The following is a 70,610-nucleotide window of genomic DNA, read 5'->3' on the forward strand; positions in this document are numbered from 1 at the left end:
GAAACTACCAGTGCAAGCCCAGGAGGAAGCCCTGGGGCTCCCTGGGCCTCCAAGGGTGAGGCGGCGCCCTGGCTCTGGCGGGTCAGGGCAGCCTGTGAGGTGCTGGAAGGGCCTCAGGCTGCAGAGGTTCTGATGAGAAGCCAAACTTACCTGACACCCCCCTCGCTGGACTGACTTTGCCGCCCCAGGCAGCTGGCCCACATCTTGGCAAGAAGAACAAAAAGGGAAGAGAGAGAGCTGCTTTTCTCGTAGCTTCCACTCCCCCACTGTACGGAGACTCCTGTCCCTTTCTCTTACAGGTGCCCTCAAAGGTCCACCTCAGCCCTGCGGGGCCCCTGGGGACCTGTGGCCACCGACCCCTCCTTCTACAGCTTTAAGGGAAACACTCACAGGGTATTTTTTTTTTTTTTTTGGTCTACCTCACATATATAGTTTCTAGGGCAAAAGAGAATAATTTATATAGCGAAGATATATGAGAAAATATTTATGTATAATATTTATATAATTTCTATAGTTCATGGGCAGCACCTATGGGGTTTGGGTGTTCCGGGGGAAGCCATCCGGGGAAATACAATCTGGCCTGACCGGGGCTGCCACTGAGCTGTTTGCCGGGTGGCTGGGGTGTCTCTTAGTTTCCTGCGACCCAGCCTATCTCTGAGCTGGTGAGAACGCACCCTCTCTGTGCATAAGCCCTGGTGGGCTTGGGCCAAATCGTCCTTGTGAAGTTTTTGTAAATTCTCTGTGTGTCTGGGTCCCAGGCCCATCTTCTGCTCTGTCTTGCTCATAATGATAATGACAAGAAAGATGCCCACACTGTGCATTTGTAAAGAGCACTTTGGGTCTCCAAAAACCCTCTTGTTCCTTTGATCTGGTGGGGTATCCCTCCTTATCCCCATAATGTGGGTGGGGCTTCATTACTGTGCTGGGTGTGCACATGCGGCCCAGAGACAGAGTGCTGTGCCCAAAATCACACCGAGGGGGCCGTCCGATGAGGATTTATGAAATTCCACACAGGCCAGGCACAGTGAGAGCTGACTTGCCCTGAGCCCAGGAGCCCCAAAGCCCGGCTACACCCTGAGCCCAAGAGCCCGGGGAAGCAGCCACTCCCTGGCTGTACGTGACCCTGGCCTTTCCGACTTGGACTGCACGTCAGCATTTCTCCAAGTGGAGTCCTGTGTCTCTGGGGCTGGGACTGCCCAAGAAGCCCGGAGAGAAAAAGACCTCATGGAAGCCACTCCAGGGGTGGCCAGAGAGGCTTGGGCTCCATCACAGGGCCCCTCCTGGCCCACAGGTGGATTTCGTTTGCTCCCCCATCTCTTCAAAATGAATTGTTTCCCCTTGGATTTCTGGCTTGTCTGGTGAAATCAGTTGTGCTCGCAAATGGGGCCACGTTCTCACCTGGCCACGGTCAGGGAGCCTTGTTAGGCTGTGTTGGACGGGAATGGGGGGGGTGCCAGTGGGCCAGGTGCCCTTGCCCCAGTCGACCTCACTCATGGATGTTCCTGCCTGGCTCTTGTGGGCACATCGTGTCCGTCCTCCCGTCCAGATAAGCCTGGAGTCCCTGAGTCTTTCTTTGCCTGGCAGGCAGATCCACAGACAGATCCGTGCCTTCCAGGGTTTCCTTGTCAACAGCCATGAAGTTCAAGTGCCTTTTGTCTCAGCACGATTTAGAATTACAGTGGAAGTTATCATGTATCGAGCACCTGTTATGTCCATCCATTCAGTCAGCGAATACTTAGGGAGCCCCGACTGAGCGCCAGTCACCTCCTGGGTGTTGGGGTGCAGCAGCGAGCAAAACCGGTCCCTGCCGCGTGGGGGGTAACACTCTAGTGTGGGGAGAGACAATAAACCAATAAACTCCACGTCAGCTATTGGTACCCACTTTGTCTTGATTTCTTGCAAAAACCCTGCATATTGGACACAACCGGTAAAGGCTCTTGGATGCCACTTAGGAAGCAGGGATGTCAGGCTTTGAGCACAAATCTGCTGGTCTTCAAACTATGGCATGTTTCCTCTCTGGACTGCTGCCTCCCCTCAGAGATAGGTAGGGCAGGAACGGATCACCCTCTTTTATGGATTCTGGGTGATCGAGGCCTAGAGGAAGGAAGGCACCACCCAAGGTTACATGCTAAGTCAGACCATGCCAGACAGAGCCTGAGTGGCCTCCTGGAGTTGATAAGTATTTCTAGTGCCCTCATCCCCTGGCCAGCGATGCAGGTTGGGGTGGGGGGAGATCATGCAAAGCAGGAACTTTCAGGGCCTTAAGGCCCAATAGAAGCAATGGGAGACACAGCTGTGCAACGGTTTGGGTCCTCTAAGGATCAACCTCAGGGTTCCTCTCTGGCCATCCTGCCTTCCCAGAATGCTTTGGGAAGCTCGTGTCCTTAACGAGCACTGCTCCCAGGGGTCTGAGGAGGGAGGAGGCCCCTTACTGAGCAGAGCTCAGCAGAGAGGGCTTGGCCCCTGCCCCGGCTCGCCAGCCCTGCTGGGATCCACACCAGGCCCCCCGAGGGGGAGACAGAGGGAGGTCCAGTCTGACTATGAGTGCACCAACACATCCACCTGCGTGCCTGGCTACACGTCCACCTGCATGCCTGTCTAAGCACGTTCTTTCCAGCCAGTGCTCCTCAGGCCCAGAGCGCCACTGCTTCCGCGCAGTGATGGAAATGTCCCCGCAGAGCCACACGCTCCAATGTCCCAATGGACGTCTTACCTGTTTTCTTTTCTTGTTTCTTTTTTCAAGTTTATTTTTATTTATTTTTGGGAGAGAGAGATAGAGAGCAAGCAAGGGAGGGGCAGAGAGAAAGGGAGACAGGATCCCAAGTGGGCTCTGTGCTGTCAACACAGAGCCAGACACGGGGTTGAGACCACGAACCGTGAGATCATGACCTGAGCTGAAATCAAGAGTCGGCCCCTTAACCGATTGAGCCACCCAGGCGTCCCTTACATGTTTTCTTACTTAAGCCTCACAAGGCAGGCAGCTTTCTTCCCTTTTTACAGATCGGGAAACCAAGGCACAAAATGGTTAAGAGACCCACTGATGGCCACATAGCTCCAAACTCTACATTTTTTCCACTCTATACTGCCTTCAGCCTCCCCCCACCCCCTTCTGCTCCTGAATGTACACTTGTACCCAAACAGGCCCTCAGGCCTCTCCCCCCTTAGCTGCTTGGTAAGGACATCTCTTCCTGGGGATCAGTGCTTGCTAGACAATCACTGGGTGGTACTTTACCCATGGTGCCTCCCCTTTAACAATTTTGTTTTAATGTTCATTTATTTTTGAGAGAGTGAGCGAGACAGAGTGTGAGTGGAGGAAGGGCAGAGAGAGAGAGAGACACGGAGGCACAGAATCCGAAGCAGGCTCCAGGCTCTGAGCTGTCAGCACAGAGCCGGACACTGGGCTCGAACCCAGGAAGTGCAAGATCATGACCCGAGCCAAAGCTGGATGCTTAACCGACTGACTGAGCCATCCAGGCGCCCCTGGTATCTTCCCTTTTGAAGACATTTAGCTGCATTTGCTGTTTCTCTCTTTCTCTCTATACCTACATATTTATTTTGTCGAACTATTTCTGAGAACATTGCAGACACCAGGACACTTAAGATACATTATTACATGTCCCCTAAGAACAAGAACATTCTCCAAAAGAACCACAAGGCCAGGGCGCCTGGGTGGCTCAGTCGGTTAATCATTCGACTTCAGCTCAGGTCATGATCTCGTGGTCCGTGAGTTTGAGCCCCGCATCAGGCTCTGTGCTGACAGCTCAGAGCCGGGAGTCTGCTTTGGATTCTGTGTCTCCCTCTCTCTCTGCCCCTTCTCTACTCACACTCTGTCTCTCTCTCTCTCTCAGAAATAAACATTAAAAATTTAAAAAATTAAAAAAAAAAATAACCACAAGGCCAGCATCACATCCAAGACACAATATTATCTACCACACACTCCCTATTTAAACTTCTGCAGGTGTCCCTCAAAACATTCTTTTTAGCTTTTTATTTTCATGATCTGAGACCCACCAGGTCCTCTTGCATTGTATTTTGTTATCCTGCCTCTCCAGTAGCCTAGAATAGTCTCCCTGCCTTCTTTGTTTTCATGCCATTGATATTTTAGAGTGCAGCCCTGATGTCTTGCAGAATGCCTCTCCATTGAGATTTTTCTGATTGGTTCCTTATGACTAGATTCTGGTTAAACATTTTGGCAAGAATGCTCCTGGGGTGATGTGTATCTTTCTCTGTGCAGGCTGTCAAGAGCCATGGGATGTCCCTTTGTCAACAATACCAATGGTCTGGGGGCGTCTGGGTGGCTCAGTCAGTTAAGTGTCTGACTTTTGACTCCAGTCATGATCTCACAGTTCGTGAGTTTGAGCCCCATGTTGGACTCTGTGCTGACAGCACAAAGCCTGGAACCAAATTTGGATTCTGATTCTGTGTCTTCCTTGCTCTCTGCCCTTTCCCTGCTCATGCTCTGTCTCTGTCCGTGTCTCTGTCTCTCTCAAAGATAAATAAGCATTAAAAAAATTTTTTTAAACATTACCAGTGATGTTGAAGTTCATAATTTGGCTCAGGTGGTTTCCACCAGGTCTCTCTGATGTAACGTGTCCCTTTTCCCTTTATGATTTGTGATTCATCTATGGGGTGATGTTTTGAGACTACATAATATCTTGTGGCTCAACAAACATTTTACCCAAAACTTCCAGCATCCACTGGGGTCCTTGTCTAAATTTATTGCAAATGGTGATTTTCTCATTCCATCATTCCCTGCCTATTTTGTAGTTAGCTGCCTTCTTCTTCTTCTCCTTCTTTTATTTTGAGAGAGAGAAAGCACAAGTAGGGGGAGGAGTAGAAAGAGAGGGACAGAGAGAGAATCCCAAGCAAGCTCTGACTGTCAGCACAGAGCCTGACTCAGGGCTCAAACCCATGAACCGTGGGATCATGACTTGACCCAGAGTCATGCTGAACCACGAGATCATGGCACAAGATGCCTAACTGACTGAGCCACCCAGGCACCCCATGGTTAGCCTTCTTCTGTAGAGAGTTTTCCCTTAGTCCTTACCCCTGTGACATTCCTTTGAATCTTCACAATCACCCTGCAGAGTAAGGGTTGTTACCCCCATCTTGCAGATGAGGAAATTGAGGTTCAGGGGTCTCAGGCATTGGCTGAGTGAGTGGCAGAGCCAGGATTCAAACTCAGGCCTTTCTCATGTCTGAGCTCTCACCCACTGCCCTCTGGAATCTTCTCAGATTTCTGGGTTTCCTTTCCAATGACTCAGATGCTCTGAGCAAGGGTGAGGAGCAGTGCCTTCTCCCAGTAGAATTCCTGTAGCAGGTGGGGAGGCCTTTAGAGCAGCAAGGGTGGGAGAGGGGTGGTGGACAGAGATTTCCTCTCTTGAAAATCATGTGCCGGCCTTGTTCCTGCCTCCCAGGCCCACCTCCCACCTTAGAGGCTCTGCCGTGCTGATGGCCCCATCTTTGCATCCCTGAGGAGCCCCACTCCTGCGGGCCATGCTCAGGTCTTCACTGGGTTCCTGGCTCTGTGGAGCATGACTGTGGTGACCCCAAGTCCTAGAGCTCGTGAGGGGGCCCAAGGTCATTTACTCTGCTCCACTGACTCCTTTTTTTTTTTTTAAGAATTGTATTTTATTGAAATCTTTTTTGGTTTATTTATTTTTGAGAGAGAGAGAGAGAGAGAGAGAGCGAGCACATGAGTGGAGGAGAGGCAGAAAGAGACCGAATCTGAAACAGGCCCCAGGCTCTGAGCTGTCAGCACAGAGCCCGATGTGGGGCTCGAACCCATGAACCGTGGGATCATGACTTGACCCAAAGTTGGTCACTTAACCGACTAGGCCACCTAGGTGCCCCTCCACTGACTCCTAAAGACATGTGGAATGATACCACATCCCCTTGTCCAGCCAGCAAGCATAGCCTGCCCAAGCCCTCCTCTGGAAGAGAAGCTGTAAAGGACCAGAGGGATGGCCCGTGATTGGAGTCCATTCAGGAGTGAGAGCTGCCTGGGGTGGGGAGGGTCCTCTGTTTCTACCTTGTGCCCTTCCCATTCATTCTCCACTTCTACTTTGCACCGTCTCTCACCTGGGGTCCCTTCATGTAACTGCTCACGCAGCAGACTTGCATGCTAGGCTTGTGCTGGGGTGCCGAGGAGACAGGCCAAGGAGACAGGCACTAGGTGTTAAGCTCCGTGAGAGATGCCAGCCTGCACTGGAAGTCCAGGGCTGCTGCCCCGGTCATCTGCTTTAGCCTCCACAACAACCATAAGGAAACATCTAAACATGATCCCCATTTTACAGATGAGGAAACAAAAGGTCAGAGAGGTTCCCTGCCATGCCCCAAGCCCTACAATGAATGACAGCTGGCCATTAAACAGCCCCTTCATGCCTCGTCTCCCAAGTGCAAGGCACAGCCTGTGCAAAGGCCAGGGCACCAGGGTTGGGGTGGGGGGGAGAACGGTGGCATCAGGAAATTTCGTGGATTCAGTGTGGCTAGTGGTGACCCTTCCCTCTCACTAGGTCCTCCTCCTCCTCATCTTCCTTCTTTCCTCTCCCTGTCTCTCCTCCCTGCATACCTGCAGCGCTGAGGCTGACTGCCTCTTGGGTGTCGGATCCCCTCTACCCCCCGTCGCTCCTCTAGTCCTCAGGGGCTGTGAGGCCCACATTCCTCCCTGGCTCTCTCGGTCCCATTAATGTGTTTACGCTGGAGCGGGCCCAGGGGAGTGAAGGCTGGACTCTCTCCGCCCTGCCCCCACCGTGGAGAGTGGACAGGTAGAAAGTGGAAGCTGGTGGGAGTCGCAGGAGATCCTGACCCAGAGTCCGAATTCCTGCCCCCGTCTGAACAAGTCCCAGGCGGCCAGCAGTAGCCCCCACGTGCCCGCACCCCTTCCCGCACGGCCCCTCCAGCGGCTGACAGACCCTAATCTCAGCTGTCTTCACGCAGCCAGCCCTCTGAGCCTGGGGTCACCTGACGCCAACACAGTTTAATTCAGAAGCTGATTTCTGCTTGTTGGCAACATGTCATTTCTGAAATTGCTTTCTCTGCCCAGAGGCGGGAGATGTCAGAGCCACGCAGGTGTTACAGCGCTGTGGCCCCCCCCACCCCCCCACCAAGTTCAGGAAGGATTAAGGGGCGTGGGGGGGCGCACATTAGATCCTCAAGCTCTGCTTCTCATGTTTCCCCCAAAGCAGGGGGGTGGGTGGCAGGGACGGAAGATGCTGGCTGGGAACAGCCTCGGCTTTCCTCTCCAGCCCAAGATCAGAGGCCCAGAGTCGGATACGTGAAGTTGCTGTTGCTGCTATTGCCAACAATATCAACAGTGCATTGTTTGGAGCCCATTCTATTCAGGTGCCAAGCACCATGGAGGGCGCCTCTCGTGCACTGCCCAGTTTGAATCATAAGACAGTCCTCCAAGGTGATGTCCTTCCCTGACAGCTGAGAAGACAGGAGGTGGGGGGAGGCTCAGAGAAGTTAGATGACTCACCTGAGGTCACACAGCAAGTATGTGGCAGACCTAGGACTCAGATGCAGCGAGGGCGACAGCTAGACTGGGATTTGGGGGTTTGGGAAGAGATGGGCCACGGAGCTGGGGAGGCCTTGGGGGCTGATTTTGATGCTTGCTTCGTGGCTTGGCCTAAATATCTTCAGTGAAATTTTCCTGCCTTTTTAACTCTCCCATTTCTGCAACCCATCCAGTAGTAGGGTTTTTTTAAGTTTATTTATTTATTTTGAGAGAGAGTGAGAGAGAGAGAGGCAGAGAGAAAGGGAAAGAAAGAGAATCCAAAGCAGGCTCCATGCTGTCAGCACAGAGCCCAACGCGGGGCTCGATCTCATGAATCGTGAGATCATGACTTGAGCTGAAACTAAGAGTTGGTCGTTTAACCTACTGAGCCACCCAAGCGCCCCCATCAAATAGTAGTTTGCCCCCTCATTTACACTGACTAAGCATTCTGCATGTGCCTTGATTAGCAAATATCTCTCAATATTGGCATCCTTTGTTTTCTTGGATGAATGAATGGAGAGATGAATGAAAAACGAGTTGATGAATCTTGCTCTTCGTACTGATCCCCATCCCCAGGCCCCTCCTTCACAGCGCCCTCCCAGTGTCCTCCAGGGCGGGCTTCCTGTTACAGGCGGCGCCATGTCCCTCCCTGACACAGTGGCTCTTCATTGGTCACATTCCCTGCCGTTTGCTCTCCTCCCTTTCCTTCCCCTCACTCCCTCTTGCATCACTGTCCCCACTCTCAGGACCCCTGACTGCCCATCCATCAGTAGCAAGGCCATGCAGAAGCCCAAGCCTGCTGGTCTCCTTATAAACATGGCGCCTGGGCCAATCCGTCCTCCTGAAGGAGGTCCTCACCCCTCACCTCCACCTGCTTCCTCAGGGTGAGCTTCCCCTCTTTACTGTCCCTCCAGCTCTTCAGAGGACCCACGGCTGTGTGTACTTGACCCTTGGCCTGGGCCAGAGCTAGGACCTGGCCAGACTGGCTGGTGTAGAGCCCAGGACAGACAGAAAACTGTCCTGACCCACCTCACACATTTCTGGCAATGATATCAAGCATTCACTTTTGTCAAAAAGCTTTCATAGTTCCCATTTCATTTGAGTGCTGGTATAAAACAGTACCAGCTGGACGAGGTAAAAACAGGAAATACATCGATCCACAGAACTTCAGACCTAAATGGGCTCTTCCCATTTTACAGATGAGGAAACAGCCCCAATGGGAGTAGCAGCAATAACATTCTGAACGCAACATTGGGGTCAGGATTGGGCAGGTACCAGGGGGCTTTCCAAAGTGGGGAGACATTCTATTTCTTGACACATGACTCTTCTTTTGCGATCATTTATTGAGGGATACTATTTATGTTCAATTACCTAGTAGGGCTTATTTATTAAACATTTTTTTAAATGTTTATTTATTTTTGAGAGAGAGAGAAAGACCGTGTGAGCAGGGGAGGGGTAGAGAGAGAGAGAGAGGGAAACACAGAATCCAAAGCAGAGCCTGACGCGGGGCTTGAAATCACAAGCCAGAGATCATGACCTGAGCTGAAGTTGGACACTTAGCTGACTGAGCCACCCAGGCGCCACTACATAGGGTTTAAAAATGAAATCAGATGGAAAAAGCCTAAGTGTCCATCAACAGATGAATGGATCAAGAAGATGTGGTTTATCTACACGATGGAATACTACATGGCAATGAGAAAGAGTGAAATCTGGCCGTGTGTAGCAACATGGATGGACCTTGAGGGTGTTATGCTGAGCGAAATAAGTCAGGCAGAGAAGGACAAATACCATATGTTTGCACGTATAGGAGGATTAGGAGGAACTTAACAGAGGAACAAGGGGGAGAAGAAGGGAGGAAATGGTGGGGGAAAGGGAGAGAGGCAAACCATGAGAGACTCTTAAATGCTGGGAACAAACTGAGGACTGATGGGTGTGTGTGGGGGAGATGGGCATGGAGGGGGGCACATGTGGGGATGAGCACTGGGTGTTATATGGAAACCAACTTGACAATAAACTATTTGTAAAAAAAAAAATGAAATCAGGATCAATTTCACAGAGGATGATCAAATGTCCAAGAAGAAGGGATAGGTAGGCTTTCTTTAAAATTAATTAATTTATCTTGAGAGAGAGAGAAGCGGGGAGAGAGAGAGAGAGAGAGAGAGAGAGAATCCCAAGCAGGCTCTGCACTGTTAGCACAGAGCCCAACATTGGGCTCGAACCCATAAACCGTGAGATCATGACCTTAGCCAAAAGCAAGAGTTGGATGCTTAGCCAACTGAGCCACCCAGGCGTCCCAAGGAGAAGGTAGTCTCTAAAAGTATCCCTAGATATCTAGGTATCCCTAGATAGATAGATGATAGATGATAGATAGATAGATAGATAGATAGATAGATAGACAGATAGGTAGATGATGGATAGGTAGACAGGTTGCATACACAGTTACTCCTGTATGTACCAGGCACTGTGCCAAGCCCTGGGGATGAAGCAGTTAACAAGGCAGGCACAGTCCCAGCTCCTAGAGGACAGAAGACAGATAAACAAGTCATCACTATTCAGCACTACGAAACTGACAACCCCGGTCGCCCCAGGCAGCTGAACTCGGTGGCTGCGGAACAGGGGTGGGAGAGCAGCGAGGCTTTTCACTGTTTTCCCTGTTGTTGCTTTTGGATTGTGAACCATGTGAATGCATTACTTACCCCTCAAAACAAACACCATAAAAAAATAGAATAAAAATAAAGTGCGATGAGTGTTGACAAGGGGTAAGTACAGGGTGCTTAAGGGAAGGCTGTGGGGGGAAGCAGGGTGCATATCTGGCCAGGGGAAGTGAGAGGAGGCTCCCTGGGGCCCCGATACCTGCTCCAGCCTGCGGCTTCTCCAGGTGAGACCTTTGAGGGCCAGGATGATGGAGGTGCCGCCCAGAAGGTGGCCACGGGGAGGATCAGAGGGTATCTCTCGAAAGTGCCTGGCACACAAGATATACTTAATGTATAGTAGCTATACCACTATTGTTCTCCAGTCAGGGCTGCTGCCACAGGCAGGGGTGAGGGAGATGGGGCCCTCGTGCTGCCGCAGACACCGCCCGGAGCCTCTGGGAGACCCTTGGTGACAGGCAGTCCTGGTGCTGCTGCAATCTTACTGTTCACACGAATCCGGCCCCAAGGTGTGCAGGAAGACAGAGAGAAGGCCTGAGCTGAGGGTGCCCTGTTCGGTGAGTGGGAGCTCGGCTCTCTGCTCGCATAAGCTCCCCCTCCAACACAGGACAAGACCCTTGTGAAGAGAGCACCTGCCTGGGTGGTTGCACATCACAGACCTGGAAACCTCCCCATGCTGAGAAGGCACGGAACCCCCCTCCTCACCACAGGCCCAAGACAGGATGTGAGCGATGAGCAGCAGTGTGGGAAGCACCAACGGCACACCAGCTCCTCAGCCTCATGGCCACCCCATCGGGAGCAACGTACTATAATCGCTACCCCCATTTTCCAGAGGAGGAAGCTGAGGCATGCAAAGGCTAAGTCACCTTCGTGAGGTCACATGGTCAGGCTTCGACCCCAGATGGCTTCTTAGCCATTCACTGGCCCTGAAGGAGAGCTCTCGAGTCTCAGATTCTCTCTGCTTGTCTGCTCAGCCTTCCCCTGCAACAGGAAGAGAACCATTTCCTCCCACTCAGTAAAGCCCACTAAGCACAACTCAAACCTTATTTGTATCCTAGACTTAGAACCCACGGTCACAGCAATATAGTTTTGGAAGCCTTGATTTCCAGGGCGGCCGGATGGTCAGGAGTTGAGTACATCTAGATGTAGGATGGGGTGGGGGTGCATGGCTCACTCTTCCCTTTGGAGTCAGGACCTCTGTGGTGTGACAGCTTTCGCCTGACAGGAAGTGCTTCCCTGGGGGGGTGGAGGGGGGCTCAGCATGTCTCCCTTGGCTGGGGGCCCAAGGGGAAGAGCCCTGACCCCAGGCAAGCTGTGAGCTGGTGAGCCACAATTAAACAGCACTGGGACCACGGCCCTTCTTCTACTTCTCGGAAGCAAGACGGAGTCACGTAAGCACACAGCTTCATCAGGGCCTTGGCAGCGTCCAGCCAACTGTCAGTGCTCGTGGCCTCCAGCACCTGGGTTGACTAAATGCACCTCTGATCTCTGACTCCTAAAGCCTAATTCAGACCTCTGACCTCTGTGATCCTGGCCCCCCTTCGCCCTGGCACTCACCAGACCCCTGAGGTCCATGCTTGGGTGGTAGTAATGAGAACATGTCTTTTCTTCCCTTTGGGACCCTGGAGGGAGGAGCATGTGCATCTCATTGCATCTCATTGCCTCCTGAGAGGGGCCTTTGACTTTTGACCTTTAGAGAGCAGAAGAAGGCTTCTTAAAGCAGCAGACCCCAGCCTTGCTCACAGGGTCAGCAAACTTTATTGATAGACCTCTCTGTGCTGTAATTTCTACATCATCTGTGACATGAGGATAGTAATACCAACACCCACGTTGTGCAGATAACATTCATTAATACGGGAGCTTAGAACAGGGCCTGGCACTCATCAGCTCTAAGCCAGCATTAGCGGCTATTATGATTATTATCGTTGTTATTACTAGAAGACTCTGCCTGCCAGGTCCCTGGGATGCCCCCGTCATACCACCACTTTGGCCCTACCTGAGCCTTCGTCCACAAGGCCCTGCCTCATTCCATGTCTGCTCTGTATCTCTGTCCCCAGTCCCCCCTCCCGCTGTGTCCCCTTCCCTCCCTATAAACCCACTGCTCCTAAGGCCTTTGGCCAGCTAATAATGCTGCTGTCAGTTCAGATTAGAGCCTATTACGTTCCTTCATCTCAGCTTAAAATTTTTGTGGTTTCCCAGCTCTGCCTAAAGTGCTCCACCAGGGGCAAGGGCTGCCCAGCTGGAGGAAGCTTCCGGAGAAGGAATGCAGGTCTGTGAATTCCCCAGGTGGGTTCCTGCCTCAGAGACGGGGCTGCAGCGGGGGTTGGGGACCAGGGGGCGTGGCCTCTCTGTGGGCTGTGAGCAGGAGACCCGGGGGCTGGGGGTCTTGGAATCTTGGCCTTCGTAGCCCTGAGGTAGACTCTCAGCCCCGTGTCCTGTGACAGACAGAGCCCACTGGGGACCGCGTGCCTCTTGGGCACTCAGTCCAAGAGGAGTCACAGAATCATGGAATTCTACAACTGGGAGGCTCCTGGCCAAACCCTGGTACCAACGCCCCCGTCCCAGAGGCTGCCTCTCTCCTCAGCCCTGCTCGTCCCTCGCCTCCAGGGGTCTCACCAGCCACAGGCCTCCTCAGGAAGAGCCAAGAGCGGGAGCAGGGAGGGGGCTGGGAGGGGGTTGTATGCAAGACAGGCAGCAAGACAGGCAAAGGGCCGCTGTTATGCGTGTGCCGGGACTCTGTAGGCCTCGACTTCCTTAATCCCTACGACAGCCCCCGGAGCTAGGCTCTCCAGTCACACAGCTAAGCGGGGAAGCAGGACCTGGATTCAGGTCAGGCTGTCTCCCTTGCAGAGCATCTAATGCAGGGTGACGGAGGAGGGCTCCCTGGCGGCCTCAGGAGCTCTCCCTGACTGGTGCCAGCCCCTGGCGGGGTTCTGGGTACAGAACCCTGACCCACCTGCTCTGTGAGACTCAGGTACTACGTCTTCTGAGCCACATCTAACTTCTGTGAGGAACTTTCCCATTTACAAAGTGTCTCCCAGGCCTCCTACTCCTCTGTTGAGCCCGCCAAGAGCTCCCAGGAGAGGCAGGGACTTACCAGCCCTTTTTGCAAATGAGGAAACTGAGGCTCAGAGAGGTGAAGCTCTGTGCCCTAGTGGCAGGTGGGAGATGGCGAGCCAGAACTCAGGGCGAGGTCCGCAGGGCCCGGGTGTGCAGAGTGGGGGCACCGCACTCTGGTTTCTAGACTGGGGGAGTCATCGTTTAGCCCACCCTCTGCGGCGTCCCCAGCATGCTGCCCTAATCGCTAAGAGGCTTCCAGAGGGCACCCAAGGGGCGGGGGCTCGTCTGCACCCTCCAACCTTCCCCTGCCCCGGTCTGCCCGTGCAGTCGGGAGGATGCCAGTTTGTAGAGAATATCGGGGAGGAGATGAAATGCTTCCCATACAACCTGGCCCAACAGCCTTCCAGCTGTGATGGCCTCACTGATGGCCCAGTCCTGCCCTGACACCGGGTCCTGCTTCCCCCCCCCCTTTTTATTTGAAGTTTATTTATTTATTTTAGGACACAGAGAAAACAAGTGGGGGAAGGGCAGAGAGAGAGGGAGAGAGAGAACCCCAAGCAGGCTCCTCACTGTCCGAGCAGAGCCCGATGTGGGGCTTGATCTCACAAACTGTGGGATCATGACCTGAGCCGAAACCAAGAGCTGGACGCTTGACTGACGAGGCCACCCAGGCACCTGGCGCCAGGTCTTTTTTGGGCTATTCAAGAGGGTCAGAGGATCACCCCCTGCAAAGATCCCAGAGCTTTCTTGGTTCCGAATAGAATGGTCTTTGTTTCTAATGAAGGTTAATGCTAGTCCTCAGAGTTTCAGAGTCCTTCTTTCCACTTCTTATGGGCTGGAAGTGTCACATCCCTGCTGGAAATCTTGGCTGTCACCCCCAGGCGTGGCCCCACACCCTTCCCCACCATCCTGGCCCACATCCCCAGGCCCCAAGCAGCTGAGCGCTTCCACTCTCCCTGAACGTGGCCACACTTCCCCACTTCTGTGCGTCTGCTCACCCCAGTCCTGCTGAAGAATGCCTTTCCTTCCTTTGTCCGTCTTACTCATTCTTGCCCCACCTTTAAGACTCAGCTATAGAAGGTTCCCACTGTTCCCCAAATGAATCATACCTTCCTGGGAGCTCCACCATCAGACTATTATTTCCCTTTGGGTTCACACTAACCACCTTGCATTGTGGGCAACAGTACAGCCGTCTCTCTCCGTCACTGGACTATTGTTGGGCTCCTTGGGAACAAGGCCTGGCTCTCATCCACCTCAATTCCTGCAAAAGTTCTTCCCCTTCTTCCTTCCTTCTTCCCTTCTGCCATTCCTCCCTCCTTCAACAAATATTTATTCCATGAGGGTCAAGGCCTGCCCAGCCGGTAGAAGCTTCAGGAGGTCTGAATCATAAATTATTATTCACCACGGGGAGAGGTGAGAACAGCACCAAATTCCGAGTTGAGATTGGAAGCCTCAAGAAACCAAACTGGGGGCCCTGGGTGGCTCAGCGATTTAAACGTCCGACTTCAGCTCAGGTCATGATCTCATGGTTCATGGGCTTGAGCCCCACTTCGGGCTCTGTGCTGACAGCTCGGAGCCTAGAGCCTGCTTCAGATTCTGTGTCTCCCTCTCTCTCTGCTCCTCCCCCGCTCATGCTCTGTCTCTCCCTCTCTCAAAAATAAACCTTTAAAAAGAAACCAAACCAGAAAGGCTCTGCTTTCTAGAGGCTAGGAGGAGAGAAAGGAGGAAGGAGGCTGATTCATCCTTCTGGGCCAGAGCAGATGCTCAGAAGAGCCAAGCTGGCCTCCTAGGGCTCGGAGTCCCTAGAGGGGCCAGAGAGTGCACCCCATCCTTCCAGGGTCTTTGTGGGGGTGGAGATGTCTGCATAGACATCTTTGTCAGACACGCAATGAAGACTAGAATGGCCAGCTGCCTTGACGCCATCTGCCTACAGTCAGTTCCTCCCCAATCCCTGCTTTGGTTTGTTCTAGTAACTCAAGACCATAATAGTCACCTACATCACTTCTTCATGACTGTGAATTAGCTCCAAGATTTGGAGAATGCTCCAAATGACCCTCACGCTTCTTAGGTGCTTCCTTTTTACCATCCACACAACCAACACACGGTCACTGAACTCCCAGTGTCTTTAAAACACCGTTGCATTGCGATGGCATAATCAAGTCTCCCTGCCCTTGATTACTCAGAGCGAATCCCTCCAATTTCTTTAGGTATAAAGGGGAGAATTGAAGACGGAGCTCACATCCCCAAGGGATTTACAACCTCCTGGGATTAATCACACAGTTAATGCGATTGAGCAAGTCCCTTCCCTCCTCTGGGCCTTAGGCTCCTGCTTCGTAATAACGAGGAGGATCAGACGCCCTGACCTTGAGTCCTTGCCAGGCCTCTTATGATTCCATAGTAGGTTCTACACCCAAGGTCACTGGGTGATGTGCAGGGATCATTTCAGTCCCCCAAAGACAGGTCCCAGGAAAACTACCAATTGGGTAATTAGGCCTGCCCCGACCCCTCATCCCTTGAGGGAGCAGACGAAGACCTCAGCCGCCCTCCCCACACCGTCGGGCGGAAGCGTCGGGCGCTGCGGGGGTCTCCTGGTGGAATGTGGCCACGGTGGGCGCTGGGACAGAGGGCTCGGCTGACAGATCTAAGGCTGCCGCCTGCCACCGGGTCTCCTGGGGCGGCCTGCTGGCCTCCCTCCTGTGGAATGACAGCCTTGCTCCCCCCTACCTGGCGTTTAATCTTTAATGCAGCCCCAACTGCCCTCGGGCAGGACCCATCAACCCACCCGCTCTGATAAAAGCGATAATTAGCTCTTTTTCAACTTTTCACTTCTCCCCCCTCCACTCTGATGTGTGAGCATTGGGAGAATTCCAGCTAATGGGTCTGCCCTCAGCCAATTCCGAGGCCCATGCAGGCCGGAATGCACAGGGTCATTAGCCGGGCCTCCCGGGCAGGGGCCGGCGCTTGGGACCTGCCTGCCTGCCCGCTCCGGGGTGCCCCAGCCACCCAGGAGAGGGCCCGGCCTCGGCAGAGCAGACCTGCCCAGACCTGCTGGACCCCACCGTCCTCAGTGGCGGCCCCTTCTTGCACCTCAGCAGAGCCCACTGGGAGGTGGCCTTAGGCTCCCATGGGGCCGGCCCGAGAGGACGCGAGGCCATCCGTCCTCAGGCATCGCCTGGCTTCCAGGGCAGGGAGCCCAGCCTGGGTTCAGCCACCGGTCAGTGTGGAGGCTGCTGGCTGGGATCCCCCGGGTCCCGCCCCGTCAGTGACTTGTAATAACTAACTTGTGCACAGTGCCTGTCCCTTTCAAAGTCCTTCCAGCTAGCTTAGCTCTGAGGTGGTAGCCGCAGCCCAGGGCTTAACCATGCAGGCTCAGAAGCTGCCGCTCAGGAGCAAGGGGGCAATTCTGGCTTAGCTCCTCTTCCCTTCTCCTCTGACCAGCTCCAGCCAATGCTCACAGACTCGTTGGTCACCTAGTACCAGAGGCTGCCAGCACCGAGAACCATAGGGCCTCCATCCCTAATGCCACAGGATCAGAAGCTCCCAGATTGGCCAGGGCTACCGAAGTCTAGAGCTAGTGCCTTCAAGGGTCATAAATAGAGTCACTGATACCTAGAATCAGAGGTTACCATTGGTCAGGGCCACCTTCATCTAAAAACCCAGGGCCACCTTCACCTGGTGTTGTTGGCGCCTAGAACCACCTAGGCCCACAGGACACAGGCACCTAAAACCCAGAAGAACCCATCCAGGGCTGCCATAAACTAGAACTCTAGCATCACCATGAGCCTGTTCATCCAACCACAGAGTTACTGGTGCCTAATCCATCCTTGGACTCGCTTGTATTTATTTATTTATTTTTTACTTTTGAGAGAGAGAGTGCAAGCGGAGGAGGTGCAGAGAGAAAGAGAGAGAGAGCAAGGATCCAAAGTGGATTCCATGCTGACAGCAGAGAGCCCAATGTGGGACTCGAACTCACAAACCGTGAGATCATGACCTGAGCAGAAGACAAAAATCTTAACCAACTGAGCCACCCAGGTGTGCCATCCCTTCCTGCTCCCCATCCTTGGACTTGTATTGGATTGAGGAACTTTGTAGTAAGGTCATGATGGCACTTAGTGCATGGCTTTCCATGTATAGGCTCTCGGTATAGTTTCCTTTACTGACTCTGTACAGCAGTAAACTATCTTCTTCTGGGCTGCTTCTTCCACTGCCTGAACCAAAAGCCTTCTTGGCCACCTGGGCCCTGGATTCTCACTGTGAATTTTTCAAAGAGGAAACCAGGAAGGAGTGTATACAAGGAGTATATTGCCTTTTACTATAGTCTCCTCTTTTTGCAGAAAGCATTTTGGGGAGTAAGATCAAAGGACTTTCTGGAAGAGGCAACACTAGTTCCCCAGAAACAGAGCAGACCATTATCAGGAACGGGGACTCTCTAAATTACGTGCTCTCCAACTCATCCACTCAAGGACTAACATTTCTCCACACTTTTCAGCCTTGGACACCCCAGTGACCTTGTTGAGATACCCCAGGGAAGAAATGGAAGAAGACTTTTCTCTTTCTACTTCCCCATCCCCTCCTAGGCAACAAATACACAGGCTCGGAATATCACAAATGCACACAGAGAAAGTTCCTAGCTTTTAACAGCTGAAATCTCAGTCACTTCGATTTAAAAAAATTTTTTTAACGTTTTTATTTATTTCTGAGAGAGAGAGAGAGAGAGAGACAACGTGAGCAGGGGAGGGTCAGAGAGAGAGGGAGACACAGAATCTGAAGCAGTCTCCAGGCTCTGAGCTAGCTGTCAGCACAGAGCCCGACACAGGGCTCGAACCCACAAACCATGAGATCATGACCTGAGCCGAAGTCGGACACTTAACCAACTGAGCCACCCAGGCGCCCCCACTTCGATTTTTTAAAAAGGTATACATTTTCAATAATTCCAATGAGATCCGTGACCTGCTACTCTAAGAGTTTCCACTGCCAAGTTCAGGGTCCCCCAAGAAGTAAGTTACTTGGCTGCTCTGCTCTTCTTGGGCTATGGAGAAAGGAGGAGAAACAACAGAACAAAAATAAAGGTCATTCTGGGGGGTCTTGCCTTGTGGAACCTCTAAATTCAGGGAGGACCCTTGCATAAGGGAGCCAGCCTCAAAAGAAAGTCAGACAACTGTCATTTTCAACAGTAATCATAGCAGCATCTAGAATCCCTCATGCATTATAAGCCTCATACACTGCTGGTAGGAACATAACATGGCTTGGAAAACCAGCTGCTTTGGAAAACACTTGGGCAATTCCTCAAAATGTTAAGCAGGGGTTACCATATGACTCAGCCATTGCACACCTAGGTATCTACCCAAGAGAGCTGAAACACGTGCCTGTAGAAACTTGTCCAGGAATGCTCACGGTAGCATTATCCCCAGTAGTGAGAAGGTGGAAACAAGCCTAAGTCCGCCAACTGGTGAATGGATAAACAAATGTGGTCTATCCACACGACGGAATAGTATTCAGCCATCAAAAGGAATGACGTGCTTCTATCCTGAGGGTAGGGAGAGAGAAGTAAACCTGTAAGTAATATATTTTCTGTCCAGCTATACTGCAATTGAAAGAGATAACATAAAGGTAAGAGGGACTGCATTATACAGGTGTTCAACGATGTTTTCTCTGAAAAATTGGCTTGCGGGCTAAGATAGGATGGGGGCACTTGAGACAGAGAGAACTGAGGCAGGAACAAGCCTGGCATATTTCGGGAGCAGCAAGAAGGCCATGGTGGCTGGAACTGAGGGAATAGCAAGGGGAGACCCTGAGGTCGGCAGGGGTGCAGTAGACCCAGACACAGAGGAAACAGGTCTGCCTCAGGGACTTGAGTTTTGTATGTTTCCCACGCCATCGCCTGCATGGGAAGGTTCTCCAGACTTCTTGTGTATGGGGGGAGGGGGGAGACAGGAAGGGAACAGCAGAATCCCAACCCGTATACCTAGTATGGCGCCCCCTGTGCTCATGGCAATGGAGCGAGGCTGGGTCATTCGCACTGAAATCTGTGGTTCCCTCCACGATGGCCAGCTATCAGTACTGCCTCTGGGCCGGCTGGAACAAGACTTTTACCACTGAGATTCTTTCCGGTGCCTGCTATGGATGCAGCTAGATAAGCTGCGCCCCCTCCCTGATCACCGCCTCCCAAGCATCCTCATTCCGGTTGGGCCACGTGGAGTATATGAGGTTAGAGGTCGTTTTTCCTTTGCTTTACATCAAGCCCAGTCCTTGGCTGTGAATTGTTTATGGAAAAATGGAGGCTCGTAGATGCCTGCTTGTGCAAACCTTGTCAGAAACAGATGGGGGTGGTGTCTGTGCTGGGCACTGGGCAACACACTGGAACAGGCATTTCGCTCATACATATGTGGGATACAGAGTACTTCAATGGACGCTAGTGTGTGTGTGTATGTGTGTGTGTGTGTGTGTGAGAGAGAGAGAGAGAGAGAGAGAGAGGGAACACTATGCAGGATGTTTTCACTTGGCCAAGTTTTAACAACAAACAAGGAGCAGTTTGTGGCCAAGCAGTTCTTCCAGAGGGAAAAACAAACAAAGCAGGGAGCTGAGAAAGCCAGGGATGGGTTTACCATCCTGGGGTGGGGGAAGGAACACAAGGAACACAAACTCCTGGCTCTTTCATCTGATCGCCAACAGACACTGTGAGTAGCCAGCTTCCCCGTCTTCTTGGTAAAAGAACCCCAGTTCTGATGAGATACCTATTCCCTCTAGGGAAGGGATCTCCACCCCCAGCTGCTTATGGGTAAATCCAGGTATGATCACCCCTTTTCTGTTTTCAGAGATTAATTTGAACACAGGCAGGTGACACAATGCTAGCCAAAGAGGCTTGAAGGCAAGTTCTGCTGGGCTCATAAGAACAGCTCCCTTTCTCTTAAAAAGGGACATAAGAAGAAACTTCCTCTTATGCTTCAGGCATTTACCGTATTGGGCGGCAGGACCCGGATGTGTGGCAGCCACTTTGACACCATGAGGTGGGCTGGCAAGCACCTGGGGAGCAGTCAGGCAGAAAGATACAAAAAATCTTAATTCTCTTTTTAATGTTTATTTATTTTTGAGAGAGAGAGAGAGAGAGAGAGTGTGTGTGTGTGTGTGTGTGTGTGAGGAGGGGAGGGGCAGAGAGAAAGGGATACACAGACTCTGAAGCAGGCTCCAGGCTCTGAGCTGTCAGCACAAAGCCCGGCATGGGGCTTGAACTTACAAACCGCAAGATCATGACCTGAGCTGAAGTTAGACACTTAACCGACGGAGCCACCCAGGCGCCCCCCCAAAATCTTACTTCTCAATGGTGCCATTGGATTCGTGACCGTGAGCCCCCTTGCCCAGGGTTTCCTGCCAAACTCCTCCTCTCCCTTGGAGATGAAGTGCTCCCATCTCCTGGGCCCCCTCCCTGGGCCTCTACCTCCCAAATCACAGAGCAGGAGCTACGTACTCCCATGACAAAAGAACCAGCTCCAGGGCCTTGGAGAAGGTCCACGTGTCCTAAAGTTTCTGTTTTTTACCTGATGGCCCTAGTGAGATGGTCTTTACCTACATCACAGAATCCACAGGTCCCCCATGAAGGTGATGCTTGGGATAACCCCTCCCCCCCAGCCAGGGTGGGCAGCAGTGAAAAGACACAGTTTTCTCCTTCTGCTGAGTCACAGCTGATCCCTTTTGCCCAGGTCGCACATGGGTGCGGGAGGAAGCCCCAGGGCAGGGAGGCATCTGTGGCCATGAAAGGGAAGGAAATCTCTGGTCCTAGGGATTGACCCATGACCTTGACGGCTTGGGCAATGAACATGGACAGCTGAGCCATCGCTCCCAAAAGTCCATTTTGCATCCAGGCAAGTCGGGCCTTACAGCCTGGGACAGCCCAGCGGAATGTCAAGCAGATGGCCAAGCCCATACCCAGTTGCTTCGTCCCACAGCCCCTGGACTGTGTGTATGGGGAGGGGGTTGGGGGGCACCAGGCAGAGAGATTGTGTGCCTCTGAGTGTGTGCCCAGCCCTGCAGGCCAGGGTCCTCCAAGGGACCGGCCCCAGCGTGAAGGAAAGACCCCGCCCAGCAATGACGAAGTGGCTAGGACATCTTTCCATAGCATCTGGGAGGAACAGGCAGGGCCGGATGTGGGCCGCTGACCTTCTCCCTTCCTCCTAGAGAGGAAGCTCCTCCTGTAGCCACCTTTGTGCTGACCGCTGGGCGGTTACAAATGCATTCCCTGCCTGTCGATCTCTTCCTGAGAGTGAGGGGCAGCCCCCCCCCCAGCCCGGCCCAGCCCCCCCACGGAGAAAGTCAGCCCAGGAAAGGAGCAGCAAGCCCTGGCTCCTGACCAGTGCTGATGGGTGGGAGGCAAGGACCAGAGGCCAAGCCAAGGCCTTCCCCCCACCTCTTCGGGCGCTTGGCTCCCTCCCCTCTCCCGTAAGAAAATAGACACAGGGTCAGAAAGGACTTCCCTGAACTAATACGACAGAGACTGCCAAAGGCCTGAACTGGGGCCAGCAGATGGATACTGAGCGTCTCTGGGCAGGGAAGGTGGTCAATAAATTTGATTTATTTTATTTTTGTAATGTTTTCTTATTTTTGAAAGAGAGAGAGCCAGAGCACAAGCGGGGGAAGGGCAGAGAGAAAGACACAGAATCCGAAGCAGGCCCCAGGCTCTGAGCCATCAGCACAGGGCCCGATGCGGGGCTCGAACTCATGAACCATGAGATGGTGACCTGAGCCGAAGTCCAACACTCAACCGACTGAGCCACCCAGGAGCCCCTCAATAAATCTGATGTAACAAAACACTCTTGCGGCATGTAGTATGTGCCCTTTATAATTATTACCTTATCTAACACCCCTGCCGCCCAACTCTATGAGGATGGTGCTAGATTTCTGGTCATTTTATGAATGAGCAAGTTGAAGCACAGAGAAGTTAAGCGACTGGCCTGAGATGGCCCATCCGGTAAGTGGCAGAGCCGGCTTTTGAACTCAAGCTGCAGAGTTGATGCTCTTAATTCATATGCAACCTAACCTCCCAAAGGTACAAAAATAAGAGCACTGCTTGAGCACCATATGTATGCTAGGCGCTATCACAGGGTCTTGCCTGGAACCCACAATCTGAGAGACCAGCATATAACTCTGCCACAGCTACACTGCTGTTAGGATGATTGGGGTGATTAGAGCTATATTGTGAAGGTACCAAAGGCAGCAATACTGTGAAGTGAGGGGAGGGCAAGAGACAAGGGGATGAATTCCATCTGATGCTGGTTCTCACTCTGTGTTGTGCCAGGCACTTTCAACCATGTGATTTTATTTAATCCTTGTAGAAACCTCATAAGAAAAATGAAGGTCAGAGTAGTCAAGTAATTTACCCAAGGATGCACAGCATGTCACTGGCCCTACTCAGGTCTCTGATAGCCAGAGCAAATGGCTTTCCACTATACCAAGACTGTATTAGGACTACCTGCCAATTAAGGAAATGGGGCTCAGAGAATTCAAGTAGCCTGTCAAGGTCAACAGGTAGCAGGGAGCTGAGCCAGGATCTGAACATTAGCCTTTTTGATGCCTTGATGAGCAACTGTCAAGGTTTGGAGTTCTTCTTGGCCTGCTGTTCTCAGGACCAGAAGGCCCCATTTGGGGTTCCCTTGGGAGGGAAAGAGAGAAGGGAAGTCGGTGCTCTTGTCCCCCCCTCCCCTGCCCCAGCAAAGAGACCTAACCATGTTCATGATCACTCAGGCCACCTGAGTCCGGCTGGTTCCCAGTGGTTGAGGAGGGGGTGAGCCAGTGCCGGCGCTGGTCAGTGGGGAGGATTACACACGTCCTCTGCTCTTGCCTAAGGGGCCCTTTCCACTCTCAGGCCCCAACTTTGGAGACCCCTACTGTGACCCACCTCTCCTGATTTAAAAAAAGGAAAGATAGTAAATATTGCCTCTCAAAAAGTGTGCTATTTTCTTAAAAGCAGGGACAGACAAAAAGGCCCCACCAATGTCTGCCTTGCCCTGGGCCCCATAACCGCAGCTCCAGTTGGGGGGCGGTGGAGGGAGGTTCAGTCCCAGCACTGTGGGTGAGCAGGCAGGGGCCAGCCCGGCCTGGGTTGCCAACCCCCTAATCCCTCTCCGGTGGAATGTGCTTGATTTCAGGAGGCTAAGGTTTTGGGGTGGGGGAGCTGCCGAAGTCCCCTTTAAAAAGCATAACGTTCGGGCAGGCTTGTGGCCCCGCTGTTTGACGGTTCTTGATGGATGAGCCCCCGACCCTCTTGTCGAGCCTTCTTGTCCCCCCCTCCTCGTGCGGCCCCTCACTCTGTGAGGTCTGGCTTGTGCAAGGAAGCCTGTCAATGTTGGGACACGTTGGCCCCATGGCCTGCAGCGGGACGGAGGCCTCTGAGGGATGCCTGCTGTCTGGCCCTCTCCTCAGAGAGCTCCTGTAGCCCCATGCCTCAGGGTCTCGGGCGCTTCCCTTTCAAAGCTGCAAAATTATCACCATTAATGCAGCTTGTCTCCTAGAGGCACTCAAAGTACAGCGAAGGGGCCCTAGATATGGAGGAATCGAGGCTGAATCTGGATTATACTTGCGGTTGACTTGGGGGGTGTTGAGTGGGGCGGTTTGCCCTGGAAGGTGGCTGTTAGGATCACCCTGGGACTGTGGCGAGTTTAGCGGTGGACCCCTGTGCAGGTGTGGCTCCCACCTGGGTCCCTCTGAAGGAACCATATTGGAGGCTGGCGAGGCTGGGGGCAGGACAAGTGGCAAGTGAGGGTTGTAGCCCCATGCTGAGAATGGCGCCTCCTTACAGTTTGTGCCCTTGGTACCTGGCTTGCCTTATCCTGGACCTGAACCCAAAGCCCCATTCATCCCCAATGGAAAGCCTGCTTGACTGCTCCCATGCCCCATTCTGAGACTCTGTGGGTCCAAGGAACCCCAGAGGAGCCCATAGGGACAGGCTGTGCAATCTGGAGAACTGAGAACCCACTTTGTGCATCAGCACGTGCAGGTCCTGGGATGCCAGGCTTAAAGGCACCACTTGAGTGGAGAAGTGCTATTCCAGGCAGCTCTATGCCCTCAAGAGCCTGCAATCCCAGAAGGAAGCCAAAGCCAAGTACTCTGGACCAGTGCCGTCCTAACAGAAACACAGCAGAAGCTGCAAATGTGAGCCATGGATTTAATTTTAAATTTCTAGAAGTCATCTTGAAAAAGGAAAAGGCATGGGGCGCCTGGGTGGCTCAGTTGGTTGAGCGTCCGACTTCAGCTCAGGTCATGATCTCACGGTCTGTGGGTTCGAGCCCCGTGTTGGGCTCTGTGCTGACAGCTAGCTCGGAGCCTGGAGCCTGCTTCGGATTCTGTGTCTCCCTCTCTCTCTGACCCTCCCCTGCTCACGCTGCCTCTCTCTCTCTTTCTCTCTCTCTCTCTCTCTCAAAAATAAATAAAACATTTAAAAAAATTTTAAAAAGGAAAAGCAGACAGGTGAAATTCATTTTAATAACATCATTTCAACCCGAATCAATGTTAAGAGGTATTTATGCATTTTATGTATTTTGTACTAAGTTTTGTGAAAGCCATGGTGTATATTAACCTTGCAGCACGTATCATTGTGAATCAACTGCACTTGTGCTCAATAGCCACACATGGCTGGTGGCTGGTGGCTAGTGACAGCCATGTAGCTAGGGCTGTGGGGACACCACCTTCATTTCAAGGGGAGAAAAGAACCAGATGGGAGGTATGGCGGGTTTGGGAGCCTTGGAGAGGGACCTAGGGACTTCTTGGTTACTTTTCAGGCTGGATTGGCCTGCTTCATCTCTTGGCATGTTGAAGACAATCTGGCTTCAGGGATGGTCCTGAGCTCTGATTCTCAGACCCGCACTTCTAGAATCCCATCTACAGGGCCTCATCATGTGTGTGTCGCCCAACAGGCAGTGTGAGGTAGGGAGGTAAGCCCTGGACAGAAATCAAGACATGCAGGTTCCTACCCCAGCTAGGCTTTGAACTCTGTGTGATAGGGGTAGGTCATATTCTTTCTTTGGGCCTCAGTTTTTCTGGTGGGAAATAAGTGGGCTGATTGATTATCAGTTAACTGTGTATCAAGGGCATGGAAGGAGATTTCTCCATGCCTCTCACTGCCCATGCCACACCTAAATCCCAAAGGACTCACTGAGTGGCAGAAATGAAAGGGGATATCAGAGGCTCCTGAATGCTTAGGGCAAGCCCATGGAGCTATAGAATAGCGGCTTTTAGATTGGCACCCTTTGCCAGGTTTCACTAAGTTGCCACCTGCTAACGCAATCCCCCCACCACATACACACACACACACACACACACACACACTGCCCTGCCAGAGCTCTGGTCAACTCATGGATGTATACTGAGCCCTCTCATAAGCCACGTCCTCAAAGTACTGCTGTTCAAGGGGCTTAGGTGTTGAGGTAAGGTGCTGTCTCCTGACGTTCAGCTGGATTGATTCCTGAGGATGTCCCCTTAAGCCCACTGCCTCTCCAGCCTAGATGAGTTGAGAAGATTCATTGAAAGCTACAGCAGGTCTTTGTCTTCAAGAAGCTTATGAACTAACCTGGAAGCTGATTATCTGTGGAAAGCCAGCACTCCCACGAGGTGAATGCTAAGGCACAGAGGAAGATAAAGACAAGATAAAGACAGTAGTGAGGCTGCTGTAGGATGAGTGGTCAGGAAGTCAGCTGGAGGAGGGGTTGGGATCTGAGTCAGATTGGAAGAGGGGATAGATTAGTCCAAGGAGCCACAGGCCTGCAGGTATGAAAGGATGTGAACACATAGTGTGTTTGGACCCCTCAAGTGAGGTCTGTGACTTGAGCCCACGGTCAAGCAAGGAAGCAGAGGCTCTGGGTTTGGGAGCTGGAGATGGGCTAGACCAGGAAAGGTGAGTTCCAGACCAAGGAAGCAGTAACAGGGAACCACTGATAGTTCCTGAGCAGGAGACATGCATAAGGTGGTATTTTAGGCACGTGGATCTAAAAGCAATATGTCTGGAGAGGCGAGTGGGCTGTGGAAAAAAAAAAAAAAAATGGAGGCAAGAAATTTACTCGGAAGGTCCTGCGACAGTCACTGTGAAGATAATTAACACTCAAATCTTGCCCAAAGCCCTTCATTCCCCTTCTCATGAATCCTCCTCCAACTCAGTAAAAGGACCCAGAGTGTCCCCATCTAACAGATAAAAAAGCTGAAGCTCAGAGGAATGAGTTGATTTGTCCAAAGGATCAAGTTGGAAAATCAAATGCAGGCTCTCTGTATCAAATCCTGAATTCTTCCTACTATCCCTATGCCTCAATGGTCCAGGAAACAGGAACCCAAAAGGAAGAGACAGAGATGACGAAAGAAAGCTCTCAGGGTGGGTGAAATATGTTCAGAGGAAAGTAGAAACCCCTTAAGCCAAGCAACCTTCAAAAGTTAGCACACTTAATACTGACCTGGGATGCCTGCTTCAGCAGGGGCTGAGATACCCTGGTTGCTGACTAGCGAGGCCACCCACTGAGTAACTTTGCGCACTTAACCTCTCAGATACTACATTTTCTCATCTGTAAATTAAAGTATCTGCACACAAGAGGCTTGGAAAGAATAAATGAGATCATTAGAGTCCAGACAGCAATCCCACAGTCAGTTCCTCAAGTCTGTTAAGTCGATCGTTTGCTCTGTGTGCTGGCACACAGGCCTCCCTGTCCCCAGTGATGAAACACGGGACCATGGCCCTCCCTCTAACTTCCCCCAAAGCTCATGCTATCTCTGTCTTCCTCAGCCCTCCTCTCCTCCCAAGCATACCCGCACAGACACCTTGTTCCATGGGGCCCCAAAGAGCTGAGGACTCAGAACGCATTTCTCCCATCTGGCAGAGGGCCTCCTAGAAACTGTGCAGATCTCCACGGACGCCTAATGACCATGGGAATCACTTAGCAAGAGGAAAAGCCAGACCTTTGCCCTGGCTCTTCTCACAGGTGATGGGGTTAATCGGGAATTCTCTTTCCCTTGCTCAGGGCTGTCGGTGAGGGTCTAGCTCCCTGATGACCTGGGGACACATTAGTCAGTGATAAGTGGGGCTTTCCAGCCCCTTTTATCCTGTTTACAATACATTGGCTCTCCTTGGACAAAACCCGGCTCCCCCCGCCTTGCTCCTGGCTGTTATGGCTACATGAGACAATTTGCTGATGGACTGTCCAGGGAGGACAGCTTCCTTGGAGACCTCTCCCCACCCCCCCGCAGCACCCGGGGCAACATCCCCTCCACCTGGTGGATCCTGGAAGGAGCCACACATGCTTGTCTTTTTTTGTTTTTTGTTTTGTTTTTTTTTTTTTAATTTTTAGCTTCGTTGCAGCCCCTGAATTCAGAAATTCATCCCATCCTTTCTGTCTGCTCAGCTTTAATTGAGGGGGTTTAGGAGCAAACACAGAGGCAATGAGATTATGTTTCTCTGGCTTTAGAGAGTGACTAGGGTTTTACTGCTGGTCCAAAGCAGAAGCCATCAGAGGTGTCTTCACTTATCTGTGACAAGACCTTTTTGGGTCAGAAGGCAGGATGGTACTACACAGCCAGGATCTGATTCCCCTGTCCCACCGTCAGCTTGGCCAAGTGAGTTCCTGTCTCGAAGCTCAGCATGCTTGTCTAGAAAAGCAGGGTCCTGTCTCTCCCAGGTGGTTAGGAGCACAGAATGAGAACCTGCTGAGAAAGTACTTGAGGAGAAGGCACTGTGTTTAGCACTCCACATCGATTTCAATGGACAAGCCTTTCAGCAAGAATGGGTCCTCTGATGCAGGCAGCTTAAAATCACCTAAAAGCCAACCCTCAAATAATTCTGGGCTTCTGAAATGGCAGGTAGGTGGAATACTTAAGGGGAATGAGGTGATTAAACGGAGTCCATGGGAATGCAACAGACATTTAGCAAGCACACACTTTATACCAGTCACTGAGCTGGACGCTCAGGAGGCGCATGGGGGAAAGCCATGTCCTCTGTCCTCAGGCTGCTGGACAGAGTACTGGGACGCCTGTGACAAGTGTTGAGAAATAGCACCAGGTGTCAGAGGATATGGGGGGAGGAGTCCCCACCCAGTCTGGGTGTCGGGGCGCTCCCCAAGGAAGATGAAACCAGAGCTGAGACTTGACTGAGTGGGAGTTAATCAGGCCTGAGCAGAAGGAAGGAGGTCTGAAGCACAGGGAATAGAGTGTACAGAGGTGAGAGAGCACAAATGTTGCGAGCGACTGCAATCACTTTAGTTAGGATGCGGGAATGGCCAAGAATGTGGTCAGTAAGGAGGGCTCTGTCTGTCCAGATAAGACTATCTTACTGGGCTTTGTAAGCACTGGGGAGCTATCAAAGGTTCCAGGATATGAATGACAGCACATCTCTGTGTTATAAGGATCTCTTAGGCATCATTCAAGAAGATGATTGAAAAGGGGAGAGAGTGATTGAGGAGGGACAGGACATTTCGACAGGGTCTTATAGTCTGATGGGGGAGTGAGACTGAGTCACAGCTGACACAGGGTGTGTGAGCCTTGGCACAGGTGGGATGGGCAATAGGAGCTCAGGAGGAAACAGGACCAGAAGGTGCACTGGGAGGTGGGGGGAAGAGACCAAGGTGGGGGAGTTTGGAAGCACTGACCATTTAGGAGGAGGGGTAACAGAATTGCTCTATTCAATCTCAATGAAGTGGCCAGAGACACACAACAGATTAATTGGGTTTCAGAGACAAGAATGAAGTTCCACAAAATTGGACAGATCAAGGGTTTCAAGTTTATCAAACCACCAAGGGAAACAAATAGGCTGACCCTGGATTGGTTTGCCAAACCCTGGAACCATGGAACTGTGGGGGCACCTCTTGAAGCTCAAATAAAAGGAGAGAGCATGAAGCCATCATATGATTTTCCAGAAATATTACTTGACTCCATTAGCCAAGGCTCAAAGCCCCTCCAGACATTCCCTGGGGCTATAAGATGGAGGCAAGGTATTTTTCCTGTCTACACCACACCAGCTCCATCTTTTTCTACTGCAGAAACCATCTGCTCTAGCCCAAAGGAACCACACAGACTGCCTGGGACTGCCTATACCTTCCTAGGTTTACCTCTCTGCTTGCCAGAAATGCCCTGTGCCTGCCTCTCCAAACATCTTATCTTTCTTGTATTTCAAAGTCCAGCTGAATTCTTCTCTTCTAGAAAGTCTTCTCTCATCATCCACATTCAAAGAGATCTCTTTCTTCTCTGCATTGTGACAGAACTTGATTGTCTTTACTGCACTGTTACCTTTTCATAAGCCCTGTACTCCGTCTCTCCATCTAGACGATAAACTTTTTTTTTTAGATGAGAAACTTTTTGAGGTCAGGTGTCTATTGCCGTATAACAAACTACCCCCAAATTCAGTGGCTTAAAATAACATCCATTTTCTGTATCTCTTGATTTCCCGGGATAGGAATTCAGACATAGGCTCAGTTGGGTGATTCTTCTTTTCCATTCTTCTTCCTGGAGAGATCACTTGATGGGGTTCAGTTGGTGAATGGACTAGGATAAAGGGTATGAGACAGCTTCACCTGCATGTCTGGTGCCTCAGCTGGGAGAGTTGGCTCAGTTGGGCATGTTGAGTGAAGCACCTACACATTTGGGCTTTCCAGAATGATGGCCTTAGGGGAGTTGGACTTCTTCCAAGGTGATTCGGGGTTACCAGTGTGAGTGCTCCAAAGAGCTGGGTGGAAGCTGAAAGACTTCTTATGACCTGGCCTTGGAAAAATCCAGAGTTTCTCTTCTGTCACATTATATTGATTAAACAAGTCACTAAATCCAGCTCAGATTAAAAGTGAAATAGAGTTAGACTCCATCTTTTAATGGGAGCAAAATATATGAAACTACTTTTGTTCAACCACCTGATATAGTCCTAAGACCCAGGCAAGTGAAATCTCTGGCCCAGGTCCCAGGCCTCAGTGGGCCCCACACTTTGGAGTGCTATTTTTGAATCTTTGTAAATCCCCCTTCAGTGGCTTGGATCATTCTAGGCTGTTTCTCCTCTTCAGAGTACTCTCCAATCTCCCACCCTGTGCATGGGATTGACCAAGTACCCTGAAACTCTTCAGGGCCCATGCCTGTGGGTGTCCGGGGAAAGCTGGCAAGCAGATTGCTTCTATCTGCCAAAACAATATTTCTTTTGTGGCATTGCACACAATCAGGCCGCCTGCATGGTATTGATTTGCTGCTGATTTGGGGTGATTCCCATTCCCATTGGATACAGGATGTGTTCAGGATTCTGGGCTACTGACAGTCCATCATTGACCCTTGGAGTTAAGCCACCTGCTTGGGTCCATGCCATGGCTCTTGCCAGCCTGTGTTCTGACCACAAGGCTGCCTCCAGTCTACAACACACCAGAATAGTGGGGCTCCCCACCTCCCCCGGTGAGGGTGGTTACCCCACACCTACCACAGGCTTTACACTGACTGTCAGGTAGTGCTCCAGAGGTGGCCATTCCTGTCTTCTGCTGGAGACCATTATTCTGCCAACTGGATTTTTACAATCAATGTCTTCGTCTTCTTTTGATCACTGTAGTGATGCCATGAGCCACTGGGTCAGCCTTAAGTAGGGCCAGGTGAGGGCCATGTATTCCTTGCATGAATGGGACTTCTCTTCTTGCTTCACCCATGCACCTCTAGCCTAACTACCTTTTCTCCTTTGCCAAACGGTTTCAATGTGTGGAAGGCAGGGTTGCAATCAACACTGAAAGAGATCATGTTCTAGGAAAGCAGTGATTAAGGCCTAAAAATTTCAAGAAAAAACATAGGTGTAAATTTATACTAAGTAATTCTGAACAGTGAATTATTATTCATATTTTCCTGCATACTTTAGAGAAAATTTGCCATTAGTGTCATCATCAGTGAATCACAGTAACAAACTTTGGGTCATTGGAAGTCAGTATTCACATTCAGTGTGAAGGATGATGCAACACTATGTGTAATAATGTAACTAGCATTAAATAAACAAAGCAAGACTCGGTTCAGGTATCATCTCCTCTTTGAAGCCCTCTTTGAATCCACAAACTAGGCTAAGTGTCACTTCTCTGTCATCACATAGTTCCTAATTACCTCTATCCCACACTAGCAACATAGTATTCTAATGATCTCTGTAGATGCTTCCCTCCTGGGTAGATGTGTATGTTAAAGAACTTCTACAGCAGGCTGATGAATGTTTTACTCATCTTTGTGCCCCAGTCCTTGCACTTGCCTGATACATGGTATAAACTCAATGAATATATGTATGGAGAGTCATGGAAAGGGACTAAGTCAGGTAGACTCTGGTGAGCCTAGAAAACAGTTCTAGTAGGACAAAGAAGAGGTTGGAAGGCAAGCCACCCATAGAGATGTTGGCAGTGTAGATGTATTGTCCATGTGGCTTAGTCATAAAAAACAAAGAAATGAGAAGTTTAAAGTGCAGCAAGATGGGGGAATGGAGTTTCCTTTTCTTTAGAGAAAGGCCATGTCCATACAAAGACCTTAGAGACTGAGAAGCAGAGAGGAGGTCCTCTGGACTTCAGTTTCCTTATGTGTCCTAACCCACCTCACTAGGATGCTGTGAAGTCCACAGAAGAGCAAGATATCGGCACAAAAATTCTTTGAGAAAATTTAAAATTTCTATCCAATCTCTAAAGGCTTCTATTTACAGAATTTAAAAAAATCTATAAATAAAAATCTAGACATGACATTTCAGATTCCCCACGATCTGGCTCCAACTTTCCTTCTAACACTATTATTGCCCCCAAACCCCCTAGACCCAGCCACAGAAGATCTATGTTCTTTCCCACTATTTCCCTTTTCTCAAGCTATCCCTCAGCTTCAAATGCCCTCCCTTCATCTCCATTAGGCCCACAAGATCAACATTTACAGAGTGGTTTGCTTGTGAAAGACACTGTTAAACCTCTATTGATTCTTGAGGGCCCCATTCGTAGGCTATTTAGTCCATGAACTTGCTTTTCTTCAGGAAAAATAAAAAGGTATTTTGTACCAATTATAGTACTTATTCGACCTGATAATGTTGCTTGAGGGCATGACTAACCCTCTCAACAGACTGTGAGAGATGAGAGATTTGAGGGCTCTCTTATCTTGTATTCCTCCCCCCCCCATATCTGTGCCTGGTAATAGTAGGTGCTTATTAATAAATATTAGAATAAATGGGAAAATGTTAGGGAAAGAATGTACATGGGTGGACAGTCTCTTGCGACACAAAACTGGGTGGGCTCCAGGATACAGGAAAATAAAAGCATCAACTTGCCAAAGGAAGAGGAACATCTCCTCCCTTGGGAGGAACTGCAGATAAGCCTGGAGGGTGGACATGGTTTAGGTCTACGTGGAGAGACCGAAGCGTCCAAATCCTCAAGTCTTAACTCAAATGTCACCTCCTGCATTAAGTCTTTCCTCAATCTCCGACGGGGCTGACCCCAGCTCGGCTGTCTCTTTGGACTTTTTCCCTTATTAGCTGTTTATTTGTACACTTATCTTACTTCCTTTCCTAGACCGCGACCTCTCTTGAGGGCAAGAGGAACCCGGTTTCCCCACAGCCCACATGACAGTTACCACTCATTCATTGCGAGTTTATTGGAAGGATAAATGGGAGGGGGGGAGGGAGTGGAAGTAATCAGACATATTTGACATAGGAGATGCTTGCGCACAAGAGCCCAGTGGAGCGAAATCTCCAGACCCACAACTAAGCAGTTTACAGCGAAGCCCAGCTAGAAGAGTCCTACTCAACCTCCGCCTGGGAGCAGCAGGTATCCACCAGCTCCCCGGCAGCTTTGCTCTGAGGACCTCACGTCACTACCTCTCCGACTGCCCTTGTCAACGCCTGACTCGACACTGAAGACAGCCCCACCAGCCCCCCGCCAAAACCCATGCTTCCTCGTCCTCCATCTGCAGCAGTGTCTCTGACTACATTTAGCCTTCTTGTCCGGGCCTCTCTCCTCTCCCGTGGCCCTCCTCCTCTCTCTCCATCACCACCAGCAGGGCGCGCGTCGGGGCAGCCCTGGCCGGCAGGAGGGGGCGGGTCCTGCGGCGACCGGAAGCCGGTAGCCGGAAGCCGGAAGGGGGGCTGTGAAGACGTGTTCCGAGGAAGCCAGGGCCGGACCCGGCGGGGCCGGCGACATGGAGCCGCTGTACCAGCAAACGCACAAGTGAGGGCCGCGTGGGGGCACGGGCGGGGGCGCAGCCGGGCTGGGCGAGGCCGGCTCCCCTGGCTGGGGCCTCGGGCGTCCGCTAGTGTAGAGGCCGAGTCCTTCCGCCAGGGTGCTGCCAGGGGCAGCTCGGAATCTCTGTCTCTGGCGGGATGCCCAAGTCAGTGGCGGACGGAGGGTCAGGCCTGCTGCGTGGGGAAGTTGGGCCGGACGGCTCATGGGATCTTCGAGGTCGCGACTATCTGCCAAGTAGACTAGATGAAGGGAAAGTCACACAGAGTATAATTGTTTGTCCTGCACCTGCCAACTTAGTGCTCTGGGTTGGTAGAGCTGGTGGGAGGCTGGGCCCCTACACATAGTTACTGTTCACTTGGAGAGTCAAGGGACCTCCGAAACAAGATCTAAGGTGTAGCGTGATTGGATGGAGTGTAAATGAACAGTACAAACAGAATCTTCTTTAGCAGTTTAGGAAGATCGATCATTGAGCTAAGGTGGTCAGAAAAAGCTTCACTGTAACTCACAGCTCCTAAATGGTGTGGGCCCCTACTCTTGATGGACACAAACCTTGCTGCTGCTACACTTTTCCCACCTTTTGTTTTGATTTGGTTTTTACTAGAGACCATAACGATGAAGCGTTTCGTTTGAGTGAGTGAAAATACAGAACCTACTTTGTAACAGTATTAAAATGACAGAATTTGCTCTTACCCTGGAAGCCCTGTTCTCATATAAAAATTATAGGAACGGACGGGGCGCCTGGGTGGCTCCGTCGGTTGAGCATCTGACTATCAATCTCAGCTCACATCTTGGTCTCTGGGTGGTGAGTTCAGGTCCTGCGTTGGACTCCAAGCTGGGCATGGAGCCTACTTTAAAAAAAATTATAGGAAGAAACTTAATCAGACCTGTGAGTCCACTGGGAAAGAAAGAAAACATTTCTTGTGTTACTAAGAAAGGACAGATCTTTTAGTCTGTCTTTCTTCCCTAAGTATTGAACCAGGCCTGAGAGTTCTGGTTCTAGACTTCACCTTGTTTTCCTGATCTATAAAATGTTAGTTTGGGGCTCATTAAACTTTGAGGCTCCTTTCAGCTTCATGATACTGGTGATTGAGTGTCTTAAAAAGAAAACACCATCCTGTGAACATCAGCACTTAACTTCTGCAGTTGCAGAAATTAATGATTATGGCTGAATTGACACAACAGTAACTGAGCATATTAATTTTACTGGAACTTTGAACCCAACCTGTAGTTATCTCTTGCTGTGTCCCTGACAGTACATTGGAATGAAATCAATACTGTAAAATTGTGTATCTTGAAAACCCTTAACTGCCTGAGCAATGAGTGGTGGGGAGAGAGGGGGAGATGAAAATCAGAATAAACATTGTACACTTAAATAATACTGCATTAGGATGAACTTTATAGAGGTATAAGTGGCCAGGCTTCTATTTTTGATATTCCAGTGGTTGTAAAGGTGCCCGTATTTGTCCCCTATATAGTCTAGGGTCACTCTGTGCCCTGGACCTTATTATCCTTAGAGATTCTTTTTTTTTTTTTTTTAAATATTTATTTTGGAGAGACACAGAGTACTAACGGGGGGGGGGGGGCAGAGAGAGAGAGAGGGAGACACAGATTCTGAAGCAGGCTCCAGCCTCCGAGCTGTTACCACAAAGCTCAATGTGTGGCTCAAACCCATGAACCATGAGATCATGACCTGAGCCAAAGCCAGACACTTAGCTCACTGGGCCACCCAGGTCCCGGTGTCCCTGAGCTTCTGATTCAGTAGGTCCAGAGCACAAGAAGCTCTATTTTTAACGAGCTCTCCATGTGATTTTGATGAGCAGCTGGGTGTGAAAACTGTTACCTTATCTAAATAGACCCATTTTTCCTTTTTGATTTTGCCTTCTGGTGAGAGGCTAAATGTAGAAGAGGCAGGATGGGTGAGGTGAAAATGACCAGATGGTTCCCGCTACTTTTAAGTAAAGTAAAAACAACCACAAACATTTGTATGATGCTGTGAAGGTTACACAGCAATTTTGAATTGCATTTGGATCTATGCAATTTAAATAATTGTGACTATTATTTACGTGTGTACCCTGTTTTACCTGCTCACAGGGGTCAAAGGCAGCATGGATACAAAATGGGTGTATATGAAGAGATGAGGGTACTTCCATGGACTTGTAAAAAGCAATTTCATTTTAAAATTCTTCCTAGAACTCTACCAGAGACTGTTTTTTTTGTTTGTTTGTTTTTGTTTTGATAGCAACAGTGACCTTGCTTTCCTACTATTAGGTCTCTCTGCTTGGTGATGTTCTTACCCAAGCCCACCACGGACCCTGTGCTGGACAGGGCTGGGACTTCTGATTTCTAGTGTCCACACCCCCACGTCCTGCCTGTGTGTCACCTGTTCCTTATTGTTTTCAAGTGTGTTGTCTGAATTCCCAGTTCAGCTTAAAACAGACTGGCCACGGGGCTCCTGGGTGGCTCAGTCAGTTAAGTGTCCAACTTCGGCTCAGGTCATGATCTCATAGTTCGTGGGTTCGAGCCCCACGTTGGGCTCTGTGCTAACAGCTAGCTCAGAGCCTGGAGCCTGTTTCAGATTCTGTGTCCTCCTCTCTCTCTGACCCTCCCCTGCTCATGCTGTCTCTCTCTCTCTCTCTCTCTCAGAAGTAAATAAAACATTAAAAATTTTTTAAAAATAAAATAAAACAGACTTGTCACTTGGCATATAGTCGTTTCCCTCCCTACGCCATTTGTACTTGCTTTGTTGTTTTGCATTTATTTCCTCTCAGCCATGAAATGTAGAGATTGGAATCATTTTCTTGGCTGTATCTCTTCTAGTTCACTCAAAGCAAATAGACCTTAGATGGGCGAGGTCAGTACTGTTGTCTGCAACTTTAAAGTTTATCCATTTTGGCTCAGAAAACGGTGTAAGCCACCTGAAGGGTGTTTATAGGGTGCCTGTTGCCATCATCCCTCACCCTGTCCTCATAGACTTTAAAAATTGAAAGGGACTGGCAAAATCTTCCGTTCCAATTCCCTTTAGTCAGGAAGACCCTTTATAAAACCCAAAGCACTTCATGTACCCTGTGTTTAAATGTGCAGCAGCTCCTTTTCTTCTTCCTTCTTTTTTCCTTTCTCTTTTTTTTAAGTTTATTTATTTTGAGAGAGAGAGAGCGTGCGCATGCGCGAGTGCGAGCGTGAGTAGGGGAGGGGCAGAGAGAGCAAGAATCCCAAGCAGGCTCCAAGCTGTCAGTGCAGAGTCTGACATGGGGCTCGAACCCATGAACCGTGAGATCATGACCTGAGCCTATCAAGGGCTGGATACTCAACTGACCGAGCCACCCAGGCACCCCCACCCACTTCTTCCTTTTTGTGAAGAGAGAGTTCATAATTATTCTTGGGTTTTTGTGGGACGGGGCAGGTTGAGCTGAAACCTGCACTCTTGAATGAGCTCTTGGTTCTAGATCAACCTTAAGGAGCAGAGGGGAGAACAAGCCCAGTCCTCTTCCTGGATGTCAACTCTAGATTTTTGGAGAGCACCAGCTGCCCCATTTTAATTTAGGGTTTTTTTTCCCCCTTTTTTCTTTTTCTTTTCTTTTCTCGGAGGCCTATTATTGCTAGCTCTTTTGACCATTTCTCCTCATGACTTGATGTCTAGACTCTTTCCCAGTCATCCTGTTCACCTATCTTCCATTGGGGGAAGCTGTTAATAGGGTCCTTTAACAGACGGTTCCCAGAATGGAATGCCATTCGATACTACACTGGGGACTTTTTTAAAAAAAGTCTTAAGTCAGAATACTTTTCATCCCTGAGGAATTTCATCTTACTATTTTAGCCTAAATAAAAAATGTTAATAATTTGTTTTGTGGCACAATATCCTAACCTCTCATTTTCATCAACGTAAGTTGTTTTTTTCAAAAATCTTGAATAAAACATAGAGCCGAAGGCAGTCCCATGGTAGAATGCTGGAAATCTTTGCTAGCATCCCTTGGATACCATTATTTAGCCTGCTATGAAGCCCCCTTCCTTAAAGTTTAAAGTATTTGTCACTCCGTGGGAGAAATGTGATATCTCATTATTTTTCATCTGCATTCTCCTGATTACTAGTCAGGTGGAGTATCTGTATATATCTATCGGCCATTTGGATTTTCTTTTCTGTCATTTGCCCTTTGCCCATTTTACAAAAGTGCTTTGACTTTTCCTATTGTAGCAATCTTTTTATATATTCTAGACATTAGTCCTTTTTTACCTGCTGCAGGTTTCTTCCGGGCTCTGCCTGTCTTTTTATTTTACTTTTTTATAGTGCCTTTGGTGTAGACAGATCTTTTGGTTTAATGTAGTCAAATTGATGAGTCTTGTGGTTTGTGTGGTGTGGGGGATAGTTTTGATTTTTGTCTTGTTGAAGAAATTCTTCTTCGACCTGACCTCATCATATGCATCCCTGTATTTTCTCCAGAAAGTTTCAAAGCCTTTCTTTTTACGTTTGGGCTTTAGACCATCTTGAGTTTATTTTTGTGTATCACGTGAAATAACTTCTATGCGGTAACAGACTGAGCCTTCGCCATTGTTTGTAGTCTGTTCCCACGCATTTATGTCATCAAGTCCCCACATACGGAAGACTCTTTCTGGGCTCCATTCTTTGCTCTTGGGTCAGGATTAGAGTTCGTCTGTCTCTGCACTGCTACGGTGGTTTTTGTTTGTTTGTTTGTTTTATTATTATGGCTTTGTAATAGGTCTTAATAGCAGGTGGGTCAGGCCATCCCTCTCATACTTAATTCAGAGTTGTCTTGGATGTTCTTTGCCCCCTGCTCCCCCACTTTTTTAATTATGTTCCTGTTCCTCTCAGTGATGCTGCTAATTTTCACATTTGCTCTCTGAAGCTCCTATTGAAAATGTACCTCGCTGCCTCCATGCAGGCCTTCAGTAAAATTCTAATTCTCCTTTCCATCAGCGTTGCCCTGCAGGCCTCTTGCTGTTTCTATGGTTACCCTGATCCAGATGTTGGTTGACTCAACTGTATCCCTACATGGGCCTCCACCTCTCCATGTGCCCTCATCCTGCACTTTCAGGGCTTATGTTACTCGAGTAGCGGTGTGGGCTCTCCATCGCTAGTAGTGATTTCTAGTTTCCTTTCAGGGCCGTGGGTCTTACATAGGTGCACTCAGAGTCATCAGAGCACTGACCTTGCTTCTGGTACCCTGGGTGGTGTGTAGAGGCTGCAAGAAAACCCTGGAAAAGACAAAACAAAGTTGAAACCAAATTTGGGCTCCTGGCTTGCACTGGTAAATTTGGGTTCACAGTTTGCGGTGCTCATGCTGGAGGCTGGTTGCCGCCCTTTCCTTCAAAGGTTGGAGGTGACGTAATGGCTGAGCAGACTCCTTTCCTGTGCCTCCGCTGTGAGAGACCAGAAGCACCGGGAGGCGGTGGTTGGGGTAGCATACGCAGTATTCCAGAACTGATCGCTGAGGGTGACGTGGCCAAGCCCTGAGGAGCGTCCAGACAGTGCCCCGGGCCTGCCATCTGCGACCAGGCCAGAGAGCCAGGGTACGGCGTTGCACTTCCAGTGAGATGGCCGTTGCCTGGTATTGCCAGGGCAAGACGCTTACCAGACAGGTGATCGTGGTCTTTCAGGACCTTCCTCTGAGAGTTTTCTCTGACAAAGCCTTCATCCCTTCTCCCCTCTGACCCCCACGCTCTCTCAGGCAGGCCCACCTGCTTGTGATCCAAATGACATGCCTTTTCGCTTCTCCTTTTCTTCATCTCTTCCCTCATCGGGTCATGTCTTCCATCTTGAAAATGCTCTTCAGAACCCCCTTCACCCCACCGGTTTCCCCCGGCTCACTCTTTTACTTTCTTATGTCTGCTTGGCACCACGCCACTGCGCATGGTCCCTCGGCTTCCTTTTTATTTGTACTTACATGTGTTCGTGTTCTCTTAACTCTACTTGGGACTTTTCGTGTCTATCTGGCCTGTCATTCTTAATTACATTGTTTCTCAAGGACAAGGATTATCTGTCTTGCCCTTTGACTCTCCCTCATACAGACCAGTGCTTAGCACATTGGGTCAAAGAACAGCGAGTGGGATTGGCTGGGTCCAGATTGAGGGTTATCACTTGCTGTGTGACCTTGAACAAGTTACATAACCTTTCTGGGCTTCAGTTGTCTTATTTATAAAATGAAGATGATAATGGTCCTTTCCCCATAGAGTTATTAATTTTGCAGAATGTCTCCGACGTGTCAGGCACCCAGTAAGCGCTGCCTATCAGTGTTCTTATTAATATTCATGGTAAAATATTAGAAACCAGGCTGAAACAGGTGGCTTGAGGTGCCACTTACACATTTTACAGTTTAATGACGCCGTCATTTTAAATCACTTACACGTTGGCATTAGAGAACTTGTCTTTCCTGACTAAAGCACTGTTGATTACTCCTGTCTCACTCATTTCCTCTCTCTTCCTTTGATAGGCAGGTTCATGAGATCCAGTCTCACATGGGACGCCTGGAGACGGCCGACAAGCAGTCTCTGCACCGTGAGTAATTAACTGTGGAGCCCGGAGTCCTTTCTCTGATGACACGATGCTAATGGGCTGGGTTTCCTGACCGCCTTTCTGCCTCGGGGGCTTAATGATTCCGCGCAGAAGGAGTTCTGTTGTGAGGGGTGGACAGAAAAACCCTCTGGCAAAGCCCCTGACTTCCCTGATCGCGCCCCGTGGAATCCCGCAGCCCTTATCCCCCATTACCCCTCAGCTCACCCTGACAGGGCCCTGTGGGAATGGACCTCGTCTCCTCTGTCTTAATCTAATTACCGAGCCCTGAGAGGAATGTACTCCGTACAGATTCAGCGACGTTTAACTGGAATTGGTCACTTCTTCTGAGCTGAGGACTGTGGCTTTTTAGGAGGATTATTCAGAAACTGCACAGCAATATTAATTAGTTTAGTTCCCACACCCGGTTTCATTTAAGAAGAGCACTGCTTTTTGCTTCACGGTTTTCCCGTTGGCAAGAAAAGGTCCTTTTTCCGAGCTGGTCCTGCAGACACCGCTGGTGGCCCACGCGCCGCAGAAGCCCCCGCTCACCTCCCTACTCGGCTATCGCCGTGCCCTTTCCTGTTTGCTCGTGCCTCTTCGCAGCGTCAGAAAGCATCTCTTTTCTGGGGTCTCTGCCCCACCCCGTTCTAATCTAAAGTTCATATGTTAGCTGCCACAGGCTGGCCTACGAGTGTGATGCTGCCGTCTTCACTGTTGTGTCTTTATTGGGGAAGAAGCAATCTGGGTACCCTCCCCCCCTTTTTTTAATGTTTATTTATTTATTTGAGAGAAAGAGACAGAGCACGCGAGCAGGGGAGGGGAAGGGAGAGCGGGAGAGAATCCCAAACAGGCTCTGAGCTGTCAGAGCAGACCCTGATGTGGGCCTTGATGCCACGAACCGTGAGATCACGACCTGCGCTGAAATCAGCGGTCAGACACAGTCAGATGCTTAACCGATTGAGCCACCCACGCGCCCCCGGGTGCCCTTTTCTATGTGTGGTTTAGTTTCTATGCATGTGCACTGTTTGCCTTCCCAGAATTCTCACTGTCACATGATTAGAAATGGAAAAGAGGTCATGTTGACTGTTTATCAAAAGAGCTAAGGAAAATGATGGTATTTATCATATCTTCACCTCTGTGGACTCTCTCCTGGGCCTTTCCTAGTGATATTTGGTCTATTTTGGGGCCTCCAGCATCAGCCTGCCCGTCCTTATGGAAAGCCTCAAGGGAGCTCTTCTGTGTGTTTCACATACTAATCTTCCCCTTTGTGCTTTTTTTTTTCTTTTAACCTCATTACTGTAGGGAATTCAATTGGCAGCCTTCTTACTAGATATTTATAACTCGTATCTGAGAATAATCTCAAAGGAAAAGAGACCTCATTCCATTTCAGAAGATACTGCGTTTTGCTTAAAATATTTTATTGGACAACCTAAATATTCATTTTATGTTCTAAAGGCAGGAAATTTATTCCTACAGATTTATCTGTAGCTTTTTAAAATATTGGAGTTGTTATAGCATTAACAGCTACATGTGTATATGCATGTGTGTATTTAGAACAACATTTACAGAGTCACTTAGCATGACTTGAATTTTTTGCCATTATTCAGTGATATATGCGTTTTTTCCTCTTCAGATGTGTTTCTTTGAATTTATTGGATATGGAAAAAGACGTGTTTATCGTATCATTTTAATTTAAGTTCACTGTCTCTTTTCCAGCAGTTATTCTGTTTTCTCTTTTGTGCAGTTGTAGAAAATGAAATCCAAGCAAGCATCGACCAGATATTCAGCCATCTAGAACGTCTGGAGATTCTTTCCAGCAAGGAGCCCCCTAACAAAAGGCAGAACGCCAAACTGTGAGTGTCTCGACGCCTCTGGCCCGGGGGAGGCTGTCAGATGCCCTGAAAAATCCCTTTACCCATTGAAGAACTGAGACTCTGCAGAGATGAAGGGCCCCTAAAGGGCACGATTCCGTTTCAGAGATACTTCCTCAAAATAAAAGGCCTGTGAGGTTAGTGGCTCAGAGAGCCTTGTGTCTCCTCATGTTGGGTTATTTTGAAATTTTGCCTCCAGTACTGTTTTTCTGGCCAGACCCATGGCCATCCTTGAAGCCTGCCACCGCCAGGGAGATGTGCCCTGCCCTCTGGTTCCCGCTGCGTCCTTGGATGAAAGTGAAATCTTGCCCTTAATCACCTCAATCAGCCGATTTATAATCAGATGCTGATCTAACGTCTCACATTCCCCCATGAAATGAAAATGAAAACCCTCACCACCTCCAGCCCAGCCCCTGCTCCCAAAAGCTCTTATGAAACTTTGTTGATGCTTTACTCAAAAGATGCCCTTGGGCTCCTTCTGGAAAAGCGATAGAATCCACAGAAGGTCAGGGAGAGGTCCTTGAGCCTGCGTCCTGTCACCTGTTCCCTGTCATGCACCCAGAAGCAGAGACCAGCAGATGCCTAAGCAAAGCTACTTAAGCACGTGCTACAGCTGTGCTTTGACCACAGGCTGCTTCTCTATTTTCATCATGATCAGAATCAGATCATTCTGGGGGTTGGGGGAGCAGCATGCAGTGGCGTCAGGAGAAGTGAGGAAGTGTCTGTCTTGAATACAAAGCCCGGCCACTCAAATTGTGCAGCCCTGGGTTCCCGGAAGGTAATCTCTCTCTCCATCAATTCCAGCCGTGTTGACCAGTTAAAGTATGATGTCCAGCACCTGCAAACTGCTCTCAGAAACTTCCAGCATCAGCGCCACACAAGGGAGGAGCAGGAGAGACAGCGAGACGAGCTTCTGTCTCGCACCTTCACCACTAATGTAAGCCAGGCTCCCGGTGGAGGTGGGGGAGGTGGGGGCTGGGGGGGTGCGGGTACTCAGCAGCTCGTTGGAGCGTCATCATCTTAGGTGGTGTCTGAAGCTGACTGCCTGGAAGTGACAGTGGACTTTGTGCCTTGCCACAGACACTAGCCTAAGGGGGACCTCCTTCTCTAACACAAAAACCCAAAGTGGAGGCAGTTAAATTGAACGAGCGGGCAGAGGGGTGAAAATACCTGGTTTGACTGAGAGGCAGAAGTTCCTGTGGTGGAAACGTTTTTCTAATCGGACAGAGACAGATGATTAGAACCGAGACCGTTTGTCACGAGGGGCAGCATTTCAGAGCTGCCTTCGGGCGCTGGCTGTGTGCCGTGTACGTGTGTGGTTCCAGTGTCAGGTGCTTTACGATGTGCTTGTCCCGAATCTGCGCAACAGTTTGGAGGCATTTGTTAACAGGTCTTTTGTTTTGGATGGCTTGCTTGACTTGAGCCTGTTCGAAAGTGGCCTGTCGGTGTGCGTGTTCGACTTTTGGAACACCTTGCCCCTGCCCCTTGGTCTGAATAGGATCATTTCCTGCGCATATGTGGCTATAGATGGCTATAGGACATGCTGGCCTTTTTCAGGTCCCGCATAATGTATTTCTACCAAGTGAGGTAGGTTTTGAGTGTTTTGTTTTGTTTTAACAGAGAGGTTCATTTTCTAAAGAGGTCTTAGCTTTTTAAGCCTGCCATCAGGATTCAGGTCTGCTTCTCTGGTGTAAGCAGTCAAGTGACAATGATTAACAATTCAGAGGTGTGATGAGGACATGTTGGAGGCATACTGGTAGGCCGGCTGGCCGGCCTGCCTGCCTGCCTACCTGCCTTCCTCCCCCCGCCCCGTCCCTCCCTGGGTCCCTCCCTCTGGAACTCATTTCCGTAGTTCCAAGTGTTCATAGCTGCCTTTCAAAAGTGTAACAAACTATACAACATGCCAAGAGGTGTGTGGGCTTTTGGTCGTTACGGCTTGGGGTATTCAAACCTCTTCTAGGTCGGGGATGATCGCTCAGAATTCTTTATCGTTGCTTATCAGCTCGGTGCGGTGCTGTGCAGACAGTGCCCCTTAATCAGAGTTGACTTGCCATGGGGACTCCTTGCTGGTCATCATGTAAGTGGGAAGTACATATGTTTTTCTGAGTGATAATGCCCCGTTAGCTCTACCTTTTCAAGCAGAAAGGTAAGAAAGATTTGTATACAGAAGGCACTCAATAAGTGCTTGTCCAATGAAGAGAACCCTCTCATTGGTTCATTCAAACGCTGGCATCTTGTGACCCGTTGCACATCAGCTGTATGCAGAACACTGTTTAAGATGCTGAGAGTAACGCTTGTGGAAAAGTGAAAAGCCGTGGTCCCTGCCTGCTTCTCGGGAAACTCCAGTGTTAGCAGGGGGCTCCAAGAGCAGGTGCGTGAAAATGATTCTGAGCGTGCGCGGCAAAGAAGAGGTGCTTTAACCTCTTCGTGATGACTGAAAGAGGGGAGAGAGACACAGCATGGCAGAAGAGTGCGCGATCGCCAGGACATGGGAAAGAGGGAGCTACGGCCAGTCCTGACTGCTTTCTGTATCCAGTCCGCTTTCAGTGTAGACTTAGAGCTCCGGGGCCAGTCTCGGCGTTTCTTCCTACAGGATGGTTAAGAGGGCCCACTCTGCACTCAGTAGTGAGACACAGGCCCCGCCGGACCGAGCAGCTCTGTGTGATCTTAGCTTCAGTTTCTTCACCTCTGCAATGGGGAGAGTACAGTGACTATGTTGTGATGTTAGAATGAGAATTAAGTGAGCTTAGGGTCATGAGCACGCAGGGTGGAAAGCATCTGATCAGTGTCCGGTTTTTCTCCCTTCATTTCTTTACAGCCCTTTCTTGACTGCTGAGGAGAATTGTCCCACCCCGAATACCCATTTGGCCTTCATCTCCTCTGTCTTTAGTCTCCATCTAATTGTAGAGATGAGCTGTAGATAAGATAGCTGAACAAAAGCAAACATGTAATGTTAACTGTGTTAAGGGAAAGCCAAGGAAAGGAACATTAGGAACAAACTAAATAAAGAGAGAAGTAATCAGAGAAGGCCTTCAAGAGAAGCCCAGGGAGGCCTTGAAGGACTGATGTTTTTTCCTAAGTGGTGGTCATGGATGAGAGGCAGGAATTACCAGGCCGTATATAGCAGAATTCATTTGGAAAGTGCCAAGTCTGAGGAAAGTTGCTCTTCCTCTGAGTGAACAGAGGCCCCTCCAGGTCTTTGCTTTCTCTTCTCTGTCCGGTTCCTCCGATTCTCACACCATTCCCTCTGGCTGTCCCTCTGGCTTGGCCTTGGCCAACGGGCAGAGCAGTCAGACGCGCTGGGACCCCAGGAGCTGACGAGCCGGCAGAGCTAATCCTGTGCCTGCATCTCTTTCACAGGACTCTGACACGACCATCCCAATGGATGACTCGCTGCAGTTCAACTCCTCCCTCCAGAAAATTCACTACGGCATGGACGACCTCATTGGAGGCGGGCACAGTATTCTGGAGGGACTGAGGGCCCAGAGACTGACCTTGAAGGTGGGGGCTTTTCTGGGGGACAGGGACAAGGCCCCTTGTTCTGGCCTCCTCCAACAGTTGGATACCCACATTGACGTCTTGGGTACATATCCTCGCATTTTGATATTTTGGTGGTGAGGCATAGCCTCGAGTCTGGGATCCTTTCTTTTGGAGCTGAAGTCTGAGGAATTCACAAGTGACCGCCTAGCCTTCACCTGTAGCTGTTTCTTGTGCTCACAGTGGCATCTCTTGGCATCTAGGTCTTTTTCCATTTATTGAACTTTCCACGAAAGTGGTTGCCACGACGGGAACCAGTAAGACCAAGAAATTCCACAGTTGCAGAAATTACAGAATGCACGGTTCTGAGAAGGCAGACATGGCCACACTTGGCACCTCGCCCTCATGTGGTTTCCCAGAGAGCCCTTCCTGCGGCCTACCTGATAGCCGAGACCTTTGTGCTCCTGGGGGGGTGAGGGGGGGGGCACAGGGCTGCCTGGGTTGACTAGACACAGACACAGAAGGCTTCTAGAGCATCTGGTCCTGGCCCACAGCAATGGTTCTCTCTTTAGTCACAGGTATTTCTAGAAGCCCCGCCCCCTCTGGCCAAGACTCAGACCCCCCGGGAGTGGTTTACAGAAACATTACACAGATTCTGATGTCGTCATGATGTTTCAGCCTCAGCCCTTTTCCTGTATCAGCCCTAATGGGTAATGGGGTGTGGGCTGTGCCTATTATCAGGGTGTGGTCCCCTGTGAATGCTGCACTCCCAGCCACTGAGCTGTGAGAAACAGTCACTCGGAAGTGTGAGCTTTATCTTAGTTTTTGTTGGACTGCGTTGAGCCCGTCAGCCCCGCGGGACTTCGGCCCATTGCCGCACAGCCCCTGCTGTCTTCGCCAGGGAGAAGGTCAGGCAGCCCAGAGGTGGCCCTCACGCCCTGCTGCTGGCTGTGGTGCTTCTGGTGGCCTGGAAGTGTGTCTCCAACAGCTTCGCCAGTGGCCCTCGTACTGAACGGCCACCTGCAGCAGTCTGAACTGATACGTGATGATGAATCTGCCCTTTCTTTAGAAAGTTGCCCCCATCTCAGGAAAACAGTAAAACCCTTTCAGGACACGACTCCCTACGTTGCACTGACGTTGACCTGGTGGGGGTCAGAGCCTATTGTGAAAGCAAATGTTCACTTCCTATCAAAGTCTGGTATCACTGCAGAGTCTGAGTGACATCTGCCCCTGTGCTGTCCCCAGAAGGACTCGCAGGGCAGTCCGGTGAGGCGGTCAGGGTCAGAGCATGCGGTTTCTAATTCAGTTTCCTCTGTACACCTGCTGCTACTGGCCTTTTGTCTCTTGAGTCCTTCCAGCCTCCTCCCACCCCATTCCTGCCTAAACTGTTAAAGGAATACGGGGGAGAGAGTGAAGTTGCTGGGCCATGACTGGGGGAAATTTGTGGTCAGAAAGGAATACATTTTTTGAAATTTATATTAATTTTCAGGTGATTTTAGAAGCTTGATACTTGTATTACACACAGTGATGAAATAATCTTTCAGAGCTAAGCAGAGTCTTTTTTTTTTTTTAAGTTTATTTATAATTAGAGCACGGAAGCAGGGGAAGCAGGGGAGGCAGGGGAGGAGCAGAGAGAGACAGAATCCAAAGCAGACTCTGAGCTGTCAGTGCAGAGCCTGGTGTGGGGCTCCATCTCCCAGACTGTGAGATCATGACCTGAACCAGTATCAAGAGTTGGACGTTTAACGGATTGAGCACCCAGGCGCCTCCGAGCTAAGCAGAATCTTTAGCAAGAACCTAAATTTTACCATCACTGTCGTTGCAAAAACAGGTCTCTGGCCTCCACTGGCAGCCGTAGAGTTTGAGTGGAAAGCTGTCTCTCGGTGAGGCTTGTCGTCACGCGCCGACCCCAGGTTTTGAATTTTTGTCCGTGATGCCTCTTGCGGTTTTCAGTTCTGCCCCTTCTCTCCTGCTCGTTAATGTGGTGTTCGTTTAAAACCTGCACGTGAGGCATTAGGTTAGGTGCCGTCCGTGCAGACGCGGTGGGCCGTGTGCGTGGAAGTGAGTTGGGCTGTGCCCGGCGGTGTTTCTACTTGCCGCCTCATGAGCAGTTGTGGGTGCTTAAAAACAAACATTGGAAAGCAGAGAGGAAGGGCAGGTGGAGTGCTGTGGGCTCTTGATTTAGGAGTAAAATACCCTTTTGGTCTTGACGGCATTTGTATAAGGGGTCATTGTGTTGGTGACGGTCATTCCACGTCACCTGCTTCAGACACTCTCGCAAACACGGACATTGGCCCACGCGTTAGACGCAGCAGGATCCCAGAGGTTTCTGCTCCACAGAGTGAACAGGCTGATAGCCAGGATTTTGGAGTCAGGGAGCAGAGGAAAAGCTTTTTCAGGTTTCCCTTTATTAAAAATACATAAAACATTCTAATTTAAAAAACTTTTCTTGAGCTAGGCGTATGGATCTAATTTGTGCGGGTCATTGAATTTTAACAAGTTCATCCACTGTTGTAACTCACACTGCTGTCAAGACATAGATCATTCTCGTTGCCCCCGGACAATCCTTCATGCTTTTCCCAGCCAGCCTTCCAGGCAGCCATTGGTTCTTACTTCTTTGTCTGTTACTGGATTTCATATAAATGTATTCCTAAATGTGGCTGCTTTTTCTCAGGAATGTTTTCCAGGCTCATTTCATACTGTTTAAAGTTGGTTATTAGGTCCTTTTTATTGCCAAGTAGTGTGTCCCATTGTACAGCCACACTAGAGGTGGTTTGTCTGTCCTCTGGTCAATGTATATGTGGGTTGTTTCATTCTCCTGTACTTTCCTATAGAAGCTTTATGTTTAATTCTGTGACCCAGCTCCAGTTTTTGTGGAGCTAATACGAACTGAGGATCTTTTTACACACAGACCTCTGTATGGTATATGTGAAACGTGTGTATGTATGTCCTGATATATATGCATACTAGGGTCCATCGTTCCTGCACATTTGTGGAAAAGACCTTTCTTTCCTCCTTGCTTTGCTCCGGTACCTTGATCAAAAGTCATATGACCTTAGAGTGGATCTATTCCTGATTTGTGCTGCTTATGCTTTCAGGCATGACCAAGAGACTGTCTCTAGGTGAAGTTACGTGCCTCGGCAAAAGGAGCTGATCTTTGTTTTTTTTTCCTTTCTTGTCCGCTCCAGGGGACACAGAAGAAGATCCTTGACATTGCCAACATGCTGGGCTTGTCCAACACCGTGATGCGGCTCATCGAGAAGCGGGCTTTCCAGGACAAGTACTTCATGCTCGGTGGGATGCTGCTCACCTGTGTGGTCATGTTCCTCGTGGTGCAGTACCTGACATGAGCCGGCCCCGCCCCGCGGCTGGATGCCGATCCCACCGTGCGAGAGTCTGTGTGAGTGTGTGTGCGTGAAAGAGAGGGTTGGGCCCAGAGGCTGCCTTCTGAAATGTATGCCCTGCTTAACTGTGAAGACCACTGGGAGTAATTGTGATCTGTAACCTAGCGGGAGTTTCGAACCTGCTGTTTCCTGTAATACCTTGGAGGGGAGCCGAGTGCTACCAGGATGCGTGGTGCTAAGGAAATGAAAGAGGACCTCTTCTCTCTCTCTCTCTCTCTCTGTCTCTTGCCCTCACTGCGGGGAGGAAGTGCTGTAAGGGTAGGGAGTGAAGAAGGAAGGGCGGGAAAGAATGACTTTGCTGTTTTTGTCCCTGTGGCTGATGCTTGCCCCGGGGAGGCTTTCATGGTGAGCCTTGCAGGTAGGACCGTTCGGACCGTTCACTTTGGCATCATTCGGCCTTTCTGGCTCCTAGGGGATAACCCGGAGCAGAAGCCAAAAGAAGGGGAAAGAGGCCTTCTTTTCCTGCGTCCTTATAACAGACGGTTTCCACGCTCTTCCGTCCCCCACCCCCTGTGACATGCGGATGACTAATTGCTGATACTTGTCACCCTTCCCTGGAAGCAGTTACCTAGAGGAAACAGAGGCACTGATGCTATTGCAGGCAGCAAGTAAGATTTTCCACATTAGGGTCGTTGGGTGTTTCTCCTCCCTAACGTGAGGCCAGTATTATTCCCTGAGAGTGTTCAGTCTTGAGACTGAAGACCCTAATCACCGATTTTTTTCCCCATGGTTAACAGAATGATTGGCTTCTGTGGTTCTAGGCCTGGCCTGGCCTCTTGCCCGCACGCTGGGGGGGCCTTTGCCCCTGAGAAAGTTGCTGTGATATGTCCATTACAGCATCTTCTCTAGTTTTCGGGTCTCTGATCCTTTGCTCTTTCCCTCCCCTGAAATCTGTTAGCAGCTGCCGGCCAGGCTCCCATTCCGCCCCGCCGGTGTGGGCAGACACCGCGCTGGAGGTGTTCTGGGTGTCCCGTGTGTCTCTGATCTCAGGGACCGGGACCTTTTTCCTTCTCTGACCAACCCCGGATTAAGGCTGTGCCAGAAGCTGGCATATTGTGGAATTTATTGTAAACCAGTCTGTCTTGTTGTGGTTCAGCACTGCAGATACCAGGAAGACCTGGTTAGCAGATGTTTTCCTCTGTCATGTTCCCTACCAGCCGTACGCCAGTTGTCTTATGGCAAGACATAAAATAATCTCAGAATTTCCCAGAACTGGAAAGCTGGTCAGTATTAACTCCACCTTTGATTGTCATGCTCCACCTACTTCCTGTGTTTATTTTTTGTCACTTGGACTATCTTCTGTCGTCTTTTCCTTTTCTGTGTGTGTTCCCTCCCACCTCCCTTATTTACTTCCCACCTGTTTCTGTAGCCATATTGGTCTTTTCTGCCATACGTTTTCGTGAATGTTTCCTCATTGTCACAGAGTTGTAACATGAGCTTCCTGGGTGCTAATTTCACTCTTGGTGGGATTGCCATCTCTCCTTCCCCTTTGGGCTGAACGGGCTGCATGGCTTTCCAAGGAAGGGGGATCTAGAGGGCCTCGCCAGGGTGAGGACGTAGCCTGAAGGGTATATGGAGGGGTCAAGGTGTCTTCAGACCTGGGTCTGACTTTGGGGAGGTAACATTTCCATCACCGCCAGCACCCCTGCCAGCACAGGGATCTTAGCAGTCCATATAAAGGGTTCCATAAAATGGATGTGTAAATTGCACAGACCCAGCTGTCCTATCCCCTGGGCATCTGAGGATCCTGCCAGAGATCATAGTTCAAAGGTGTATAAGGAGCAACTAAGTCATATGGACCTGAACTCTAGGGGACAGAAGTCCCCTCCATCCCCCCCAGCACCCCACCCTCCGTTGGCTGATGTGGTGTATTTATTTGTAGCACATACCAGTGTATTCCCACACTTGTCTTGATAGTGATTGCTGGTCTTGATGAACTAGGAGTAAGGCTTTCCACCTTGCTGTACCTTCAGAGCCATTCTCCCTACTTTGTAAGAAAAGTTATGGAGGCAGGTTGTGGGTCTTCACCACCTGGGGCTCAGGGACAGCAGTCACAGTGTGTCTGGAGGCCTAAGGCACTGAGATGGCCTGAGTTGTTTTCAGTGTCCCATGAGAAATGCATCTTGGCCTAACTGGGTGCTACTGTCTCTACAGCACCCCCCCACCCCACCCCCAGTGGGTTAGGGAAGGGTTCCAGGCCAAGGAAAGAGCACCCTCTAGTGGAGCTGGGGTGAAGTGTCAGGTCAGGCTGGCGCAGGAAGCTCCGGTGGACAGCGTCTGTGACCTTGTGCAGGATTTGGGTGCTCCTGTTGCCGATGAAGACAGGTGGGTTGTCAGGGAACTTGGGAATATTTTTACTCCGTGGAAATTTACTCCAGGTGCGACCACCTTAAGTAAAGCCAAACTCAAAAGACCAAGTAAGTTGGAGAGTCTTGATTTTATAGGAGGCTTCGCTGCTGGGTTTTTACCAGTCTTTGCCCTAATGAATTTAAGTGGGTTTGAATTGCAAATTTGAAGTTATATACCCATTGTTTCTGAAACACATCAGGTAAATAAAGTTGAGAATTATTTTATTTAGACAATTATATTTTGTAACTAAAAGAATTTGTTTTTGTTTTCTAGGCCAGAGATTCTCAAACTCTGCTCCATGGTCAGGGGCCAGACTGGCTGCCTTCGAAGCAGCTAGGAAACTTTTAACATTACAGATTCCTGGGGCCCATCCCAAACTTTCCAATTTTTTATTTTTTTAACATTCATTTTTGAGAGACAGAAAGAGACGGAGTGCAAGTGGGGAAGGGGCAGAGAGGGAGACACAGAATCCAAAGCAGGCTCCACACTCTGAGCTATCAGTACAGAGCCCAGCGTGGGGCTCGAACTCATGAACTGTGAGATCGTGACCTGAGCCGAAGTCAGGCACTTAACCAACCGAGCCACCAGGTGCCCCCAAACCTTCTAAATTAGAGTATTTTGGGGGGGCTCTAAGGTAATTCTGATGTGTGTATTTTGGAACTCTTGTCTTTTAGACAGAAGGCTTCTGTCTTCATCAAAGATGATATCTTTTGAAAATCTATGCTCAGCTAGCTGGGCATTTGTGTGTAAAGAGTAAAACTTACCGAGTCCAAAATAAAGTTTTACTTGTTTATATCCTATCTTGTTCCAGAAAGGATTTGAAGAGGCTTATAGGAAGTAACTAAAACAGTGAAATATGAAGAAATAAAGACCACGAACAAATCAGATCAGAATGTCATTACCAAGAAAAAGTAACCCAAACGCAAGTCATGATGCCCTTTTGGCAGTGTCTCTGGGTTTAGTTTTGAGCCCCAGCAGCCTACTTGGGGGGGGGGGGGGGGGAGTGTCATTTCCTTGGAGGAAAACCCTTAATACTGCTTGCTGTCTGTGTCCCTTAACGGAAGTCAGGTATGGTTAGTCTCCTGGGTCGTCCCTCCACCCTTCACAAACCCTCTGAATCAATCCTATATTACCCCCATGGGACAAGCAGCTGAGATGTAGTGATGTTCTCTAGGCCCCACAGGGAGTCCTGGAGGAGCCTGCTGTCCGGCTTCGTAGCTCAAGCTCATAACCATAGCAGCGAGGTGCCTCCCATCCCCGGGAGGAGGGGCAGGAGGTGTAGGGCCTATGCCCGGGCTCGGTACACGCTGTAGGGCACGTTCACTTCACACTGGCACGTTCTCTGTCCTAAAGCATTTTCCTAATTGAAAGCGGGAGAGGGGATTTGTGGGAGAAGCTTCTGGAGGTGGAGGATGGGAGTTGGACTCAAGCCTTGCCACTAGGGAGCGACATAAGCCCGTCTGTGGCCAGTGAACGGAACTCCACTCTGTGCCTGAGGCCTGGCTTATTTGGACGAGGAGGAAACCACTGCACGTTTGGGTTGGTTCCTCTTAGATGCAAAGTTGCCTGTGAATCGGGCTCTGGGCTCTTCCTTGAGGCTCTAGGGGCGGGAGGGTACTGAAAATGACCTGAAACCTGTTAGTTCTGATTTTCAGGCTCCTCTTCTGCCTCAGTCTTTCCCTCTGCACATGGGCATATTGCAGCCAAGCATGGGAAACGTTTTTCAAAGTGTGTGTTCATCCCTACTCCCCTTTTCGTGCCCTTTCATTTCCTGTGGCACAGTGGGGAGGAGGGAGGCGGGATGGGGTGGGGGGCCCCTCTAGTGCAATTGGTACATTTCCTGCCAGAGGAGCCCCTCTGAGCAGGGCCTCCCTACCTTGGCTGTACATTGGAATTCCTTCCGCTTAGAAATAGCCATGTGTGGGGGCGCCTGGGTGGCTTAGTCGGTTAAGCGTCCGACTTTCGCTTAGGTCATGATCTCGCAGTTCGCGGGTTCGAGCCCCGCGTCGGGCTCTGTGCTGACTGCCAGCTCAGAGCCTGGAGCCAATTTCAGAGTCTGTATCTCCCTCTCTCTCTGACCCTCCCCTGCTCACGCTGTCTCTCTCTCTCTCCTAGAAATAAATAAAAAATATTAAAAAAAAAAAAAAAAAGAAATAGCCATGTGTGGGTTTTGCCCTGATCTGTTCAGATTTAACTGGCCTGGGGTGCACCCTGAGCATGAGGAGTTTTAAGGGTTGTCCAAGCGATTGTAATATGTAGACGGGGGTGAGAGAGACCAAGGTGAGGCTGTTCCCCACGAACTTCCCTGAGGCCACTCCAGGGGAATCACTGCCCTGACCAGCTGGGATGGGCTTGCAAAGGGTGGAAGCTTAATTCTCCCATGTGGTTGGGGAAGGGGCCAAATCCTTCCTGGCTAGTCCCCCCCCCCCCTCGCCAGAGCCATTGATTGATGCCTCCGTGTCGGCTGAATAAAGCACTCTAGTGTGACAGGCCAGCCTCATTGCCACCTCTGGTGCACCTCGCAGCCCTCCCGACCACCATCCCCACTTCATCCACCACTTGGCCTTGGAACATCCCATACTCTTGCACACATCTGCACCTGTGCACAAGATATTTCCTCTGGGTGTGCCACAGACACCCCCACAACCCAGGTCACCTCCACGAAGCCTGTTCCCCCCAACATTCCTCTGGCGTTGCACGTTCCCTGCGTGTCTTCACTAGAGGGACTTCATGCGCCCTCTGCGTGTAGTAGGCGTTCGGTAGCTATTGGGGTGGATGGCCTGCAGGAGAGCACCTGATGAGCCCAGCCCGTGCAGGTAACAGATTTCTGAGAAATGGGTACAATGGTTCAGCAAAACTTTTGTGGCCAGGCCAGGAGGAAGCCGTGTGCTATGGCTTAAGTAAAAGGAGAAGAGGCATGGCACTTCATGAGGAAGAAAGCACCAACAAAGACTGTTAGGGGAGAGATTAGTAGGGTGACCAATTCATCCTGGCCTTAAAACTGGAAGTTCTGGGGCACCTGGGTGGCTCAGTCAGTAGAGCATCCAACTCTTGATTTCAGCTCAGGTCGTGACCTCACAGTTTTTTGGATCGAGGCCTTGTGTTGGGCTTCATGCTGGCAGTGCAGAGACCGCTTGGTATTCTTTCACCCTCTGCCCCTCTGCTGCTTGCATTGGTGTGCTCGCTCACTCTCTCAAAATAAATAAACTTAAAAAAAAGAAAAAAAGGCTAAAAGTTCTGACTCCTTTTCAGGCTGGAGTAAGTGAGGATGGCTGACCATCCCACTAAGGGGGCCCTGAGCGGCTAAGACAGGCGTGCCAACTGCAGAGAACCCAGGAATAGAGCACTGGGACCGCCGCAGCTGGCCTCTCCACTGGTGGGGCTCATCCGCCCCCCTCCTGGTCTCCTGGGGTGCCTCCTGGAGACGTGACCTGGCTCTCCCGGCTCCTTAGTTTCAGGACCCAGCCGCCAGAGCCCTGGCGCGTGGCCGGCATCTGTTCTGTCTTTCAGGGCAGACTTGGTTTGAAGCAGCCTCTGTCCCTGCAGCTGGCAGTAAGGAGGAACGAGGCAGCAGTAAAAGCCCCCAAATCTGTGGTGTAGGCGCCTGCCTCCGAGGCCCGGCAGCAGGTGGCACTTCCTGGAGCTTCAGCTTTCTCCTCTTAGAGTGGGGGTAACACCGTCCCATGTCCCTTCCCACAGCAGCCCTGGGGCCCAAACGACTTGGTGTTTGTAGAGACCCCGGAGGTCTAGAGCAGGGATTGTCAGCCGTGGCTGCTTACTGAGTCCCAATTCGGGATCTTGCCCCCAGAGCTGCTGAGCTGCTTGATCCGGGGTGTGGTGTGGGTCTTGGTATTTGTTTGAATTTTCCAGGAGTCTCCTGTGCAGCCAAGGTTAAGGCCACTGCTCCGAGTGCCTCCCAGGTGTGTGTTGCTAATCCGTCTAACTGGAAAGACAGGAACTCCCAAGAAACAACCAGGGGACACAGTGACCTGCAGAATGCAGGTTAAGGGACAGGGATCTAGAGAGGCTTGTCACAGTGGGCTCACTAGGAGCGGCTTTCCTGGAGAGTGAGGTGCGGGCCTCGGGACTGGAGCGGCCCCGCAGAGGGCAGGTCGTGAACTCTGACCAGCGTTTGGGGGCCGAGAGAGCTGACAGGGCCGATGTGCCGTCGTGTGCTTGACTCCCAGCTCCTGGCAGAGGTGCTACTCACAGGCCGGGAGTCAGAGCAGGGGCTGAATTGCCGGTGGGTAGTGAGTCATCAGAGAGCAGCCAGTGTGCATTTTGCGGGCGGGAGGCCGTCCCACCCCCTCCCTTCCCTGTCCAGCCAGGACAATGGGTTCCTCATTCTTTCCTCCCAGCCCCGCTGGGGCAGGGCCCACCCACCATCTGGCTCTGTTCACCTGCGGCCACCTCTTGGCGTACATGCTCTACTAAGAGTTTCTTGTGCCCGGGGCACGTGCAAGGCAGAGGCGAGGTATCGCGGTTGGGCCCCTGGAGGAGGGAAGCCTCACCACGGCCCCTCAGACCTCTCCACGTCCGTGTGAATATTAAAAGATAAAACCCTGAACCCTTCTGAGTATTGTCCAAGTACATGCAGTGGGTATAAGGTCAGTATCCTGAGGATTTCTTCCAGGAAACAATTTTTTCCTTCCCCCTCCTTTACTCCTTTACAGCCACTCTTACCGCAGTCCAGGGGCTCTGGGAGGCTCTTGAAAAGCAGCCTCCAGGGCAGAATTCCAGGATGGAAGTCTTGGCCGCCTCCTTGGATGCAAAAACACCTTGGAATACATTTTGTGAGGTCACCTATTTGGAGGGAATAGCAGTTTAAATTAAAGATGTAGAAGGCCTGACATTCACTTAAGGAAAAAAAAGAAAGCACTCAATCCTAGTATTGTGCCCTCTTAACGTGAGAAGTCCGTTTAACCATGACAAGAGATGTCCTGGAGCAGTGATAGGTGCCAAGCACGTGGGGTAGATGCCAGAGACTGAGTTCAGAGGACTGAGTTCATCTGGACGGGGACAGGGAAGTGTGTACTTTATGGAGCTGTGGCACTGATTGACCTTCCTGGGGGAAATCGGGGAGGGGAGCGCCGTTCCCAGCTGGCCGGGTTTGGGTATCCTGTGGAAAGAGTGGGGAAGTACTGGGGGGAAGCAGGAAAGGGGGCATGGAGGAAGGCCAGGAGGTGCTGGTGGGAATGCCCACGTGGGGACCCCTAGCTGTCCTGCGACCAGAAATGTGGAAAGGAGACCTGCTCAGGCCCTGGACCCCAGACCCCGCAGCCCCTCCCCAGTGAAGAGGGGTACGTGCTCCTAAGGCAGCCTCACCACGAGCGACTGGTGTACAGCCTCCTCTGGTTAAGTGGGCTGGTTAAGTCTCAAGAGCCCCCGGCCACCTGGACTCCCCTAACCTGACGAAACCACCAGATGGGCTTGGGTGTGGGGGTCTGGCACTGCTGTGTTCCCTGAGAGCCCCCTACAGCTCATTACTTGATGGTGACATGCGGACGAGGCCCGGGGCGGAGGGGAAGCTGTCAGATGGGGGCAAGGCTCAGACAAGCTCATCTCTGCTGGGAGAACCTGACCAGAACCGGGGACCCTAGACACGATCTTTTCAGAGGCCACATGGCATGATGGGGGCAGTGGGATGCAGTTTAGGATGTGGATGGCAGATGTGGCTTACAGTCCTGACTTTTCCACTCTTAGCAGGGGCAGCCTATGGCCTAGTTGTGCTCACCCGTTTCTCTGTGTGTGTAATGGGAAGAATAATAATAGGTAATGGTAGTTCATATGTCCACACTTGGAATCTTCCAGTCAGTAGAAGTGATTTGTAAGGAGGCAGAAGAGCTTAAATGATGAAATCAAGCAGTCCTGGGTATGCAGCCTGGCCCCTTATTAATGGTGGAACCCTGTGCAAGTCACATGACCCAAGCAAGCCTCTGTCGTCTTGCCTTCCAGGGGTAGATAGTGCCCGTCTCCCAGGCCGGCTGGCAGCCAGCGCACGCTGCAGTGTGTGTAGAGAGCCTGCTGTACAGGCTGGGACATAAAAAGCCAGCGGCTGAGGTTTTGTTGCTGTTGATCAGCATTGCTGCATCTGGTCCCTTGGACTCCATGTGGTGGCTAGCCAGGGACCTGCCATCCCCAAAGAAAGTACCTCTGGTATCCTCCTGGTGCGCTGGCTTTGTGAACAGGTATGACATTGTGGACGTAATACTGACTTTGGTAGCAGAAGACCTGCATTCAGATCCCCACTTTATTAGCTACTAGTGCTCACCCCCTGTCTCTTTGTCCACCTCAGCATCCTCGTGTGTGAAATGGGGATGCTAGTAATGACCTTCCTCGGAACTGTAGTGAGGGCAAAGCGACCGGGCACATGCACCAGCACGGATGCCTCGGACTGCGATAGTCCCAACTCCCGATAGCCAAGCAGTAAGAACTTGGAGCACAGGGCCAGGCTGCGAGGTTGGCTGGTTCAGGGCTCGGTGCCCTCGGGCGTCGAGGGTAGGCTTGGGATGGCCTTGATTCCCTGAGCATAGTGGGATCCGGGGGAAGGGATGTCAGAGAGGGGAGAGAGAGGACTGGTACTGCTGTGCCCACTACGGTCCATTCATGCATTCATCCGGTAAACCCTACTTGAGCACCCACTGTGTGTCATTCATGGGGCTGGGCCTACGAACATGAGGTAAGGAGCACCCCCTGCGTTAGTGATCTGTTGTTGTGTAACAAGGCACCACAAAACCTAGGGGCTGAAAACAATAGTCTGTCGTTACACCGCCTGGTTTCTAACAGTCTGGACTGAGGACAGGGCGTGGCTGGGATGGCTCGCCTCAGCTCCATGATGCTAGAGACACAACCAGAAGATTCCACGGCTGGGAAGGAGAGTCATCTGGAAATTCACTCACGTGTCTGGTGCGTGTGTGCTGAGCTTAGCTGGGGCATCCAGTGGAACATCTGGACTAGGCTTCCTCGCAGCCTCGTGGTTCCAAGAGTGAGTGGCCCGAGGGAGAGAGCCAGGTGGGAGCTGTATCATTATTGTGACCAAGCCTCGGAAGCCACAGGACATCTTTCTGTGGTCTCATGCCCACCCCACCCCCCTCCCCAGGGAAGAGGGTCAGCCGCAGTGGTAGGAGCAAGCAGGTGGGATGGGATAAACCCATGGGTGTGGCCATCTCTAGAAAGTACAGCTTGCCATGCTCCCCTTGAACAAGGCGCACATCTAGCTCACAACAATAAAACACACAACCTCTATTACCATAGGTACCAGGTAGCAACTACTCACCCGAGACACTAGGGGAAGCAGTGGAGCCAAATCCGCGGATGAGTCAGATTTGACCGGGTACAGCTTGGGCGGAAGGTCTCGGGGAAGAGTGTGAGCAAAGGGGTGTGCCCGAGGAGGGGCAGGGCTTGGGCTTGAAGGCCACATATAGGGTATCTGAAAGCAGGAGCGTTACTCTCTGCCCACCTGCATTCCCCACCCCTCTGCACACAGTAGGCACTTTATAAATATTGCTTGAAGTGGGAGTGAACAGTGTGTGTCAAAGAGGGGAAACTGCCTGAGTGGTGGAGTTGGGCCTCCTGGAGGAGGTGTGGGATGAAGACCGGCAAGAAGTCACTTTTTTTTATTGTGGGAACTGGGGGTCTTTCTTAGTTGCTGGCTTCTCAGTAATCTTTAGTGTCCCTGAAAGAGTTCACAGGAGCTGGGAACAGTACCAGAATCGTTTCTCTTTCCTGTCCCTCGCCCCGGGGCAGGATTCTTGGGTCTTCTTCCCTGCCTCCTGGACCCCACCCGCACTCTGCTGCCCCTCTGGGGGAGGGGGGGGAGGAGGCAGAGGGCTGAGGAGCTTGGGAGGTGGCAGATGGGGAGTGAAGGGGTCAAGAGGGAGCGGGTGGAGAGGGAGGGGAGAGAAAATAAATTGGTAAGTGTATATAGTGCCAGGGCCAAAACCCCACACTGCAAATTGCTTTTTCCTTGACCCTTGTCCCAGAGAAAGGCCCAGTGAAAATAGCACCTATTGGAAAGGCCAGAGTAATTGCAACTGGCTGCTCCTTAAGCCCGTCTCCCAGAGCACGTGGGGGAATTCATGAGCTTCAGGGACATCCCTCTGTGTGCTCGCACACCCCTGAGCCCAGGGGCAGAGACCGGCAGGATGAGGGCTGCCCCAGCATCTCCAGCCCTGTGCCCGGGAAGAGCCCGGGCTTGTCTCTGGGGGCGGGGGAGGAGGGGTGAGGGGTACCCTGGGCCACCGCAGGCTAGTTCAGTGGGCTGACACTTAGGGCTGAGATGAAAACTGTCCAAATCCCAGAACAGAGGAAAAGTGGAGCAGAAGGGGTCCCTAGGGACCACCAAGGCTGACCTCAGGGAAAGTGACTTGCCAAGGATCATTCAGCCAGTTGGTAATGATCGGTCTGGAATTTGAGCCGAGGTCACCTACTCCCAGTCCAGTGTTCCTGTCATTCCTGCTGCCTGTGGACAATCTCCCTGGGCCATCTTGGTCCTAGTTTGAGGCCCTTGGCCCAACTACAATCCCATGGCCTGGCACTGCACCATGTTCTTGCCAGGCACTGCTAACTGGGGTGGCAGGAGCCATGCCAAGCGCTTTTCAGACTTGGCCTCTCCCAAGCCCCTCAGATATTGACATGACCTGGGATACACGTTGCCAGATTGTGATGTCCCTAAAGGGTCGCAGACGGTGGTGGACAGAGCCCAGGACCACAGCTGGAATGGTGGGTCCCGGAGCAAAGCCTGGTGGTAAGTGGCATTCTCCCCATTACCCATTGGACTGTATCTCATCCATCCAGAGTTAGTTTCTATGACAACAGCAAACTCCTTACCCATCATATTCATCCTTAAAGAGTCCCACCCCCGCTGCCTGAGCCGGGGCTCCCTGCCCAGCTGCCATACCGGGCACAGCTCCCCCATCCCAGGTGTGATGGGGAATTCATCCCAGGTGTGAATCGTCAGCCTGCCAGCCAGAGCCTCCTGGAAGGTGCCTGGTAACTGGCATAGCCCTTGAAAATGACCATATAATCACTCCTTAACCGAGTCAGGAACCTGCTCCCAGTGGCCCCGTCTTCCGCATCAGAGCCACCCCCCCTCCTCCTTTAGAGCTTAGCGTCAGATAAGACATCTCCCCGGTTCCCCTCTGCCCAACCCCCCAGAGCAGGAAAATGCTAATCAAAGCTGCTCCAAAGCCAGCATTGAACCCTGGGGGAGGGGGGGAGCCTCCAGTCTGTGGGACTGAGGGACACTCAGGGTGGGAACCCAGCCTTCGTGGCCGCAGGGCGAGAGAACACTCCGGGTGTGGTCCGCGCACACACCCCCCAGCCAGCCCTGTTCACATCCTCGGCTCAGTGCACCCCCCTAACCAGCAGCACCTTGACAACCCAGCTCCAAACCCACACCGGCCAGGAAGTCTTCCTTTCTAAACCTGTTTCCTCTGCATCCTCTCTGCACACCTATATTTGGCTTCTGCAACATAACTTTATATATTGTGTCAGGGAGAGGGGGAGATTCCTGAGCCTTTTTTTTTTCTTTCTTTCTTTCGGAAACTAGTTTTTGGTATATGTTCTATAATGGAAAATTCTTGTAGTGGGTGTAAGAGGTCTGTCTGCTCAGCATCCCATCTTTGGACCATAAGCCCTTAGCCCCTTCCACTGGTAACAATCTCTTTCCTGTGTAACACCTGTTCCACGGGCTTCGCATAGAACCGTGTCCTCCAACAGGGAGAGCGCCTGAAATAGGCCCGGTCAACCAGAGGACTCTGTCAGTAGGGCCATGTGCTTGGTTCGGGGATGACCATATGACCATGCAGAGCCAGTCAGAACCTTCCCTGGTATTCCTATAGACACCACTGCTCCTCACTACTGTCCATTCTCCCCTTCGTTCTCACCAACAGAAGCATAATTTTGTTAATCTAGCAGGAAGCCCAGCTAAAAATACTTAACCTCTCTCAGGGCGCCTGGGTGGCTCAGTCAGTTAAGCGGCTGACCTCGGGTCAGGTCATGATCTCCCAGTTTGTGACAACTCAGAGCCTGGAGCCTGCTTCAGATTCTGTGTCTCCCTCCCTCTCTGTCCCTTCACCGCTGTGCTCTGTCTCTCTCAAAAATAAACATAAAAAAATTTTTTTCAAATATCTCTCCAGACTTTCTTTCTGCTAGGAGTGGTTATATCACCCAGTTCTCATCAATAAGATATGAGGAGAAGTTGCTGGGTGGATCTTCTGGGAAAGGATTTCGAAGGGAACCGACTCCACTGTCATGGCCCCTTTTAGCCGTAATGCTAAGTGATCACCCTGTCTGGGAGATGAAGACATCTTCTGCTGGGGGTCTTTATTCCTGCTGTGTGTGATGGCTGCCTGAGAATGAAATCCTCTAAGGGATGGGAGCTGGAGAGCAGAGAGAGAAGACAGTATCAGTTAGGGCTTCATGCCTGAAGCCTCAGAATTTCCTAATTTGGGGAGCCAATAATCCCATTTTTACGTAAGATTTACATTGAGTTTCTGTCTGTTTCAGCGAAGGAGCCCCAAAGGAAACTTTCCATGAGACCCGAACCACGTCTGTGTCTCTGCTCTCCCCTCCCCAGCTACCCACATTATAAAATGTTAGTTGCAGAGCTGGTACATGATGAATAGACTCTGAGCCCCTCAAATTCTTTTCTCAACGAGAGTCAAATAAGAGCTTGAAAGGACTTGATATCTAGACTCATTGATGGTATCAGGGACAGACTCCAATTTTTATGGCCGGCTCCGCCCAAGCACACCTTGGAAGCACTGTGCGGTGTGGTGTCACTTCAGCACTCACCTCCTCCAGGAAACCTTCCAAACCAGCTCTTAACTCCATCATCCTTCCTACCTTTCTGATTACTTCCTTTCATTAGCACTAGGGTCCAGCTGTACTTGGTCAGATGTGTCATGTGAGCAGAGCTTGTGCATGTCATTCCCTGCCACCCCACCTCCTGCCAGCTGACTGAAGAGCTTTTTCAGAACAGGAGCTGTGTCTCTGCCATCAGACTAGGCACATTCCGGGGTCAGGGGCCTTACTTCCTCTGTTAGATTGGGGATCTGGATGCTCCCTCTCCTCACATCAGAATAGGCCCTCCTCAATCAGGAATCCTCTTCACGCCTCATGAAACCTCATCAGCAAGACAAGAAAAGACCGTCTGGATCACAGCCTTGCAGAGATGTAGAATGGAGGGAAGAGGGGGAAGAGCAGTTAGTGGGAGGATCCTTCTTAACCTTCAGGGAAAACCTAATTAACAGCCCGGAAGATTAATCCTGGATCGGAGATGTTATTCAGCGATTCTTACAATATTCTAATTCAGATCCTGTCTCTTCCTGTGCACCAATATAAACCGAAATCTCCCCACCGAAGGCCAGAATTCCGCCTTACAAGCTTTCTTATTTCCCTTGTTCCTTACTGTTGTGTAATGATGAATCCTTTATTGGGAAGCTTGTCAAGTCCGAGTAGACGCTTGCAGGGGCGGCCACGTGTGGACTGTCTCATGGCTCCCATTGGAAGGCAGTCAGCGATATCGCTGATAGTATCACAGGAAAAGGATCGCACCATCCTGCTCTCTTCAACGTGCTGCAGTGTCGTCAAATCCTCTCGCCCCCATCCTTACACTGAAGCCTTTTAAACGCCAGCTCTGCAATGAGCAGATGTACATGAGGGAAGCGGAGCTGTTCATTCTGGAAGGACAGATAACCTGAGTAAAGGCAGTGGGAGTGAGGTGGGCGAGGCTCCCCTCAGAGAGCTGACTTGCAAGGAAGCACTGGGAGCAGACGGCATAGGTGAGGAGGGGTAGAGCAGAGAGGATATTAAGGGTTGGTTGGTTTGATGGGAGAGGAGGGATTTGATGGGAGCCCTTGAATACAAGTGGAGTCTGTCTTTGGTAGAAGAAGCAATGGGGAGACGAGGGCAGATCTTGGGTAGGAAAGAGACATGATAAAAATAGTGCTAATGATCCCATCATCTGCATGTGGGAAGAAGAAGACTCAGGGGAAACGGAGGCGAGGCGCGAGGCCAGGATTCTGCACCGGGGATCAGTGTGCATGGTGATGGTTACAGAAGCTAGTTGGAGTTGAGGTCTGTGTGAGTGACTCCTCAACTTGTAGACTGGCTTTTGTCTTTTGGAGGAAGGTGCTGGGAGCTCTGGCTCTGTTCCCCATGCAGGGACTGGTGGCTTTGGAGATCAGTTGCCACCAAATGTTGCTGGATCTGGGCCACCCCGTTCAACCCACAGAGTGCAGATCTTGTCCTCAGCTGTCCAGGACTCTCCATTGGCAGTGACTGGCCAGGGAGCCTCAGGGAGAACAGAAATGGGGAGCAAAGCCAAGAAGCTGTGGCCCAGGCAAACCAAACCCCTCCTTTGCAGGGCAAGGAAGTGAGGTGAAGAGCCTCTAACCTCACCATTTTGCAAGCTTCCATATCACACAGCAAATAAGGAGGAAGACGGGACACATTCACACAATAACTCAAGGCAGAGTCTCCATGGCAACAATTACCCAAAAATCCACTCCTGACAGTTGCCACAGCAGGAGCTAGCAAAGAAGACTCTGGGGGTGGGAAACATGTGTGGGGCTCAGAGGCTGGCTTCCTTTTATTCTTAAACTTAAGGAAGTGCTGGTGGCAGGAACCGTGGCGTCTCAGAGCCTGACTAAGCCAAGAACAATTGGAAACAGAAGCTGGAAGGAGCTTTAAAGATGAGCTACTCTGAGGCCTGGCTGTGAACCACTCCAGAAGGATGTGCTGGCTCGGGGTGCGGGGGGGCGGGGGCACTGGGCCATCGGGCATTGCCCTCCCCCCACCCACTCCTGGTAGAAAGGAGCTCTCCCAGCCTCCGGAGGTCTTGGGATGGGAGCATGGGAGGCACCCAACTTCCTGGGAAGCCGAAGGCTCTGCGGAGTTTGGGGTTGCCTCAAGGCCGAGTCCAGTCCTTAAAAATCTCACACTTGATATAGGTTGGGAGAATACAGCTCTAGCCACCCTGCCCAACCCCACCCCGACTTGCTGTACGGCCCTTCGACTCCTCCCCCACAGTGAAACATGCAGCCCACTTTGAAGAGCTGTTACGAGGCTGTGTGAGCAGCGTGACATGGGAAATGTTTTACCGAAGGAAAGTCCAGCACAAAGATAAGAGATATCTGCGGGGCTGGGCAGCCTGGCCCAGTTAGCTGTGGCACCCGGGGCTCTCCTCAGGCAGAGATGTGTCCCAGGACAAGTGAGTCCGTGTCAAGAATGCAAGGAGGGTCCTAGAGTGGCTAGAGAGAGATATGAGGAGGATGGTGGGAAGGTGGGGAAGTGGCTTAGCGGAAGCAACCTCGGCTTCCTACCAGCAGACAGAGGGACAGACTGACTGACAGAGGGAACTCAGAGGAAGGCAGCAAAGCATGCAACCTCCAGTTTTTAAAGTTTTCACTTTTTGAATCAATTTTTAAATTAAAAAAAAATTTTTTTAATGTTTTACTTATTTCTGAGAGACAGAGACAGCATGAGCAGGGGAGGGTCAGAGAGAGGGAGACAGAATCAGAAGCAGGCTCCAGGCCCTGAGCCAGCTGTCAGCACAGAGCCTGACGTGGGGCTCGAACCCACAAACCGCGAGATCATGACCTGACCTGAAGTCGGATGCTTAACTGACTAAGCCACTCAGGCGCACCTCAATTTTTAAATTTTTTAAAAAGAAGTTTGGCTCAAAGGGAAAACTATTCTGCTCTTTTTTGAGAAAAACCTGAATGCAACCCCCCCCCACCCCCACCTCCTTTCTACATTTCTTTCTCAGTGCTCCAGAGCCATTGACTATTTTTCAGCCTCTGTAGCTCAGGATGCATGAAAAACTCTAGAGAGAGGAGAGGTTCTTCATCATCTCCTGTAGAAAAGAGGCACTTTGACTATCTTTAGAACAAATGAAAAGGCTCTGCTGGGTCTCACGTGCATTTGGAAGTAAAACTTTGTTACCGACTGTGGATGGCAAACCCCTTCCACTGAGTTCCGGTGAGAAGGGACTAAGCTAGAGAATCTCTTGAGCACTTCTGTGCCAGCTTCTCTCCTGTGCCATCCCTCCTCCGGCCCCCAAACTCTCCCCTTCCCTTTCTCTCCCCCTAACCATGGAAAGTCCTCCCAGCCCTGGATGCCCTCAGAAGCCATTCTTTCCACTCTCCCTTCTGGACTGAACTGGGAAGAGAGAGATGTAAAGAGTGAGGCCACATCAAGATTGGCTGGGTCCTCAGGCAGGAGCCCCCAGGGTGGAATTCAGAGTGATCACCACGGTCCAGGCTTCAGAAGAGTCCAGAAGAAGCTTAGCTGGGTCAGGACGCTCACAAGAGGCCAGCCTCTTAGACTAACCAAACTCAACGATGAACCGCCAGAAAGCCACTTCCTAAATTCGGAACGGAAGGGATGAAGGATGCCTGTTCAGTCACTTAGGCTCCACATGCTCATGATTCTGGGGACACATTGCTGGGCATCAGGAGACCAACGAAGCCAAAATGGAGATGGGAAGGCCACTTGAAGAACAGAAGCCAGAGTGAGGAGGCAGTAGTCCTGAGGGATGCAATACGCGGTCACCTCCTCAGTGCCCAGAAAGCTTGGCTGTCCCTTCCGTTCATTCCTTCACTCATTGAGCAGACATTTGTGGCATATCTACTGTGCAGGTCCTGCCTAGGAATGGCGGGCACAGTAGCGGGAGGAAAAACAGGCAGGTGTGGAACTGTGTGAGGGACACTGTTAAGAGAATGAAGAGACAAGCCACAGATTGGGAGAAAGTGTTGGCAAATCACATTATCTGCCAAAGGACTATAACTATAGTATATAATGGATTCTCAAAACTCAGCAATGAGAAAACAACCCCACTTAAAAAATGAGCAGCGTCACTTGGATGGCTCAGTCAACTGAGTGTCTCACTTCTTTAAAAAATCGTGAACCGAGGTGTTAGTTCTAACCAGTTCTAGCTACTCTGCCCACCCCCCACCCTGACTTGCTGATCTCACAGTTCATGAGTTCAAGCCCTGCATCGGGCTCGCTGCTGTGGGTGCAGAGTCCACTTCAAATCCTCTGTCCACCTTGCTCTCTGCCCTTCCCCCACTCATGCTAAGTCTCTCAAATATGAATAAACATTTATCTTTTACAAATGAGTAAAAGACACTTCACCAAATAAGAGATACAGGTACAAAGAAGCACCTGAAAAGATGTTCAACATCATCATTCACTAGAAAGTACAAATTTAACCCACAATGAGATGCCATTACACACGTAGAAAGGCACACATACAAATGAATGAAACACACACACACACACACACACACAACTGACAGTACTAACTACTAGTGAAGGCGTAGAGCAACTGAACACTCATACATTGCTGACGGGAATGCAAGATGTAATTGCCACTGTAGAAAACAGTTTGGCAGGTTTTTTTTTTTTTTATAGTACTAATCATATACTTTCTGTATGACTCAACAATGCTCCTCCTAGGTATTTTCTGAAGAGGAATGAAGACTTTTGTTTACACATACACACAAAAACTGTGCATGAATATTTATGTTGGCTTTATTCGTAGTCACCAAAAACTGATTCAGCCCAAATGTCCTTCAACTGAAGATAGACAAAAATAAAAATTTAACTGAAAAAAAGGACTGTGATACATCCATATGGCAGAATACCGCTCAGCCACAAAAAGGAATGAACTATCGACACTTGGGGCAACGTGGATGTATTAGGCTAAGTGCAAGAAGCCAGACTGAAAAGGCTACATACCATATGGTCCCATTTACTGACATTCTGGAAAAGAAAAAACACAGGGACAAAGAACAAATTAGTGCTTAAATTAATGCTTGTCAGACACTAAGGGAAGGAAGTGGGGGCTGACTGCAGAGTGGTAGCATGAAGAAGCTTGTTTGTTAGAACTGTATCTTGATTATGTTGGTGATTACACAACCCTAAACGTGTGCAAGACTCATACTACTGTCCATCCCCCCAAAAGTGAATTGTACTGAATGTGAATTAAAAAATAAAAATACAGGGGCACCTGGGTGGCTCAGTTGGGTTGAGCCTCAGATTCTTGATCTCAGCTCAGGGCTTGATCTCAGGGTCGTGAGTTCAAGCCCTGCATTGGGCTCCATGCTGACAGTAATGAGCCTGCTTAGGATTCTCTCTCTCTCTCTCTCTCTCTCTCTCAAAATAAATAAATAAACTTTAAAAATGCATATTTAAAATGACCACTTTAGGGAGGGTTTTTTTAGAGGTGGAAATTAAATACTAGGAAAAAAAACTTGGTAGATGGGAGAGGTAATCAGAGTTCAAACATTTGAAGACTTTGTTTTGTCCAGGTGAAGGCAGAGATATTAATTTAAGACTCTTTAGTCAAGAATGGTGTTAAAAATTAAAGGTAACCACTAAAAAGATCAGAAATTAAAATTTTAAGTTCTGAGTCAGTAGAAGGCATGATAGAAGGGGAACAAACAAGCAAATAAAAAAGTGGTAAAAACAGAACACCAAATAAGATGGTAGAAATAAATCCAACTATGTCAGTTATCACACTAAGTGAAAACAGGGGCTTCTGGGTGACTCAGTCAGCATCTGACTCTTGACTTTGGCTCAAGTCATGATCTCATGGTTCATGAGTTCAAGCCCCACATCAGACTCTGTGCTGATAGCTTGGGATTCTCTCTTTCCCTCTCTCTCTCTTCCTCTCCCACTGGGTCTCTCTCTCATAAATTAACTTAAAAAATGAAAACAGATGAAACACACCAGTAAAAATATTATATTTTAAAAATCCAGCTATATTTTATGTGCCTCACATATCGACAGGGAAAACTTGAAGGAAAAGGTTTAAAAAAGACACAAGAAGAAAATATTAACCAAAATAAAGCTGGTATAGAAATACTAATATCCAATAAAATGTGCAGCTCTTATTTAATACCTAGTATGCAGAGTCCTGTCCTAGGCCTGTGGGGTCATATGGGAGAAAACACTTGACAGTGACCCCAAGGAACTATAGTTAGGGAGGTGTCCACATGACTCTAAATTATATAGTCAACAAGTACTTTTCAGTAACTCTGTGCAAACCCAGCAAGAGATGGTATTTCTAAAGAAGAGACAAGAGAGTGAAGCATACTTGGAATTCTGATTATAAAAAATCATCTATTGATCAATGTAGCAGTTGGTTTCCAAAGCCCCTGCCAATGAACCATGCCTCCAGTATTCATGGCCTTGGGTAGTCTCTCCTCCCACAATGCATCTGGACTGGCTCTGTGACTCATGTTAATAAACAGGATGTGGCAGAGAAGAAAATACACCGATTCCGAGCCTAAGCCTTACGAAGGCTTGGCAACTGCGCTTCTGAGGTTTGGGGACAAAAGCTGGACACTAGCCAGATGACCCCTAGATGGCTGCAGTTCCTGCTGACCAAAGATCTGCCCAGCTGGCCGACAGTCTCCCGGTCAACCCACAGAACCATTAAGATATAATAAAGCGGTTACTGTTTCAACACACAAATCTTCGGAGGTAGTTTGTTAGGCAGCTATAGATAACCAAAGCAATCACTTTTGAGGTGTGCCAGACATGGTGTTTGCTAATCATTTTCACAAATTATGTTATTTAATCCTTTCAACACATACTTAGAGATATGTGTCATTAACCCCCTTTTTACAAATGAAGAGACTGAAGCTTGGAAAGAATGTTTTACAACTAAGAATGAGCAGAAGCAGGGCTTGAATCCACAGCCCTTCTTGATGTAGACTTGATATTTCCAACCATTGTGTTATGTGGCCAAGTGGGGAAGTCGAAGGCTGAAAAACACAGAACATTTCGGAGTGAATCACGATGTCTCCCCTAGTGTGAGCTCCTTTTAAGCTTTCTCCACTGTGTCTTTTTCATCCTGGACTACTGAGAAGTGAAGGAGATTCTGGAAAGATGATCAATAAGTAGAAGGATGGTATAAATTGGAGATTTTATTATAGTTTTGACACATTTCATAACAAGCACTAATCATCCTCGGTGTTCGGTTGTTATTTGAGAAAATGTAAATGCTACATCTGCTCACTGCCTGCCTTTTCTTCCAGACAAAAGAACACATGTTCCTAACAAGGAAGTGTACTTTCTTCCTCACCCTCAGTCACCACTAGAGAAGCCTGAGCTTTGAGACAGGTGGGGGATGACTGCATCTTTGCATCTTTATAGGCTCTCTTCTCCTCCATAGCCCAGGCAAGCTTCCAGGACCATCCTGGGCCCTCCATGTTCTAGAGATCATCTTGGTCCCTACTTCATAGATGAGAAAACAAAGGTCCACAGGGTAGGTGTGGCTTCATCAAAAACATACTGAGAGCTAGCTGTGGCAGGGTCAGGCTAGGACCACATCTCCAGATCTTTTTCCAGTGCTCTCTGAAGTCCAAGACCCTCCAGAGTCTCCTCTCTAGCTGCAAGGAAGCCCCAGACTTGGCGTCACTCAAGGTGACCTGAGTCTAGAAGTCTGTAAGAGTGCTGAGAACAGCCAGACCCTTTGAGCCCAAGAGCTCAGCAGCCAAATGTTCAGCACCATAGACAGCTCAACCAGCCTATTTACTTAGGAAGCCCTTTGCCCTATGAGTCAGTGTCATGGGAGAGAAAGAGAAAATTATTGGAATGATTTTAGAGATAATCTAGTCCACCTCCCTCACTTTGCATGGGAAGAAACCCAGGAACAGATAAATGACTAGTCCCAAGATCGCACGGCAAGTCAGTACAAAGCTAGAGATGAGGCTCAGTACCCCGTCTTCCCACACTTCTTCAGGCCCCACAGATATTTGGTCCCTGTGACTTATTAGTGGCCCAGCCAGAGCTTGAGTCAAGGTCTCCGAAATCTAACTCTCTTGCCATTGGGGATGGCAAGGAACGAAAAGAAAAAAAGGAGAAGTAAAAAGAAACTGAAAGCGCACCCGGCCCTGATGGGAAGGTCTGTGATTTGGCCTCTAACTTCAAGTCACAGACAGGAGCTTCCTACTTCCCCAAGGTGATGTGGCCTTTTAGAAACTATTTAGTTGCCATGGCAACCTCATCCCAGGTTTCATCTCCATGACAATTCTTTTTTTTTTTTTTACCCGTCTGGTAAGTACACATGTGATTGCCCATATGTACATTGCAGAAAAATTAATATGTGATCACATTTTTAGAAGTGAAATATCTCATTCTCCTAGGCTGCAGTCAGGAACATAACGACGCAGGATGCGGGGTAGACAGGGCCCATGGCATCAAAGACCCAGAGCAGTCTTTGGGGCCTCTCAGCCTTCTTGCTACCATCACACACCTTTTCTAATCTTTTCAGATCAGCGCACTTGAAGTTCACCCTGGGTATAAATAAGTTCTCCTTTTCCGTATCATCCCTTGTGCCTCGCTCATGACAAAACCTCAGAGTTGCCTGGGCCAGGAACGAGGCTGATCCTTCTCACTGCAACCTTTGGAGGACCCAGGAAGGCCTCCTCTTGTTCCTTTGGTCCTGTATCCCAGTTGGGAGCATCCCTGTTCCCACCTTTTGTGATAGACCGCATTGCATGCCTGATCTGCGGGCTGTGGGCAGCGTCTTCAATATGACCTAATCGGCCAACTATTTTCCAGGAAATCATCATTTCTAGTCCACTGAAGGCACTCTTCCTGTTTTCCAGCAATGCTA

The 70,610-nt window shown here is 50.2% G+C and overlaps 1 protein-coding gene across 4 annotated transcripts; it reads left to right on the forward strand.

The window, feature by feature from the left end:
* The first annotated feature begins 32,879 nt into the window (after positions 1–32,879).
* Positions 32,880–51,427, forward strand: GOSR2 (golgi SNAP receptor complex member 2). Of its 4 annotated transcripts, XR_005531516.1 has the most exons (7): positions 32,884–33,353; positions 39,812–39,876; positions 41,618–41,726; positions 42,549–42,681; positions 45,105–45,245; positions 48,410–48,621; positions 51,248–51,427. XR_005531516.1 is itself a non-coding variant. In XM_039250652.1 (6 exons), exons 1-6 carry the CDS (start codon positions 33,325–33,327, stop codon positions 48,569–48,571), a joined length of 639 nt encoding a protein of 212 aa, XP_039106583.1. In that variant the 5' UTR covers positions 32,885–33,324; the 3' UTR covers positions 48,572–51,212. The 4 variants fall into 4 exon arrangements, 3 of the variants coding, with proteins under 3 accessions (XP_039106585.1, XP_039106583.1, XP_039106584.1); XM_039250652.1 differs by lacking the exon at positions 51,248–51,427 and having other exon boundaries at positions 32,885–33,353; positions 48,410–51,212; XM_039250653.1 differs by lacking the exons at positions 32,884–33,353; positions 51,248–51,427 and adding an exon at positions 38,920–38,960 and having other exon boundaries at positions 48,410–51,212.
* Positions 51,428–70,610: the final 19,183 nt, after the last annotated feature.

This window comes from Hyaena hyaena, unplaced genomic scaffold (genome assembly GCF_003009895.1).
Source record: "Hyaena hyaena isolate Hyena2069 unplaced genomic scaffold, ASM300989v1 scaffold_378, whole genome shotgun sequence".
NCBI lineage: Eukaryota > Metazoa > Chordata > Mammalia > Carnivora > Hyaenidae > Hyaena > Hyaena hyaena.

Excerpts from the sequence above, each read along its gene's own strand:
- GOSR2 (XM_039250652.1), top strand. The coding sequence starts at position 33,325 with ATGGAGCCGCTGTACCAGCAAACGCACAA. Across the intron at positions 39,877-41,617 it reads CGACAAGCAGTCTCTGCACC|TTGTAGAAAATGAAATCCAA; the intron begins GTGAGTAATTAA and ends TCTTTTGTGCAG. Across the intron at positions 41,727-42,548 it reads AAAAGGCAGAACGCCAAACT|CCGTGTTGACCAGTTAAAGT; the intron begins GTGAGTGTCTCG and ends CATCAATTCCAG.